Here is a 60,948-nt window from a genome sequence, read left to right as displayed (position 1 = left end):
TACACAAATAGAAAAATTGAGTTTGATGAATCATAATATTCTTATGGTCTAAGATTCATCATATAAATGGTAGTGACTTATACGCTTTGATTTTAATTATTGTTGATGTCTGAGATTTTTAAATACTGGTGAAATACTATTTGCATAAAGGGAAAACTATGAAGAATGTGTTTTAAGTCAATAGATAAGGAGATGATTGACTCATCTCTTTTATATGTTAATGCAAACACCAGTTTAAGTGTGAGGTTCCTAGCAAATCATATTACAGATGAAATTCAAAGAAGAAGAAGAGATAAAATTAAACAAAATTATGTTCTAATAAACTAGTAACCTTACCGCAATTAGATTAACAATATAAAAATGAATATTGATACCAACCAAAACTAATATGAGGAGTTGAGTTTTGGTTATAACTCCTCAGCTACTAAGAAACAATGGCATGATGACATGGTGGAGGAAAACGAAAAAAAAGGATAAGAGGTCCATTGATAATATGCCTCCCTATCTAGTATCTACTCCTAATCCATACATAACTGCCTTCAACAAAACTACCAAAATAAGATCCATGTTTTCATCTCAACGAAATTGGTCGACGTTAAAAACTAAGTGGTTGATTACATTTTATCTTATAAACTAATCTTATAGGTAAAAAAGCTGAGCTACCACTTTGAAAATCATCTCATCCTACTGGACCCACAATCAACCATTTTAGTCCCCATTTGCACCTAACGACGCCAAATTAAAAACACAAAAAGTCCACAATTCCTAAAGAAAAAAGAAGAAAGAAAATAAAAACTCAAAGCGCTTCTTTCTATATAAGCACACTAGCTCTCAATAAATCCACACTATCACAGTCTCTTCTCTTCTCCCTATCACACTACACTACACATCATGGCTTTCTCCACTGGAAGCTCTCTCTTCGTCTGCTTCACAACACTTGTTCTTCTCTCCACTCAAATCAATGCAAGAGAGAGCTACTTCTTTGGCAAATTCCACCGAGAATCCCCCAAAGACCAAAACCCTAACAATGTTCTCCCTCTCGAGACCAGCGAGAAAACCACAGTAGAAGAATCTTTCCCCAACAAGAAAGAACAAGAACAAGATCCCACGTTTGTCCCCGAGTCCGAAAACGGCTATGGCTTGTATGGTCACGAGAACACCTACAACAACAACAAAGAAGAGTTCAACAACAACAACAACAAGTACGATGAAAAATTCAACGGTGAGACTTTCTCAACTCCAAGCCTGAGCGAGACCGAAGAGTCTTACAACAACTACGAGGAGAACTACCCGAAGAAGACGGAGAGCTACGACAACAACCGTTACAACAACGAAGAGTTCAACAACAAGTACGATGAAAACTTCAAGGAAGAGTTCAACAACAACAAGTACGATGAAAACGTCAAGGAAGAGTTCAACAACAACAAGTACGATGAAAACGTTAAGGAAGAGTCATTCTCTGAGAACAATGAAGACAAGAGAGGTATCTACAACTCCAACGCTTACGGAACGGAGCTAGAACGTGAAACGCCGTACAAAGGTTACAGCCATAACTTGGAGAGACAAGGCATGAGTGACACAAGGTTCATGGAGAAAGGTAACTACTACTATGACCTTTACAACGACAGAAACCACGGCCATTTCTACCGGAAGCCTCATCAGAAAAGCCCTGCCGGTTACTATTCTTCTCAGGAGACTGGGAATAACTACGACCAGTCGTACAACAACTACAACAACGAGGAGGAGAAGAGCTTCAAGGATCAGTACAATTCCAAGTGGGAGAAGAACATGATGAACAAACAGCCTGAAGAGTTTGTTGAGGAGCAAGGAGACCAGTTCAAGCCTTGATGAAGATTTGATGTTTGATTTCCTCTCAAGATCATTACACTCTTAAAAAGTATTTTCTTTTTATTTCAACCAAGTTATTTTACTTCTGGTTGATTAGTCAAACTAAGTCGTTGTTATCATTGCAAGTGAAAAAGGGAAAGGGGGGTTTTGTGTTTTTTTTCTTTTAGTTGAAATTGGTTTGCTTTTTATGGGATTTTGAAATTTGATGTTTGCGTTTGCATATAATATTCGAAGAAAAGATAGTAAAATATATGGTGCTACTTTATGTTATTTTCTTATGTTAATCACTTTTGGTTATTTTGTTTAAAAAAAAGTTGATTAAAGGACAATGGATTCATAATTTTAAAGGGACAAAACGTGACTGCTTTTCATGATTTATAATGGGGGACATGGTGATGCCCATTCCCTCTTGCAGAAGTGCAAAAGAAACATTAATAATTACTTGCACACCCCATCCAATATTTTGTTTTATGAATACATTTATATAGGATTAAAATCTACATATTATAGATACCAAAAAAACCCGGTTTGTTCTGAATGTTAGATGGGATGGGTACATCAACAGTTATCAAACGGTATTAATTACTGGTCCTAAGGGTGTAAATGTGTAAATCCCAGATCATAGCCATATATATACAATTGCATTCGGCCTTGTACTTACATAACTTAGCTTTAACTGGATACTGTCTTTTCTTTTTTGAACGAGACATTGAATACTTCGTTAGAAATTAAATAGGTAGTCCTTAAATATAGGATGCGTTTTGGATTAATGGTGTTATATGCGTGGAAAAGACAACAGAAACGCCGTGACGAGTAAAAGACAAAGACACTTCAAAGGCACTTAGCAATGAGAATCCACCCACCTCTTGACTAGGAAAAGAAGACTCCCAATACCGTTAATCACGGCTACCATAAAGGAAAAACTTAGTTCCCCTTTTTTTTTTTTTTTCAGGATCTATATATTTTACTCTATTCTTTCTGAATATATTAGTTGATTTTTAACCATATCAATATGTATGTTAGTTTATAAATCCAATCCAAGAATATTGTATACCATATAATAAACTGTCTTACTATAGTTGTTTTGCTACTATAACTAAATTTTATTTACGTATTTATTCAAATATTTTTAATTAATCATGATATTAATTTGTACTAAGAAAATTGCATTAGCTTCTATTTATTCCTTTTTAAAAAGAGCTTACTTCTACTTTCTTTATTAATGACTAGAGATTTTTACCGCGCTACGCGCGGTTTATTTGTCTATAAAAATTATATAATTTATTATGAAATGTAACTTAAACCTTATAGTTTTTTTAAAAAGTTAAGCTTTTTTGTTTATATTGGTTTGAAATATTATATATTTTTTGTTTGACATATCATTGATATTTATATTTTTTTTTTAAAAAATATATATATATATATATATATTATATGTAAACATATTAAATGTTTTTATTAATCTTATAGTAATCATGTTTAAATCTTTCTTAAAATTTAAAAGAATCTACTTTTTAAAAACATATTTTTTTTCTATTATCTTATGTATATTATATATTTTCTTATAGATCATCGGATTGATTTTTTAAATTATTATTTAAATTATAGGTAAATCACCCTTATTTCATATAAAATTAATTTTATAAATGTGTACTAATTTCGAATATTTAAATCTGTAAATTTTGATGACCAATAAAAATGATTCAGTAATTCTTTAGTTTTGAAGCCATACTTTACATCCAATATTAAAATTTGTTTGGTATTTAATATTTCGAAAATAATTATTTATTATAAAAATGTGGAATATGTCGTACATTTCAGTATGAATAATTTCATGCTAAGTTACTACATAAAAGTACTTTGGATATATTGTACTATACATATGCAGATATATTAGTCATTGTTAATATTTTTAAAAATTATAACCTTGGAATAATATTTGTATGTTGCAACATACAGTAAAACCTCTATAAATTAATACTCGATAAATTAATAATTTCTATAAATTAATAAATTTTGCCGGTCCCAACTTGGGCCGGTATAAAATATGACATAAATCGATAAAATAATAAGATAATAATACTTTTATTACTCCTATGTAAATATATGGTCCCATTAAATTCATAAATTAACAATCTATCTATATACATATTTTTATATAAGTACAAACTAAACATTACATTTTTGGTTTTATATTCACAATAAAAATGACTCTATTTTTCTCAACATTTCAATATATTTTGATAATATTTAGTAAAATTACATCGAAAAACACATAAAAAATTCTATGAACATAAAAATATACACCAAATAAGATAATAAAACAATATAAAAGTCATATTGCTAAGATTTAAATAATGTATATACGGTAAAATCAAATATTATTTTATAAATAAAAATATTCGAAAATAGAAAAACATTCTTAAAAAGGAAACTTTTATAAATTAATATCTCTATAAATTAATAAAATTGTAAAGTCTCAACATTATTAATTTATAGAGGTTTTACCGTATTTCCATTATTCTTAAGCTTAAGAGTTAAGACGGTGTTGGAATACCGAGAAGTAAATTAAAACTTTTATTTTTTTTGTAAAAATTTCTCAATGCATTGATTGGTGATGCTATAGTCTAAATTGAACTTTACACAAATTTCTGTCATATATCATTATAAATAATAGACAAAGCTAACGGTATTTTAATAGAATGGAGATAACAATTAAAATAATCTTGTAATGTGATTTACTGAGCGTAATCAAAATCTCTAAACAACTTATTAAATTCATAATTTTCATCTTATAATTTTGTAATTAAAATATATTTAAGCTTGTTTCTATTTTATATTGACAGATATGATTTTTTTAAGAATTTTAACATTTTAAGATTTAATTTGTTTCTTCATGTTAGTTAAGTTGTAGTATATTTTAATATTTAAATAAAAGATTATCTGTTAATTTTCAAATAATTAACCTAGATATTCAGTTAAATTCTTCTAGGTATTTTTTGTTAGTCATTTTATACTGATTTTAACCCTTTTTGGTTTTGAGAATTTGATTTTAACTTTATTTTGACATAATCATTTTTAATAATTTTTACATTTAAGACATTTTTATGTTAATGAAACTTTGATGTTTAATTTCCAGAAAAAATAGTCTAAATATCAAAATTTGAATGTTTTTTAACTTTAGTTTTATGTTGATTTTCATTTTGTTTTAAAAGATATGGAGGCTCAAATGTTTTTAAAATGCAATTACAATGCTGACTATACATAACCAATTGTTATTAAAAAAAAGATGTGGTTAACTTTGAATACATATATGCTTCTAATTTCTATTAGTATATACCAAATACGTAAACAGTCCCAGTGTTTTCTTGGTCAAACATGTCATAATAAGTGACCATGCGAACGATATATCTGTATCAGCTATGCATGAACATTTCCTTTAAGACAATCAGATATTGTATTAGTCGTCCTAATGAGGGGAAGGGTGTCAAATCATGTGGACTTTTCTGGATTATCATGAAAATATCGAGAACTAACATGGATTTAAACATCATAGACCAAACTGATGTACTAAAACAAAAAGAAAAGATAACATCATAATTTACAATTTGGCGCCTCTGCACACCCTTGTTTTGAGCTCTAACGATCTCTCTAGTTCTTGGCCTAGTTCTCCTGAATAGAAAGCACAAAAAAAAATACGATTCAAAACACAGTCCCTGTCACAGTTTCTAGACTCTAAGCACATGCCGATTATCTACATTCCAGTATACAGGAAACAATGCCTCCTCACCAAGTACACCAACAGTATTTTGGTTCCTTGGTCAGAAACATAAGCTAGATATAAGGACTTTAAAGGTTCAACATATTATCATTTTAAATGCAAATTCTAAAACACCAAAGAACGATGCTACCTCATTTAGCCCACCCTTAACCGGCACACCTTAATTCTCTCCTTTTCAACATTATATAGAGTAGAAGACACATATGTTTCTAAATGAGCTTCGATTAACTGCTTATTCGATTTATTTTTAGGAACAACTTCTGGTGGAGAGCCTTCGCTACAATCTACATATTCTTTCCACCGGAGTGACGAAAACTCATCTTCTCTCTACTGCACAAACCTCCCAGGTAACATTAGCTCACAGTTTATATAAACCTGCACACACTTGTATAAAAATGTTAGTTACTGAAACCGTCTCTTGTAAACAAACTAAATGAATCATATAGATCCGAAGTTTAAGGACATACATTAACTCGCGTTTGATGCAGTGGATCTATGCAATGAGTTTAGGTTTTGTGGACTCGTGTACGTTGCAGTGTTAGAGAAACTGTAAGAGACAAAAGTATATAATAAGAGAGCTAAAAGCTATAAGTAGATAATTGTCCAAGTTAATATAGGAGGAATCCTAAGAGATGACCAAGTAAAGCTATTATCTTTCTACCAACATCGCTTATGTGTACCTGGTTAGGACCGTTATCTTCAGGGGGTTGGTGGCCTTGGCTTGCGTAAGCAATACACATCATCTGAGTTTTCATAACTTGCAACGAATCCATGGCCTTACATGAACAGGTTCACAAAGTTATAAGTTAGTTTTGCAAGTAAATGTTTAAACTAAACTCTGAGATTGCTTGGGTTTTGAGCTGCCTCAACAGCGGCAGTTGCTGCTCTATCTTTGATCTCCACGTTAGACAATACTTCTCGAACTTCATAGTTTGACGATGTAAGTGATCGGTGGTCTTCTCCATACCGCTTTCATGGTCGCTCAAGAGAAGCCCTTTTTCAAAATTGTCACTGTTCGTCCAAAATTGTCAACTCCAGAACAAAGGTATATTCAGTTTTCACCTTCCTTTGCTAACTTCTTCTCGAAGAGTCCGCCTTACTCTCCATGGCTGATGTTAGGAGTTTTTAAGGCTCCTAAGACAAATGTTGTAGTATAGTGATTGTCGAACCAGTTCTGAAGGATATCAAAGCACTGAGAATGCAAGTACTCACTTAATCTAAGTGCAACCAATGATTTAGATGGGTTTTAAACTACTACTAATACTAGAAAGCAATAACAAAATGATACTTTCTTGACTAAGGAAAAAGAGAACTCATGGGCATAGGGATTAGACCTTGGGTGATCAAGTATCGAACTAAGGATGACAAATGATCAATCAAACTATCAACCTTAACCCTAGACACAATTCTAAGCAAGCTCTATGTCTAGATAAATGCTCATTTGCTAACATATCTCAAACATCAAATGTCTTTGGTTGAATAATATGAAAGCAATCATTACTAACAAGTCTATTAGCTATCTTAGCACCTTTAACAACAAATGTCTTTGGCAAAGTATACTAAAAGCCTAGGAGAGTTGTCTCAGGCATTTCATCAAACACCTTTCGGGTGGGAAATGCCTATTGATCAACTTTTGAGTGACCAACTCAGAAGATGCATTAGGAATACTCTACTAGCAAGGAACAAGAATGATCTACACTAAAACATCCTAGAACTAACCTAATCACCCTTAATCTCTCTAACCCATGAATTCAAAAGGTGATTACTCACTAATCTCCATGATTCCTCTTAAACCCATATTGGATTTCAGATTAATCATGTAGAGAAACACAGGAAATAGATAAGAACACAGAATTCTCAATAATAAACTGATCAATTGATTCAAAGAGATGACTTTCCAAAGGTTTTTGGTGGTTTTTTCTAAGAACAAAGATGATCCCCCTCTTGGTGGCTCCTAGAGTATTAAAACATAGGTTTAGAAAATAAAAACGTGCATAATGAAATGACCAAAAGCCCCTTGAGAAATCACAAGTTCGAGTAGAAATAAAACGCGCAGCGACCTCAGCCCGTCGCTCCGACAAGTCGCTCTAGGCTTCGGGAGCGACCTCGCTGTGTCGCTGCGAGAGGTCGCTCCGGGTTCGTTCTCGCGTCTCCGGGTGATGAAACCGCGAGCGACTTCTCCCTGTCGCTCCCATAACGTCGCTCCCAGCTGGAGCGACCTCGCTGTGTCGCTCCGAGAGGTCGCTCCGGGCTCGTTCTCGCGTCTCCGAGTGATGAAACCGCGAGCGACTTCTCCCTGTCGCTCTGGTTAGGTCGCTCCAGTAGGGTGATCAGAGCGACTTGGTGGTGTCGCTCCAGACTGGTCGCTCCCATGCCTTGCTCGCCCAATGACCACTCTAAACACTCATTTTTGAGCTCCAAATGCCTCCAAGTGTCTCCAAGAACTCCATGTGGTACTCCAATACCTGATAAGGACTCATGTATGCAAAATGCAACCTAAACATGGCTAAATCCTAATCTATATGATCAAAATGCACATGGATGAATGGATAAAACAATAGAAATATGCAAGATATCAACTCCCCCAAACTTGTTCTTTACTTGTCCACAAGTGAACTTTCTAGAACTCATAGGGAGAGAGGTTGAAGGTGGGAGCTCATAGCCAAAAGAAACACCACTAGCAAACACAATTAGCCCAGTCTCTTATTACACTCTAGCTTCTCTAGGCCTATCTCAACTCCTTTTGTCCCTACACTCATTATCAAGCATCCACACATTCAAATCTGCCAACTCTCACATTCATTAAGCATAAGATATCAAGTGAATTCTTGCAAATGGTCAGTTGGTCCAAGTCATTTGGTTGGGTAAGGGAATGCTTTTATTTAAGTGATTCAAGAGGTTCAAAACATATGATCTTTAAGGTGGTTTACTCTCAAAACAAGTAGCCTTGACATTGCACATAATATATCTAAGAAAGGGACCAACTCATGCATACAATGCTCAATCTCCATTGTTCTACCCTTTTCCCAAACATATAAGTTACACATTCACTCTCAAATGTCAAACCCAACTCACACCTCTCACCAAAAGATTCTAAAAACATCAGCTCTTTTTCCTTGAAATCTATAAGGGATTTTTCACAACCTCAAAATGTCTCTCAGCTCCTAACAACTTTGCTAGCCCCTTTTTTTTTTTTTTTTTTTTTTATTATTCCCTTTTTTTTTTTGTAGGTTGGGGGCCAAGACTTTTCAAAACTAGAGCTGGAGGTTCTCTACTTATCCCAATAAATCAATTCACTTGAGCACAAGAATCTATCCTTTTTATTTCTCCCAAATCATGATTACAACGCTCACCCTCCCACCTATAGCTAGACAATAGAATGTCCAATCCAGCAAAAATGAAGATCAAGCATTGTCGTTCCCGATACTCTCAACATTATGCACATGTAAAACTTTCTGAAGAAGGCCTCACTCATCAAACAATGAAAGCTTAAAAGGAAGGAAAGGTTTTGGGAGTGGTCTACCACTAGAGTTTGTAAAAAAGAATGGCATAAAAGATGTGACAACTCAAGTGTGTATAGCCATGACTCAGTACACAAGAGACCCTAAGCAAGAAGCATTAAGTTCATTCAGTTCAAATAAGGTTGTAGTGGCTTCAAAGACTGAGTTTCTACAATCAACAAGTTTCAAGAAGAGTTTTCAAGGCTCGAAACATACAAGTCTTTTCGAGAGGTGCATGGCTACTCAGGTGCAACGTAGTGTTCTTTACAAGGCATTTAAAATCATTGCTCCCAATGCAAGTGAATGCAACCTATATGCTCTAGACTCTCCTAATGGTGCAAATGATGCAAACTAAATGAAAAATCTTTTTTTTTTATGCAAATAGGTGTGCAATGCATGACTCAAATGAAACACAATCAAAGCAAACATGATCAAATGCTTGGTACCTCCCCCAAACTTGAGATACACAGTCTCTGTGTTGTCAAGGAGAGAGAGATACCCAAAAAGAGAAAACTAATATGCAAAAACGAAATGGTATATACAAGGGAAAGTAGTGGGTTACCTTCTATGGAGAATGAGTAGAGGGAGATGCTCCCTCCTCATCGTTGTCAGGTGGTAACTCTTCAAGGTGCTCATCAGTAAGAGTGCCCATTTCTTAAATGTAGAAGACTTGCCCGAACACAGTTGGTTTCTTCATTTTCTCCTTGATGTCAAAGTGGAGAACATGCCCTTTACCCAAATGGAGATCAATCGTGCCCTCTTTCACCTTAACAATTGCTCCTGCTGTAGCTAAGAATGGCCTTCCAAGAATCAATGGGTCCTGAGCCTCCTCACCCATCTCAAGCACCACAAAATCTATAGGTATCTCATACCTTCCAATCTTCACAGGTAGGTCCTCTAAGATGCCCACATGGTACTTCACTGAACGATCAGCTAACACCAGAGAGAGTTTACACTTCTTGTACTGAGTGAATCCAAGCTTCTTTGCAACAGACAAAGGCATCACACTGACACTAGCTCCCAAATCGCAGAGACATTTCTCAAATACCATAGGTCCAAGAGCACAAGGTAGTGTAAAGCATCCTGGATCCTCTAACTTCTCTGGAACATCAAGCCTTTGGATGATGGCACTGCACTCATGGGTAAGAATCATCATGCTTTCCATTTCCTTCTTCTTTTCAGCTACAACATCTTTCAGGAACTTGTTGTATTGAGGAATCAACATGAAAGCATCGATGATAGGCATTGCAACCTGAGCTTCAGTCATTTGCTTGTCAAACAAAGCCTTGTACTTCTCTAGCAGCTGCCTCTTGAATCTACCAGGGAATGGTAGTTTGGGTTCATAGGGAGGAGGAACAAAAGAATTCTCACTTGCTGGAGCAAGAACTTCACCATCTTTCACTGTTTTCTTCGCTTCCCCAACCTTTCCTTTACCCTTGGCTTCCACAATCTTCTCCAAGATTTCATCATTGATTTTCTCATCAACAATCACCACTTCATCATCTAAGTTGATGGCCACCTCCTCACCTAGTTTCTCAGCATCCCTGGTGAGGGTTGTAGGAGGTAACTGCTTACCACTCCTAAGGGTGATAGCTTTGGCCTCCTTGGGGTTTTGGTCAGATTTTCCAGGTAGAGATCCTTGCTGGCGAGTCTGGTGAGTATTCATGGAAGCAAACTGATTCTCTAAATTCTTGACTGTAGAAGCAAGATGTGAGAACTTGTTGTTGAGCTCATTGTAGCTCCCATCAATCTTGGAATGAAGGTTCTTCAACTCATAACCAACATGCTTCTCACTTCTAGTCTGAGACTCCAAGATTTGTTTCAGCAGGGTGTCAGTGCTGCTCTTTTAAGGAGCAGAGGAACCAGATGAGGGGTTTTGCTGAGGTTGATAGCTGCCTTGCTGGTTGTTTCGAGGCGGATAACCACTCTGTTGGTTGTTGGGATAGGATTTCTGTTGGTAGTTGTTGTACTGAAAGTTGGGCTCTTTTTTGTACCAGCTACCATTGTTGTTGATGAAACACAGCTCTTCCTGACCTTCCAAACCCTCAACCTCATGGACAACAGGTGGTGTATCTTGGCTTGGGTTACCAACAAAGTGCAGCTGCTCTTGTGTGGCTTTATCAGCAAGGAGGATGTCTATCTTATCCTGTAGAGCTTTCAACTCCTTCCTCGTCTGCTTATCATCTGTTCGACTGCTTCTGTCGTGGTCTCCACTGTAGACTGCATCACTTTTTACCATGTTGTCAACCAGCTCCTCTGCATCTTCCTCAGTTCTCCCCAAGAAGAACCCATTGCTAGCTGTATCCAGTCTGGCCCTGTACTTAGGAAGAGCACCACGGTAGAATGTGCTCAGCAAGCTCTCCTTAGAGAAACCATGGTGTGGGCATTGAGCTTGGTAGCCCTTGAATCTCTCCCAGGCTTCACTGAATCCTTCCAAGTTCTTCTGTTGGAAACTGGAGATCTCATTTCTCAGCTTAGCAGTTCTTGAGGATGAGAAGAATTTCTCCAAGAATGCTCTCTTGCACTCATCCCAAGTGGTGATAGAGTCGCTGGGTAGAGACTTCTCCCACTGACGTGCCTTATCCCCCAAAGAGAAAGGGAATAGCTTGAGCTTTAAGGCATCTTCGGACACACCATTGGTTTTTGACAACCCACAGTAGCTGTCGAACCTATCCAAGTGATCAAATGGGTCCTCCAGAGCCAAGCCATGATACTTGTTGTTCTCGATCACGTTGAGGAGTCCTGACTTGACCTCAAAGTTGTTGGCTGCCACAGCTGGTGCTCGGATTCCGAATCTGTGACCATGTATGTTGGGGCGGTCGTAAGTGCCAATGGGTCGAGCTGCCCGCGGTTGGTGTTCTGCCCCTTGCGGTGGATCTGCCATATCAATATCCAAGTGGGCCTGGTGTTCTTCTTCTCTTCTAGCTCTAGCACACTCCCTCTCAAAAGCTCTGATGTCTGCTACTATTGGAACTAGGTTTGATGGACCCCTGCTCCTCAAGTTCATACACCTGAAAGTGAAAGGTAGGTGAAGAAGAAGAATCAGTAACAAAACAAAATTAAAATGACTTAGTCTCGAGCAAGTGACTAAATCTCAATGTTTAAATCTACTCAGAATTTGGCAACGGCGCCAATTTGATGTTAGGAGTTTTCAAGGCTCCTAAGACAAATGTTGTAGTATAGTGATTGTCGAACCAGTTCTGAGGGATATCAAAGCACTGAGAATGCAAGTACTCACTTAATCTAAGTGCAACCAATGATTTAAATGGGTTTTAAACTACTACTAATACTAGAAAGCAATAACAAAATGATACTTTCTTGACTAAGGGAAAAGAGAACTCATGGGCATAGGGATTAGACCTTGGGTGATCAAGTATCAAACTAAGGATGGCAAATGATCAATCAAACTATCAACCTTAAGCCTAGACACAATTCTAAGCAAGCTCTATGTCTAGATAAATGCTCATTTGCTAACATATCTCAAACATCAAATGTCTTTGGTTGAATAATATGAAAGCAATCATTACTAACAAGTCTATTAGCTATCTTAGCACCTTTAACAACAAATGTCTTTGGCAAAGTATACTAAAAGCCTAGGAGAGTTGTCTCAGGCATTTCATCAAACACCTTTCGGGTGGGAAATGCCTATTGATCAACTTTTGAGTGGCCAACTCAGAAGATGCATTAGGAATACTCTACTAGCAAGGAACAAGAATGATCTACACTAAAACATCCTAGAACTAACCTAATCACCCTTAATCTCCCTAACCCATGAATTCAAAAGGTGATTACTCACTAATCTCCATGATTCCTCTTAAACCCATATTGGATTTCAGATTAATCATGTAGAGAAACACATGAAATAGATAAGAACACATAATTCTCAATAATAAACTGATCAATTGATTCAAAGAGATGACTTTCCAAAGGTTTTTGGTGGTTTTTTCTAAGAACAAAGATGATCTCCCTCTTGGTGGCTCCTAGAGTATTAAAACATAGGTTTAGAAAATAAAAACGTGCATAATGAAATGACCAAAAGGCCCTTGAGAAATCACAATTTCGAGTAGAAATAAAACGCGCAGCGACCTCAGCCCGTCGCTCCGACAAGTCGCTCTAGGCTTCGGGAGCGACCTCGCTGTGTCGCTGCGAGAGGTCGCTCCGGGTTCGTTCTCGCGTATTCGGGTGATGAAACCGCGAGCGACTTCTCCCTGTCGCTCCCATAACGTCGCTCCCAGCTGGAGCGACCTCGCTGTGTCGCTCCGAGAGGTCGCTCCGGGCTCGTTCTCGCGTCTCCGAGTGATGAAACCGCGAGCGACTTCTCCCTGTCGCTCTGGTTAGGTCGCTCCAGTAGGGTGATCAGAGCGACTTGGTGGTGTCGCTCCAGACTGGTCGCTCCCATGCCTTGCTCGCCCAATGACCACTCTAAACACTCATTTTTGAGCTCCAAATGCCTCCAAGTGTCTCCAAGAACTCCATGTGGTACTCCAATACCTGATAAGGACTCATGTATGCAAAATGCAACCTAAACATGGCTAAATCCTAATCTATATGATCAAAATGCACATGGATGAATGGATAAAACAATAAAAATATGCAAGATATCAATGGCTCAGTCCGATCTAGCTTTGACCTTGGCTATCTCGCCGTTAAGCACAGTTGTTACAGCCGATGGCTTTTATCTATCTTCAGCTAGCCTCTAGACATTCGACCTTACCTGATCAAGCTCGTATCCGGTTCCATTGACCACACTGGCTTTTGCCTCTGTCCTTAGCGAATTCTGGTAAACCTCTTGTGCATTAGCTTCTCGGTGGGGGTGGTTTCTCCAGAAGTAGACGACGACTGGAGATTTGTATGTGGAAAGTTGAAAATTTTCGGTGGTATTTTATGGCCATGATGTAGCTTCTGCAGAGTAGTTTTTTTTTTAATTAAGATAGATGTAGGTATAGAGATAGAGCTTTATATAGGGGAACTATAGAGGGGAGGTGAAACAAAACATTCAAGAATGGCTTTAAGATTATCATTGATTGGGAAGGAAACTGAGAAAAAAATACAGACATTGGAGAAGATAAAGTGAAAGAGTCGGGAGAAAGAAACCCTCGACGCTTGAAGTTGATACATGTTTATTGGCATGAGCTAAGATTGGGCTGGATGGAAAATTTAAGAAAACTCACAGGGAAGCCCAGTCTAACTCAATAGCAGTGACATTGCGATTTCGAACTTTCTGATTGGTTGATTTTTAAAAGGACGTGGACACTTTCTCCATTAATCTTATTCCCTTTTTATTACTTGTTTGATAATCAATAACTAACTAAAAGAATGATATGACATTTTTCTGCTAATGGGTTTTATAATCGTATGAGAAAAAGGGAATATATAACCCATTTTTTTACCTAAATGTGTTACAAAAAAAAAAAAAAATTGCTGACATAAGGTTCTTTCTGGGATGTAAGAGAAACCTTAGATGAATCATGGGTTTGGAGAGAACTTCTTAAACTAATGCCATTTGCAACACAATTTATTCGTATATAGAATTACATAATGGTCAATCCGTGATGTTTTGGTCTAACTATTGGCACCCTCAAAAAAGGCTTATAGATGTAACATAGGCTTTGAACATATAAAAAATTGGTATACAAAGAAATTAAGATTATTTGAAGTATTTGTGGACTTGGAATATCATAACCTCCATTATAGAATTATGTAACTAAATTGGAGAAGGTATGAGTTGTTGGGGAAAGTCACACGGCGCAGCGGAAATACTAATGGCCGTGTTCCCCTGACCTTGTGCGAACCTGTGAGGAAAATACTTCGACGATGGCAAGATATCAAAGTTGCGAACTAAATGAGACACACAATTTTTACGTGGAAAACCTCCTCGATGTGAGAAGGAAAAACCACGGGACCGTAGTCCACTCAACAATCCACTATATAAATGTTTGTGAGTACAACCACGTCCTCCCTGTTCAACAGCCTGAACAGAACAGAGAGTCTAGCTACAAATAGCTATCTCCAACACAAACAACAACAACAAGAGAGCAACACAAAGCTTCAAAACCGACAGCAACCAAACGACCTCAGCTCACAAAGATTCCGGCTTCCAGAAACTAATCCAACCGTACAAATCCAAGATAAACAAGTCGACAATACCTCTGCCAAATTTCAGCTCAATAAGAGAAGATCTCACCGTTGGATTTACCAAACACCCAAGACTGCTCTGCTGAAGAACTATGGCGACCAGCTTCAAGAAAACCCAGACAACAGAAGATCCAACCGTTGAAATCCAAATCCCTTCGGTGAACCTCTAACCCACTGACTGAAGAAGCTTCCCACAAAATATCAGCCCGATCAGGATCCGTTTGACCCTCCAAATCCAGTCTTGAAAACACCTTACGAGTTTTCTCCTTCTCTCTCTTTTTCTCTTTCTCTCTCTCTTCTTTTTGTCAAAACTCTATTATTATGTGTCTAGTGACAAAGGGGGAACATTATTATTTCTTAAGTTCACCCCAATTGGTCCTCTCCATCTAGGAGGGACCCAACAAACTCCCCCTCCGACTAGATGGAAGAGACAACCATTCCGGCTATCTCTCGGCATACCTCAAGCTTCCCCCTCGGTAATGACTTCGTCATCATATCAGCTCCATTATCATCCGTATGAACTTTCTCAAGTTCCACTTCCTTGGAAGCAACCACATCACGTATCCAATGATACCTCCTCTGAATGTGTTTTGACTTCGAATGAAATGTAGAATTCTTCCCGAGACAAATAGCGCTTTGACTATCACAAAGCAACACATACTTTTCTTGCTTGAAACCGATCTCTTCACAGAAGTTCTTCATCCACAACAACTCTTTACAAGCTTCAGTTGCGGCAATGAACTCTGCCTCAGTGGTAGATAGTGCAACACACTTTTGCAGCCTTGACTGCCATGCCACAGCTCCACCCGCAAATGTTACCAAGTAACCCGAAGTAGACTTGCTAGAATCAGCATCTCCCGACATGTCAGAATCAGTGTAACTGACAAGCAATAGCTTCTTACCTCCAAATGTAATCTTCAAATCAGAAGTCCCTCTGAGATATCTCAAAATCCACTTCACAGCATTCCAATGTTCTCTTCCCGGATTGGAGAGAAACCTGCTGACAACTCCAACGGCGTAGGCTAAATCCGGTCTTGTACAGACCATGGCATACATCAAACTACCCACTGCAGAAGCATATGGAACCTTCGCCATATCTTCCTTCTCCGCATATGTCTTCGGACTTTGTTGACTGCTCAGTCTTAAGTGTGGAGCAAGAGGAGTACTCAACACTTTAGACTTGTCCATGTGAAACCGCTTAAGTACTTTTTCAATGTACTTCTCCTGAGATAAGTGAATCAGCTTCTCACCTCTATCCCGAATAATTCTCATACCAAGAATCTGTTTCGCTGGACCCATATCTTTCATGGCAAAGGACTCACTGAGCTGCTCTTTCAACTCCTTAATTCTGTCCATGTTCCTGCCCACAATCAACATATCATCGACATACAGCAACAAGATGATAAAATCATCCTCACCGAACACCTTCACAAATACACAATGGTCTGAATCAGTCTCTGCATAACCATGCTCCCCCATAACAGACTTGAACTTCATGTACCACTGCCTTGGTGCTTGCTTCAATCCATAAAGGCTTTTCTTCAAGCGGCAAACCAAATTTTCTTTGCCCTTTTGCACATAGCCTTCCGGTTGTTCCATGTAGATCTCTTCCTCCAAATCACCATGAAGGAAAGCAGTCTTCACGTCCATTTGCTCAACCTCTAGATCAAGGCTCGCTGCCAATCCAAGTACAACCCGAATGGATGACATCTTCACAACAGGAGAAAAGATTTCATCATAATCAATTCCCTTCTTTTGGCTGTAGCCTTTCACAACCAATCTAGCCTTGTGTCGAGGTGGCAAATTATCATCCTCATGCTTAATTCTGTACACCCACTTATTAAGCAGAGCCTTCTTGCCCTTAGGCAATTCCACCAACTCAAAAGTATGGTTCTCCTCAAAAGAATCCATCTCCTCATCCATGGCTCCAAACCACTTATCCTTGTGTTCATCCTCCAAAGCTTCATCATAGCTTTCAGGCTCTCCCCCATCAGTAAGTAATACATACTCACTAGGATCATACCTTGTCGACGGTTTAAGACCTCTCTCGGATCTTCTAACAATAGTGGGTTGGTTCTCAGCAGCTGGTGTCTCACCATGATCGTCACCATGATCACCACTACCATCTTCATGTGCGGGAGCATCTGCACTGGGTGTATTATCCTGAACCTCAACCTCAACCTCACCGTGAACCGATGTAGAAGGAGTAGCCTCTGTATCGATCAAACCCTCAAAAATCTGAGTTGGCTTTTTGGACTTGTCAATGTCCTTAATCGTTTGATCTTCCATAAACACAACATCTCTGCTCCTTACGAGCTTCCTCTCAACGGGATCATAAAATCTGTACCCGAACTCATCATGACCATAACCGATGAACACACACTGCCGCGACTTCATCTCAAGCTTCGATCTATCAACCTTGGGAATATGAACAAATGCCTTACACCCAAAGACCCTCAAGTGACTGTAAGAAACATCCTTACCAGTCCAAACCCTCTCTGGAACATCACCATCCAATGGAGCACTTGGTGACAAATTCAGCACATGAACCACCGTGTTCAAAGCTTCTGCCCAGAAAGTCATCGATAAGCCTGACTGTGAGATCAAACATCTCATCCTCTCGACAATCGTTCGATTCATCCTTTCAGCCAACCCATTTAACTGTGGAGTATGAGGTGGCGTGAATTGATGCCTTATTCCATGCTCTTTGCAATAAGCATCAAATGGTCCAAGATACTCTCCACCATTATCACTGCGGATACACTTCAGCTTCTTCCCCGTTTGTCTCTCAACCAATGCCACAAAGTGCTTGAAATATCCCAGCACCTGATCCTTCGTCCTCATAGGAAATACCCACGACTTCCTTGAATGATCATCAATAAAAGTCACATAATATGATGCGCCACCAAGAGATCTTGTCTTCATTGGACCACACACATCTGAGTGTACCAAATCCAGTACCTCGGGTTTCCTAGAAGGTGCGGAAGACTTGAAAGATACCCTGTGTTGTTTTCCCGCAAAGCAATGCGAACACTTCTGTAGGTGCAAACCAGAGATTCCTGGAATCACCTCATTCTTAGACAACACAACCATTCCTTTCTCACTCATGTGACCGAGTCTCTTATGCCATAGCTCCATGGCATTATCATTCTCCACCGCATTAACAACATCTTTGGAGACCTTAGCCTGCATCCAATAGAAAGATGAAGACTTCTCACCTCGAGCCACAATCAAAGAACCGCGAGAGAGCTTCCATTTACCACCACCGTGCAAACTGAAATAGCCCTCATCATCAAGTCTTCCCGTCGATATCAGATTCATCCTAATATCAGGAACATGCTTAACATCCTTAAGCACCAGCCTAGTACCAAGACTAGTCTCCAAGCAAACATCACCAATGCCAGCAACCTGAGCCATCGCATCATTCCCCATCTTCACAGAACCATAATTACCCGTAGTATAGGTAGAAAACAAATCCCGCTGTGATGTAGCATGAGTAGTAGCTCCACTGTCAATCACCCAACTGGTGTCCTGGCATGCGACATTAATGGCATCACCCTCAAGAAGAATGAGAAACTGATCTTCGGTGAGAGTCACCCGATCCACCTTTTCTTCTTGATTTCCTTGCTGCTTGTTTTTCAACTTCCAGCAATCCTTCTTCATGTGCCCTTTCTTATGACAGAAATAGCACTCCATATTTGCAAATCTATTAGACTTGCTCCTGCTCCTGTTCTTGTCTCTCTTGGGATCTCTACTTGTACTTCTCCCCCTTGACTCAGTAACAAAGACATCTGAACGCGAACTGCTAGCATTCGACTGCCTTCTTGCTTCCTCATTAAGAACACTGTTCTTCACTGAATCCATCGAAATAACACCTTCCGACGCGGAGTTACAAAGAGACATCCTGAAAACCTCCCAAGAGTCCGGTAAAGTACCGAGAAGCCACAGACCGTGAATCTCATCATCAAACTTGATGCCCATATCAGACAACTTGTTGAGCAATCCCTGAAACGCATTCAAGTGATCTGTCATCGGAGTCCCCTCCTGATACCTCAGCTCAATCAACTTCTTGATCATGTACATCTTGTTGTTTCCGGTCTTCCTAGCATATAACTGCTCCAGCTTCTTCCACAAAGAACGAGCATCCGTCTCAGTCTCAATATGATGCAACACATTATCATCTACCCACTGCCTTATCAACCCACACACTTGGCGATGCTGCAGCTTCCACTCTTCATCCGTCTTCTTCTCAGGTTTCTGCTCCTCGAAGACTGGAACATGGAATTCTTTAACAAAGAGCAAATCCTCCATCTTGCCCTTCCATAGATGATAGTTAGCACCATTCAAGCTTATCATCCTGCTCATATTTTCCATCTTTCACACAAGCAAATAACAACCCAAAGTTATCAAAACCAAAGCTCTAAAACCAGAAGCTCTGATACCACTCTGTTGGGGAAAGTCACACGGCGCAGCGGAAATACTAATGGTCGTGTTCCCCTGACCTTGTGCGAACCTGTGAGGAAAATACTTCGACGATGGCAAGATATCAAAGTTGCGAACTAAATGAGACACACAATTTTTACGTGGAAAACCTCCTCGATGTGAGAAGGAAAAACCACGGGACCGTAGTCCACTCAAAAATCCACTATATAAATGGTGTGAGTACAACCACGTCCTCCCTGTTCAACAGCCTGAACAGAACAGAGAGTCTAGCTACAAAGAGCTATCTCCAACACAAACAACAACAACAAGAGAGCAACACAAAGCTTCAAAACCGGCAGCAACCAAACGACCTCAGCTCACAAAGATTCCGGCTTCCAGAAACTAATCCAACCGTACAAATCCAAGATAAACAAGTCGACAATACCTCTGCCAAATTTCAGCTCAATAAGAGAAGATCTCACCGTTGGATTTACCAAACACCCAAGACTGCTCTGCTGAAGAACTATGGCGACCAGCTTCAAGAAAACCCAGACAACAGAAGATCCAACCGTTGAAATCCAAATCCCTTCGGTGAACCTCTAACCCACTGACTGAAGAAGCTTCCCACAAAATATCAGCCCGATCAGGATCCGTTTGACCCTCCAAATCCAGTCTTGAAAACACCTTACGAGTTTTCTCCTTCTCTCTCTTTTTCTCCTTTCTCTCTCTCTTCTTTTTGTCAAAACTCTATTATTGTGTGTCTAGTGACAAAGGGGGAACATTATTATTTCTTAAGTTCACCCCAATTGGTCCTCTCCATCTAGGAGGGACCCAACAAACTCCCCCTCCGACTAGATGGAAGAGACAACCATTCCGGCTATCTCTCGGCATACCTCAAGCTTCCCCCTCGGTAATGACTTCGTCATCATATCAGCTCCATTATCATCCGTATGAACTTTCTCAAGTTCCACTTCCTTGGAAGCAACCACATCACGTATCCAATGATACCTCCTCTGAATGTGTTTTGACTTCGAATGAAATGTAGAATTCTTCCCGAGACAAATAGCGCTTTGACTATCACAAAGCAACACATACTTTTCTTGCTTGAAACCGATCTCTTCACAGAAGTTCTTCATCCACAACAACTCTTTACAAGCTTCAGTTGCGGCAATGAACTCTGCCTCAGTGGTAGATAGTGCAACACACTTTTGCAGCCTTGACTGCCATGCCACAGCTCCACCCGCAAATGTTACCAAGTATCCCGAAGTAGACTTGCTAGAATCAGCATCTCCCGACATGTCAGAATCAGTGTAACTGACAAGCAATAGCTTCTTACCTCCAAATGTAATCTTCAAATCAGAAGTCCCTCGGAGATATCTCAAAATCCACTTCACAGCATTCCAATGTTCTCTTCCCGGATTGGAGAGAAACCTGCTGACAACTCCAACGGCGTAGGCTAAATCCGGTCTTGTACAGACCATGGCATACATCAAACTACCCACTGCAGAAGCATATGGAACCTTCGCCATATCTTCCTTCTCCGCATATGTCTTCGGACTTTGTTGACTGCTCAGTCTTAAGTGTGGAGCAAGAGGAGTACTCAACACTTTAGACTTGTCCATGTGAAACCGCTTAAGTACTTTTTCAATGTACTTCTCCTGAGATAAGTGAATCAGCTTCTCACCTCTATCCCGAATAATTCTCATACCAAGAATCTGTTTCGCTGGACCCATATCTTTCATGGCAAAGGACTCACTGAGCTGCTCTTTCAACTCCTTAATTCTGTCCATGTTCCTGCCCACAATCAACATATCATCGACATACAGCAACAAGATGATAAAATCATCCTCACCGAACACCTTCACAAATACACAATGGTCTGAATCAGTCTCTGCATAACCATGCTCCCCCATAACAGACTTGAACTTCATGTACCACTGCCTTGGTGCTTGCTTCAATCCATAAAGGCTTTTCTTCAAGCGGCAAACCAAATTTTCTTTGCCCTTTTGCACATAGCCTTCCGGTTGTTCCATGTAGATCTCTTCCTCCAAATCACCATGAAGGAAAGCAGTCTTCACGTCCATTTGCTCAACCTCTAGATCAAGGCTCGCTGCCAATCCAAGTACAACCCGAATGGATGACATCTTCACAACAGGAGAAAAGATTTCATCATAATCAATTCCCTTCTTTTGGCTGTAGCCTTTCACAACCAATCTAGCCTTGTGTCGAGGTGGCAAATTATCATCCTCATGCTTAATTCTGTACACCCACTTATTAAGCAGAGCCTTCTTGCCCTTAGGCAATTCCACCAACTCAAAAGTATGGTTCTCCTCAAAAGAATCCATCTCCTCATCCATGGCTCCAAACCACTTATCCTTGTGTTCATCCTCCAAAGCTTCATCATAGCTTTCAGGCTCTCCCCCATCAGTAAGTAATACATACTCACTAGGATCATACCTTGTCGACGGTTTAAGACCTCTCTCGGATCTTCTAACAATAGTGGGTTGGTTCTCAGCAGCTGGTGTCTCACCATGATCGTCACCATGATCACCACTACCATCTTCATGTGCGGGAGCATCTGCACTGGGTGTATTATCCTGAACCTCAACCTCAACCTCACCGTGAACCGATGTAGAAGGAGTAGCCTCTGTATCGATCAAACCCTCAAAAATCTGAGTTGGCTTTTTGGACTTGTCAATGTCCTTAATCGTTTGATCTTCCATAAACACAACATCTCTGCTCCTTACGAGCTTCCTCTCAACGGGATCATAAAATCTGTACCCGAACTCATCATGACCATAACCGATGAACACACACTGCCGCGACTTCATCTCAAGCTTCGATCTATCAACCTTGGGAATATGAACAAATGCCTTACACCCAAAGACCCTCAAGTGACTGTAAGAAACATCCTTACCAGTCCAAACCCTCTCTGGAACATCACCATCCAATGGAGCACTTGGTGACAAATTCAGCACATGAACCACCGTGTTCAAAGCTTCTGCCCAGAAAGTCATCGATAAGCCTGACTGTGAGATCAAACATCTCATCCTCTCGACAATCGTTCGATTCATCCTTTCAGCCAACCCATTTAACTGTGGAGTATGAGGTGGCGTGAATTGATGCCTTATTCCATGCTCTTTGCAATAAGCATCAAATGGTCCAAGATACTCTCCACCATTATCACTGCGGATACACTTCAGCTTCTTCCCCGTTTGTCTCTCAACCAATGCCACAAAGTGCTTGAAATATCCCAGCACCTGATCCTTCGTCCTCATAGGAAATACCCACGACTTCCTTGAATGATCATCAATAAAAGTCACATAATATGATGCGCCACCAAGAGATCTTGTCTTCATTGGACCACACACATCTGAGTGTACCAAATCCAGTACCTCGGGTTTCCTAGAAGGTGCGGAAGACTTGAAAGATACCCTGTGTTGTTTTCCCGCAAAGCAATGCGAACACTTCTGTAGGTGCAAACCAGAGATTCCTGGAATCACCTCATTCTTAGACAACACAACCATTCCTTTCTCACTCATGTGACCGAGTCTCTTATGCCATAGCTCCATGGCATTATCATTCTCCACCGCATTAACAACATCTTTGGAGACCTTAGCCTGCATCCAATAGAAAGATGAAGACTTCTCACCTCGAGCCACAATCAAAGAACCGCGAGAGAGCTTCCATTTACCACCACCGTGCAAACTGAAATAGCCCTCATCATCAAGTCTTCCCGTCGATATCAGATTCATCCTAATATCAGGAACATGCTTAACATCCTTAAGCACCAGCCTAGTACCAAGACTAGTCTCCAAGCAAACATCACCAATGCCAGCAACCTGAGCCATCGCATCATTCCCCATCTTCACAGAACCATAATTACCCGTAGTATAGGTAGAAAACAAATCCCGCTGTGATGTAGCATGAGTAGTAGCTCCACTGTCAATCACCCAACTGGTGTCCTGGCATGCGACATTAATGGCATCACCCTCAAGAAGAATGAGAAACTGATCTTCGGTGAGAGTCACCCGATCCACCTTTTCTTCTTGATTTCCTTGCTGCTTGTTTTTCAACTTCCAGCAATCCTTCTTCATGTGCCCTTTCTTATGACAGAAATAGCACTCCATATTTGCAAATCTATTAGACTTGCTCCTGCTCCTGTTCTTGTCTCTCTTGGGATCTCTACTTGTACTTCTCCCCCTTGACTCAGTAACAAAGACATCTGAACGCGAACTGCTAGCATTCGACTGCCTTCTTGCTTCCTCATTAAGAACACTGTTCTTCACTGAATCCATCGAAATAACACCTTCCGACGCGGAGTTACAAAGAGACATCCTGAAAACCTCCCAAGAGTCCGGTAAAGTACCGAGAAGCCACAGACCGTGAATCTCATCATCAAACTTGATGCCCATATCAGACAACTTGTTGAGCAATCCCTGAAACGCATTCAAGTGATCTGTCATCGGAGTCCCCTCCTGATACCTCAGCTCAATCAACTTCTTGATCATGTACATCTTGTTGTTTCCGGTCTTCCTAGCATATAACTGCTCCAGCTTCTTCCACAAAGAACGAGCATCCGTCTCAGTCTCAATATGATGCAACACATTATCATCTACCCACTGCCTTATCAACCCACACACTTGGCGATGCTGCAGCTTCCACTCTTCATCCGTCTTCTTCTCAGGTTTCTGCTCCTCGAAGACTGGAACATGGAATTCTTTAACAAAGAGCAAATCCTCCATCTTGCCCTTCCATAGATGATAGTTAGCACCATTCAAGCTTATCATCCTGCTCATATTTTCCATCTTTCACACAAGCAAATAACAACCCAAAGTTATCAAAACCAAAGCTCTAAAACCAGAAGCTCTGATACCACTCTGTTGGGGAAAGTCACACGGCGCAGCGGAAATACTAATGGTCGTGTTCCCCTGACCTTGTGCGAACCTGTGAGGAAAATACTTCGACGATGGCAAGATATCAAAGTTGCGAAACTAAATGAGACACACAATTTTTACGTGGAAAACCTCCTCGATGTGAGAAGGAAAAACCACGGGACCGTAGTCCACTCAAAAATCCACTATATAAATGTTTGTGAGTACAACCACGTCCTCCCTGTTCAACAGCCTGAACAGAACAGAGAGTCTAGCTACAAAGAGCTATCTCCAACACAAACAACAACAACAAGAGAGCAACACAAAGCTTCAAAACCGGCAGCAACCAAACGACCTCAGCTCACAAAGATTCCGGCTTCCAGAAACTAATCCAACCGTACAAATCCAAGATAAATAAGTCGACAATACCTCTGCCAAATTTCAGCTCAATAAGAGAAGATCTCACCGTTGGATTTACCAAACACCCAAGACTGCTCTGCTGAAGAACTATGGCGACCAGCTTCAAGAAAACCCAGACAACAGAAGATCCAACCGTTGAAATCCAAATCCCTTCGGTGAACCTCTAACCCACTGACTGAAGAAGCTTCCCACAAAATATCAGCCCGATCAGGATCCGTTTGACCCTCCAAATCCAGTCTTGAAAACACCTTACGAGTTTTCTCCTTCTCTCTTTTTCTCCTTTCTCTCTCTCTTCTTTTTGTCAACACTCTATTATTATGTGTCTAGTGACAAAGGGGGAACATTCTTATTTCTTAAGTTCACCCCAATTGGTCCTCTCCATCTAGAAGGGACCCAACATGAGTAACAGGAAGAATTAGAAATCTAAATAAAATGTTTGTAATGAGATTCGACAAAGATCATGTTCCAGAGTCAACATGCATTTATTTGGAGTGAAAGGGCGTATGATTTCTCTTTGTGGACGAGAAAATGACTCATTAAAAAGCTTGAGAGGCAGAAGTTAGAAAATTAATCTGAAAAAATTGAATATGGATCTAGAGAAGTTTCTATGGCATGTTAATCTGGTTATAAGAAAAGGAAATTTTGCTTTCCTAATTGTTGGATCATTTGGAATTCAAGCTAGATATTCGTTAGATCAAGAAATTGAAAAAATGTTTTTTTATAGGACATATACCATTTAATCTTATAAGAAATCCAAGTTATCATTGGTTGGGAAAACATCATATTTGGACCTGCACTTTTATCCAATGCGACGATTCATACCCGCACATTTGCACTTTTTTTTTTTTTTGCTCATCAAATACTTTCATTTACCAACTATTGTTCTGGTACACTGATTTATCAGACCTAACTTGATACTTCAGCCACATTGGCACAACAGAATACAACATAGGAATACTAGACACAAAAGTGATTGACTCCTTTGCTATTCTGTCTGTTGCCTTATTACCCCCTCTTGGATAAAACCTCACTTCAAAGCTTCCAATCTGTAACAAATGATGTCGGATCAGCTCAATTGTGGGATGCAAAATTGGCCACACCTCCTCTGTTCCATTGATCATCTTGGCCAACTGTAACGAGTCAGTTTCAAAGATGATATTCTTGTATCCAAAATTTGCCAAAGTTTCAGCACCCCATTTTAAAGCCTCTGCTTCTGCTAGTATCGTTGATCCCGTCTTTGTTACAGCTCGAGCTCCTGCCCACAATACCTCACATGTCTCATTCCTGCAGATCCAACCCAAGCCACTGGTGTCTCTTTCATTGTGCCATGCACCATCGCTATTACACTTCACCCAGTTCGAGGGGGGGGGTGGGTCTCCATGGAGTCGCTTGGTTAGTAATTGTGAGTTGTTGTACCTCAAGTCTCTTCACCGCAGTTTCTTCAGCCACTTTCCTCCCCTTCCATTCCTCAGCATCCTCTCTTGCTTTCCTTATAATGCACTCCGCCTCATACTCCTTTCCATTGAACACAAGTTCATTTCAATTTTTCCATAATCTCCACATCAACCAAGGAGCAATCTCGGCTTGTATATCTTCTATAGGATACTCTTTATGAACATTCAACACATGATATATATTGGAGTATAAGGATTGTACCATTACATCATCAGGAGGACTTGGAATGGGAGAGAGAGCCCACACCAGACGGGCCAGAAGGCACTGGAACAACACGTGATTGATCGTTTCAGTGTCATACCCGCATCTATAGCAGCCAGCTTCTTTGGAGATGTGTTTCTGAGCCATAGTCCCTGCCACCGGTAATACGTTGCTGATGCATCTCCATAGGAAGTGATGTATTTTAGGACTTGCTTCAGTGTTCCACGCTAGCTGATATAGGGCGTCCATGCTCGGTTGATCCTCCTCTGTCTCCCTTTCCTTGTTCAGGATGTTAGTAAGAACCCAATAACCCGACTTCACAGTATAGTGACCTGTCTTGGTATAGTCCCATATGTAAGCATCCTTACTGCTTCTCCCACAGGTTCTTATCTTCATGATACTGTTACCTTCCTCTACCGGGAAGAGCCTTGCAAGAAGCTCTATGTTCCAATCTCTTCCATCATTACACAGGAGATCACTTACTCTCAAGTTTGGGGGCGGGCATAGGTTCGAACCTTCACTGTTCCATCTTAAAACATTCGCTCTTCTTGCAGGTTTCTGTGCAATCCACTGGTCTTGGAAGACTTTAGTGAGCTTTCCATTACCTATCAGCACCCTTGCCCCCTGTTTTATCAGTTGTTGCGCCGCGTGAATGCTCCTCCATGCATAGGAGGGACGTGATCCAAGTCCTGCACTCAGAGGCTCTGTCTTTGCAAAATATCGACTCTTGAACACTTTGGCAAGAAGAGAGTCTCTGTTCTGCAACATTCTCCAAAGTTGCTTCCCGAGTAGTGCCAGGTTGAAAGATTCTAAGTCCCTGAATCCCAAACCACCCTTAGCTTTCGGTTTACTCAATTGGTCCCAGCTCCTCCAATGAATACCTTTAGCCTCTTTCTTATTCCTCCACCAAAACTCAGACATGATCGAGACTATCCTCTTGCATATAGTCTTGGGAAGGAGGAAACACGACATTGTATAGGTGGGAAGGGCCATCGCTACTGCCTTCAGCATTACCTCTTTTCTAGCTGGAGATAAAAATCTCGTTTGCCACCCCTGAACTCGTTCACTCATGCGCTCTTTCAGATAACTGAGAATGGAGACTTTAGAGCCCCCAAAAGACTCTAGTAAACCCAAGTAGATACCTTCTCCTCCTTCCTGCTCAATACCCAGCACCGCTTTAATCTGATCTCTTCTATCCTGAGGAATGTTCTTGCCAAAGTATATGCTTGATTTCTGGTAATTTATCCTCTGCCCCGAGGCCATGCTATAATTACTCAGAATCTGGGTCAGGTTGTTCAACTCCTCTGGAGTTCCTTTGCAGTAAAAGAGACTATCATCAGCGTATAGTAGGTGAGATATCTGCGGAGCTCCTCTCGCTACCTTCAACCCCGTTAGCTTGCCCTTTTCCTCTGCCTTTGCCATCATTTGTACCAGCATCTCCGTGCAAATAACAAAAAGATACGGCGAGATTGGATCTCCCTGACGCAGCCCTCTAGTTGGTGTAATGTCTCAATATGGTTTCCCGTTGATCAGGACCTGATATCTCACAGATGTTACACATGCCATGATCAGCTTACTCCAGTGCTCAGAGAAACCTAACGTCCTCATTGCCTGCTTTAGGAAGGGCCACTCCACACGATCATACGCCTTGGAGATATCAGTCTTCACTGTTGTTTGAGTTAAGCGCATGTAACAGCTCATGTGCGATCATTATATTGTCCGGAATGATCCTGCCCACAATGAAGGCTGCCTGAGTTTCTGAAATGATCGAAGGAAGTATTCTTTTGAGCCTTTTCGCAAGAATTTTCGTTATAATCTTGAAAGCTACATTGCAGAGGCTAATAGGCCTGAAGTTCACTAGTTTATTTGCATTCAACTTCTTTGGAATCAAACAGATATTGGTGTTGTTGATTCCATCTTCTAGAACTCCGTCTCGAAAAAACCTTCGTACCATCTCAGTAATGTCACATCCCACCGATTCCCAAAAGTGTTGGTAAAAGAAAGCACTCATCCCGTCAGGCCCTGGGCATTTCTGAGGGTTCGTTTCAAACACGGCCCGCTTTACTTCCTCCATTGTAACTTCTTCCAACAGTTTCTCATTCTGATCCTGAGATATCGATGGGGGTATTTCTTCCCAGACTTGTAGCTTAATCCCACATATTCTGATGCAAATAACGACCTGAAATAAACCTCAGCTACCCTCCCAAGATCGTTTTCTTCAAACCACTCCTTTCCTTCCTCGTCAATAAGGCTGTGAATATGATTCTGAGCCCTTCGGTTCTTCGTGGTGGCATGAAAGAATCTTGTGTTCCTATCTCCAGCCTTTAACCAATCCAATCTGCTCTTCTGCTTCCAGAAAATCTCTTCGTTATAGTATTCTTCATTGAGCTCCATTCTGAGTTGAGTCAGTTCCCCTGGGATATATAAGGTCCTGTGGGACGCTTCTTCCAACCTGTGATGTAGCTCTTGGATTCTGATTGCAGAGTTTGGTTTGGCTAACTTCTTCCAGTGCGAGATGGCTGTTCTACATTGTGAAACCTTCTGCATCAGCTCCAGCTGCCCGGTAGCTCCACTGGTCCAGCTTCTTCTAACTGTGTCTACAAAACCCTCCCTTGTGATCCACCGCTGATCGTATTTGAACATAGCTTTCTTCCTCCACTCAACCCCATCGAGAAAGTTCATGACTGAACTATGATCTGAGCAACCTTTCAGGAGATATCTTGCTGACTCAGAGGGAAATAGGCTCAACCAGGCCTGGTTTGCTACCGATCTATCCAATCTGCACTGAACCAAGTCGTTGTTCCTTATACCATGCCAGGAGAGTTTGTATCCTCTATGCTGGATTTCCCAAAGGCCACAGTCAGTAAGCATCTGTCTAAAACCAGCTCCATCCTCCTCACTTCGTAAAGCACCTCCAGATTTTTCCGACTGATCCACGATCTCGTTGAAGTCACCAGTCAAAAACCAAGGCTCTTTCCTGACCACTCCAATCCTTGTAAGTCTCTCCCAGACCTCCTGTCTGTACCCTTTAACTGGCTCACCATACACTCCAGTCAGATAGAAAGCTTTGTCTTTCCACTGCACCTTTAGATCCATAAGCCGTCTGTTTGCCTGACACACCTCCACACGGCATGTCTCCTTCCATAACACTGCCAGACCTCCACTTTTACCAACCCGCACATTTGCACTTACATACTTTCACTATTGTTTCATCAAATATGCATACCTGAAATATAAAAAAGGTTGTTAATTCATACATTGGAGCAAACAGTGTTGTTTAATCAGCAACGAGGATAAAAACGACGTTGTTTAAGAATGAGTTTGTGGGCAAATTTTTTTTAACCCAAAACGACTTTGTTTTAGATTAGAGCTTAAGATATCTGTTTCTTCTTCCTTTCTCTTCCCTGGCAGACTCAAGGTTCAAAGTAAAAACTTCAGTTTTTTAAAACACGAAGCTTTTTGATACCACTCAAATTACCCTAAGGAGTGATTTATACTCTCTCAAATAAGATGTCGAGTTGTAGTACTTAAGGATCGAATTCACAGGGAGCTAGGAAACCTAAGAAATCTAATATGATTTGTTAAGCTAGATGGTTTTAGAGATTTAAATGTAAATTGCAGTTTTTATATTGAACAAGTGTTTGTTCAATAGATTGATTGAGGTTTTGGTGCTTAAAAAGGAAATAGTTAGACTTAGGATTTTTATTCAGGAAACTTGAGATTATAATCCTACAGATGCCTAATGAGTTGCATGCATGATAATGTAAAACTCAACTACTTAGTCAACAAGTCTATCAGCTTTTGCATGTTTAGACTTGTCTACTAACTAGATCTAATGATCTCAACTATCGTATGTCGACCAATAAAAAGTATCGATCGATGATCCTATAGGGATATCGATCGATACACCTTTCTCTCCGTCGATCGATTATTCAATAATGTTATCGGTCGACGCGCTTCTAGTTAAGCTTTATGCGCGAGTTGAATGATAGCTTACTAAGCTCACTAGATCAGCTCTCGCCTTACTCATAGCAAGAAACTTAGCTCAGTTAGAATGTTTTCAGGATGAGAATGAAGCTCTCGCTTTTATCTATCAATCCTAGGGCAAGTTCTAGGTAGCTAATCTAGAGACAAGCATTAATGAACAATCCTAATAACAATTACCACAACTCAGCAATCTATAATTGGGGGCTAATCCTTCCTAACCTATTTAAACCCTAAAATCTAACAATGGAACTACTCAGACATGGCTAAGCAATTCATAACATCAGTTAGGTAAGAAAACTTCATTAGAATAGTAAATAGATATTAATGGAGTTTCAATCACAAATTATGACTTTGGATCTTCTCTCCAATCTATCAAAATCCTTGAAAACCTTGCTGTGAAAATAATAAAACAAGAAAAGCACACTCTGCCTCTAACATGGTGGCAAAGCTTATATAATTAGGTTAAAACTCGTCAGGGGCAATCTTGTAAATTGGTGAAGACTTGGGCTTCAAATCGGCTGTGACCAAACAGGCTTTCTGCGCGCTTCGCTGTCGATCGATGTCAAGATATGAACATCGATCGATTATTCCTCTCCAATATCGACCGATGGTCGAGCTCGATGGTCATCTCGGGTGCTTGCTCCAAATATCTCCAAAATGCTCCAAAATCATCACTTATCTCCAAATCACTCCTGATCTTATAAATATAATAAATAGACTCTATAATATTATAATTATTAGTAAAAATACCTATAAACAATGGATAAAAATGGGTCAAATCCATGGTCTATCAACTACTCGATTGGCAGTTGGGCAGATGATCACCATCACGAAAGTTATGCAGTAGAAACATCAATATATGAGCCAGGAGCAGATGAACTACATGAATGTTTCACATATGAGGAACTTCTCGACATGCAAAGACGCGATGAAATAGATCAACATCGATCAAATACTGCTTGGGGAAGAACACGATACACGCATCCGATCGATATAGCACACCGTCCATCGATCGACATAATTTCTTCAACATCAATCGACATAAATCCTTCAACATCGATCGACAACCGCTCTAAACGAATAACCACTGTAAGCGAAAGAGATAAATTTAATAACGAGTATCTAACTCCAAACGAATTTGGTATTTTCAGGGGCCCAGATGGCCACGCAAGAGAAATAGACGGATGGCCACGAATTTGGTATTCGCATCCTGAAAACATTCTAATAGATCTATGTTTCTTGCTATGAGCAAGGCGAGAGCTGATCTAGTGAGCTTAGTAAGCATTGATTCAACATGCGCATAAAGCTTGACTAGAGCGCGTCGATCGATATCACACTTGAATAATCGATCGACGGTGTAAAAGGTGTATCGATCGATATCCCTATAGGATTATCGATCGACACTTTCTATTGATCAAAATAACGAAAATTGAGATCATTAGATCTAGTTAATAGACAAGTCAATACATGCGAGAGCTGATCGACTTGTTGATCAAGTAGTTGAGCTTTACATCATCATGCATGCAACTCATTAGGCATCTGTAGGATTATAATCCCAAGTTTCCTGAATAAAAACCCTAAGTCTAGCTATTTCCTTTTTAAGCACCAAAACCTCAAATCTGCTATTGAACAAATACTTGTTCAATATAAAAACTACAATTTACATTTAAAAACTCTAAAAACATTCTTGCTTAACAAATCATATTAGATTTCTTAGGTTCCCTAGCTCCTTGTGAATTTGATCCCTAAGTACTACAACTCGACCTCTTATTTGAGAGAGTATAAATCACTCCTTAGGGTAATTTGAGTGGTATCAGTAGTCTCCCTCTCTCACTCGATTCACTTCCGCGTCGATCGATGAGTAGTTGGCGATGTCGGTCGATGCTCGTTTATGGTTTCTCTAAGGAGGTTGAGTATCGATCGATGGTGAGCCAGGTATGTCGATCGATGGTGCATTCCTTTTCCAAGAGGAATGATGTAGAGGTGTATCCTCCTAATCAAGGATGGCTTTGTACTCAGTAGCTCGTTCATCCTCATAGTCTTCATCATACTCTTCTGTATGCATGTGTTGTTTGGTGTATGCGGCAATTGTGGGGTTGTAGTAGTCGTTCTCCCAATCTTCTGGACTATTGTCGACTGATTCTTCATGTGGTGTGTTGGTCGATTTCTGATGGCCACTATCGATCGATGTTGCTGTGTGAGTCTCGATCGATGTTGAGTAGTCTGTCTCGTACTCGGCTCCAGAGTGGCAAGCTGCAATGATTCATGGATCATTGATTCTTCTGGAGCACATTTTTGGCTTCTTGACTAGAATGGGGTCACAGTGGGCATTAGGATTTATGAGTGTTTGACACAACTGGTTGGTTTGCAAGTTGAACACTGCTCCCACTGTTGACAAGAAGGCTCTCCCAAGTAGAAGAGAAGAGTTCCAGTTTGGATTGATGTCCAGGACATGAAAATCAACTGGAACTAGGGCATTACCAATCTGCACCTCTAGGTCTCTCACAATTCCTCCTGAGTTCCTCTGGGAACAATCCATAAAAGTGAACAATTCATGTGAAGGCTCCACCTGCAGACCCAGAAGGTCTGCCATAACCCTACGTAGGATGTTGACTGATGCTCCTGTGTCGCACAAGCCATGTGGAAATTCAATACCCTTCACCGTGCATGGTCAAATTTCCCAGGATCACTCTTCTTCTTCTTCTTCAATGTAATCCTCATCCTCATCTTTTCTCTAGCTTCATAGAAAATTCTCTTGATGTCTTCTTCTTTCCCCCTTGTCTCTCTGAAGAACATCCACAATCTGTGAGTATAATAAGCCTCTTCGAATGGCTTATCTAGAGGAATCCTGAAAACTCTCTTTCAGAAATTTTCCTTTTCTTTTTCATTAGCCCCCCTCTTCAGATGTTTCGCCACTTTTTCCTTTCTTCTCCTTAGGGTTCTTCCAGTAGGAACCCTATCCTCTTCCATAGGATCTTCTCCATCATCTGAAGGGTCCTGATGGTCTCTGGTGGGTTTTCTGAAGGTTTGGGTTTGGGCCAGAGCGCATTAAGACGTGCAACATCTATCTTTGGCATATGCACTCGGTAGGTAATAAGTGCTCGTAGATCGATGGGCGCTGGAGGTTGTCCATCGATATTCACATCTCTTTGTCGAGCGATAGTAGATTCTCCATGTTGATCGATGGAGGTATCAGCTCGTCGAGCAATTCTTACTTTATCAGGGCTGGGCGGATGTGGGTGTTTCCCTGCGAACTCCTCGTGAGTCAGAATCCTCACGGCATTGCAAGATGCGGCTGACTCTGTTGGTGTCATCGGTCGATGCTCTAGCGATCCTGTCGATCGATTTAGACTGGCCGACGTCGATCGATGTTCGAAGTCTGGCGTCGATCGACACCAATGCGATCTGCCGAAACTCATCAAACTTTCTACTTCGAAATCTCTTTCTTGCAGCTTCTCTTCCTTCACCACTTGCCAAAAATCATCCTCAATGATGGCATTCACGTGGTGTTTCATCACATCATCCCCTACCCCTTATGTCGAGGCTTCCTGCCTCTTGACAGCATCTCCTGTCTGCACAACCTACATCTCAAGTTTCTTCACATGAGTGCTCAAAGTCTCAAACTTCGTGTTCGGGTTGGTGTAGACAGAATCAATCTTCCCATTGAAGTCCACTGTCATTCGCTGATGTGTCTCAAGAACCCTAGTTAGTAGACAAGTCTAAGCATCTCTTCAATCTTGCTCTCTTGAGTAGGCGGCGGTGGCTTCTGGTAGTAGAAACTTCCATAATTCCTGTTGTTGTTGTAGTTGCTGTAGCGTTTCTGGTACTGCGAACTCTGGTTGAAATTACCCTTATTTGCATAAGAATTTCTGTTTCTACCCTGGTTTCCAGAACCTTGGAATCCAGTTCCACCAATGTAGTTCACCTCTTCTTCTTCCTCTGCTCTACCCTCTGTGTCTACAGCTTCTGCATCTTCAACCAAGCAGACCTGCTTCCTGAGAAGCTTGTGAACACTGTCCAGCTTTGCCTTCACCTCATCCATCTGATCATTCGCAAGGATGGTGGCAGACTTTTTCTCAAAATCAGTGTTCTTGGTGCTGTTGCTAGATGCTAGGTTTTCAATTACCTTCACTCCCTCTTCTGGATTACTGGTGTTGAAGTTCCCATTGCTGGAAGCATCAAGAGCCATCTGGTACTGCACCGCGATGCCTCTGTAAAAAGTACTGAGCAGTTGTACTTCATTGAATCCATGGTGTGGACAGTCTCTCTGATAAGACTTGAATCTGATCCAAGAGCCTCTGAATGATTCTGCAGGCCCCTGAGAGAAGGTAGCGATCTTGCTCCTCAAGTATTCAACACGTGCTTTATCAAAGAAATTGCATAAGAATGCATTCTTGATGTCGCTCCAGGATGTTAAAGATCCTGGTGGTAGCTGCTTAAGCCAATGCGAAGCTTCTCCAGCAAGAGAGAACTTGAAGATCTTGCATAGGAGATAGTCCTCATGGACTCCCTTGACTTTAATAGAAGATATCAGATCCTCGAACCTCTCCAGATGGTCCATAGGATGCTCGTGAGACAATCCATGGTAGGGTATCTGTCCCACGAGTGTGTAGTATTGCGCCTTCAACTCAAAATCCCTCTGAATGGTGGGAGGACGAATGGCTGATCTGTTGGTGTAGAACTGATCTGGACGGTTGTAGTCAGCCAACGTCTTGGGTCGCGCAGCCTCATCTACAAGTAAAGTAGTACATGTAGCATTAGCATCAGACTCAGGGATTGCAGCCCCGTGAGCATCTATCCTCCGACCTGCTGCATTACGCAGATGACCCTCCAGGTCATGCAGGTCACCATTATTATCTCGTACAAGTATCAAAGTCGCAACCATATCTCGCGGCTCTGTATCGATCGATTTCTGGGATGGAGTATCGATCGATGTCGGATTGACGATGTCGGTCGATGGAAGATGAGTGTCTTCGGTCGACGGTGGTGAGCGAGTATCGGTCGACGGGACTAGTATCTGGGTCGACGGTGGTTGAACGAAATCGAGCGACGAACAGGTGTTGTTGTCAATCGATGAGGAGCGCGCTTCTTTGCGGATTGAACGATCCAAACTTGCAGGATCTGGTGAGAATAGTAGTTGGGTTTCCTTGTTGCTTCTAGTACTGCTGGGCATGTACCTGAAAATCCAAGAAAAAATTTTGTGTTAGAAACTTAACAAAAATTAGATCGAATATGCGATCAAAGTTCCCCGGCAACGGCGCCAAATTGATACCACTCAAATTACCCTAATGAGTGATTTATACTCTCTCAAATAAGAGGTCGAGTTCACAGGGAGCTAGGGAACCTAAGAAATCTAATATGATTTGTTAAGTTAGATGGTTTTAGAGATTTAAATGTAAATTGCAGTTTTTATATTGAACAAATGTTTGTTCAATAGATTGATTGAGGTTTTGGTACTTAAAAATAAATAGTTAGACTTAGGGTTTTTATTCATGAAACTTGGGATTATAATCCTACAGATGCCTAATGAGTTGCATGCATGATAATGTAAAGCTCAACTACTTAGTCAATAAGTCTATCAGCTTTCACATGTTTAGACTTGTCTACTAACTAGATCTAATGATCTCAACTATCGTATGTCGACCAATAGAAAGTGTCGATCGATGATCCTATAGGGATATCGATCGATACACCTTTCGCTCTGTCGATCGATTATTCAATAATGATATCGATCAACGCGCTTCTAGTTAATCTAGAGACAAAAATTAATGAGCAATCCTAATGACAATTACCACAACTAGCAATCTATAGTTGGGGGCTAATCCCTCCTAACCTATTTAAACCCTAAAATCTAACAATGGAACTACTCAGACATGGCTAAGCAATAAATAACAGCAGTTAGGTAAGAAAACTTCATTAGAATAGTAAATAGATATTAATGGAGTTCCAATCAAAAATTATAACTTTGGATCTTCTCTCCAATCTATCAAAATCCTAGAAAACCGTGCTGTGAAAATAATAAAACAAGAAAAGCACACTCTGCTTCTAACATGGTGACAAAGCTTATATAATTAGGTTAAAACTCGTTAGGGGCAATCTTGTAAATTGGTGAAGACTTGGGCTTCAAATTGGCTGTGACCAAACGAGTTTTCTGCGCGCTTCGCTGTCGATCGATGTCAAGATATGAACATCGATCGATTATTCCTCTCTAATATCGACCGATGGTCGAGCTCAATGGTCATCTCGGGTGCTTGCTCCAAATATCTCCAAAATGCTCCAAAATCATCACTTATCTCCAAATCACTCTTGATCTTATAAATATAATAAATGGACTCTATGATATAATAATTATTAGTAAAAACACCTATAAACCATGGATGAAAATGTGTCAAATTCATGGTCAATCAATTTTGCACACAATTATGAAGGAAGCTTATAGGAATCACAATTTGAAAGAAAAATATTAGTTATTGCATCTGGGCTCTCTTATTTCCCTTAAAAGGAAGTAAAATTTAGAATTAGAGTTTTCAAAATTCAGAGGTTTTTCAGACAGAATTTTTCATTAGTTCCATAAATCCTAATCAATGACCCTTCTCCACACCTACATGTATTTGGCATCCCTCTGTTCTTTTCACATTTGTGTCTCCAATTTCCTGAAACATTCAAAGAATCAAAGGCACAGCGGAAGAAAATAAGAAAAGAAACTAACGAGAATTTCGGCACTTAAAGCTATGAATTAATTTTTCAATCGATACAGAGGAGGAGTTTGGGTTTGATGAAGAAGCCATTGATTTGCAGTCGAAAACCTGAAACCTTTGAGTCTGTCGTCGGAGAAGAGAAAGGAAGAAGAAACAAAAAAATTTAAACTTAACTTTTTACCAAAAAAAAAAATTTAAACTTCACTCTAAAACGAAGTCGTCTTGAGTTATTTTTTTTCCCACAAACCCATTTTTAAACGACGTCGTTCTCTATCCTCTTTGCTGGCACAACAGTTCAGTCATCATTCATAACAAAGAAAGATAACACTATTTGCATCAATGTATGAATTAACAACATTTTTATACTTCAGGTATGCATATTTCATGAAACAGTACTGCATGTATGTAAACGTACGGTTCTTATATGCAGGTACGAATTGTCGCATTTGGTAAAAGTGCAGGTCCAAATATGCTGTTTTCCCATCATTGGTCCTATCAATTTGTTGCCGCCAACAAAATTGATGGCTATGTACCTCTTGGTTATAATAAGCTTTAGACGACTTTATCACAACAAGAAAAGGAAAAAAATGTCGAACTGAAATCAGCATGAGAAGAAAAAGGGTTGATGATTGTGAGTGATAGTTGAAGCGATCCTTTAAGAAACCCTTGGATTAATTTCATAGATACTTTTGGATGTGGTCATGTGTTTCTTAAGGCTGAGAATTGTTCCAGTGAAATAAAAGATAAATTCTTCATTGGTAAATTTTTGAAAAAAGTTATTCATCAAATGGATGATCAAAATATTGTATAAGTAATAATGCACAAAATTGTATGGTAGCTTGAGACCTTATCAAGGGTAGGTTTCTTCATATCAGTTGGACATCATGTGTTGTTCATACTCTCAATCTAGCTTTGAGGAATATTTGTGCTATAAAGAATGTGGAAACAAATCAAGAAACATATGAGTGTAACAGAATTACTGAAATTCATGGGGAGGCCCTTGCAATGAATTAAAACATTTTATCATGATCCATAACATAAGTCTAGCAATTTTTAGTATTAGATTACTTTCGGTTGATGATAAATAATTTTGCCTCAATCGTTATGATGCTTAAGAGATTAATCTTATATATTAAAACAGAAGTCACAATCTTGATTTATGTGTGATTTTTTTAAAAATGGACATAATGGACTTATTCCTAGAAAGTCATGTTACATTTAATCTTTAATCTTATTATTTAAATTTTGGGTCTACCAGAAATTTTTATTGGGCTATCAATAATTGGATTTAAACAATAGATGATTCATTGGATTTATAGATATTATAAATTAAATAGATATAATTTAATATTGTAATACTATACCTCCATATGCTAAATATTTAAATATTTGTCGATGTTAACTTTTTAAATTATAAAGATTTTTTTTTTAAATAACAAAAATCATATTATCTAACAATGATTAATCTTTACTACCTTAAACCAATGAAAACAAATTTTAAACTATATAGTTTATTTTAAAAATTAGACAAAAACTAAATGTTTAATTATTTACTCGATAATATAAATCTATGAAGCGAAAAGTTTAATTTTTAAAAAACTTTCTAAATTTTTGAAATGTTACAATATCTTTGAATATGACAATAAAAAAATATTTTACTAATCTTTATATATATAGTTACGATTTTAATAATGAAATAATAATCCGAAAATATATATATAGAAGAAGATACAAATACATTTGAAAGTTTGAAATAATCTATTCAATGAAAAAAATATACAGTAAATTTATTATGTTTTAAAAATTGATAGACATATATATATATATTATAACATATACCAATTTAGAATTGAAAACAAAATATTTATATAAAAATAAATGAAAACAAAAACCCGCGCGGTTACGCGGGTAGAGATCTAGTTTTTATTAAGAGGAGTCTTCAAGCCATAGTTATAAGTGAAGAGTTGACTACTTACACAAATGATGACATTGTGAAAGAAAACTTTGTTAAGAAAATTTTGAATGATCATTGGTGGGGAAATATGCCTTATATTATTGATTTCACAAGACCTATTTATGAGATGATATATGGGATGTGGGATTAAATTATCGAGAAGGTGGAGATTGAGATTTACAAGAGAGAAAATCGCCCTTGTCTAAATTCAATCTATTTATGGTGTTTATTTATGAAAATTTGGTGGTTCGCTGAACGAAACATAACATTCTTTTACATTGTCGAGCTCATTCTTTAAATTAAATGTATGATTTTAAGATATGTGATTTTTCTTTTGTTGTATATATACATATTTTTTATTTTGTATAATTTTAGTGATGAATGGCGAAATGAAGATTTTTCAAGATGTGGTCTACATAAAAATGCAAAAATTTCACGTGAAAGGATGAAGTGTTTTTAAAAATTATTTATAATTAATCGATGATGATCATATAAAAGTTAAGAGGAATATTCATTAATCACTCTCTATGAACAGTGGTTTTTTGAAGTTTAACACATTCATTTCAATGATGTCTACTATATAACCCAGTAATTGGTGAACTAATTTTTGTGCTTAAACTCTTTAACTTCAAATTTCAGCTTTTAAATTACTAAGGCAACCTAATTATTTTTCATGAAATCATAGGCTGAGCTAGTTGGAATACGTATTCACCCATTCATTCATTCATCCACTAATGAAAGAAAATTAAATGTAAGGCATGTCCAAAACTTGATTTTCTTCCACAACAACCTCCAACTTTGATTAACAAATTCTGACCAATATGAAACTAAAAAGACTAATATGTGGGATACTAGCAGAGGCGAAGGCACATTGTCAACAAGGGTGCACTTGCACCCACAAAAATAATAAATTTTACAATTTTAAGCTTAAAACCAATAGAACTTGTTAGTTAAATTGGTAAAAATCATATTATGCATCTATAGTTTTCAAGTTCGATTCCCTTTACTAATTTTTGTATTAAATGATGCACCTATAGAATAAATCTTTTGGCTTCGCCTCTGGATATTAGTGGAGATGGATTTGATTCTATGGAAAATGTAGGATTCTTGGAGTTTGCCAACATCTCACTAAATGATCTAGAGTTAAAAATGAGCTACTTGATGATTGACTTATTTCTTATTTCTAATATATTGAACAAATGTGTTTTTAATGTTGAAACTTATGTTTGATATTTGATATTTTGACTTATGAATATTTTATGTTTTCTTATAATTTTGTTATGATTTTGAATCTAATTTTTTTAAGTTTGCTGTATTTTGTCCCTAGTTAATGTGTCAGTAGTGCAACATAGGTAATGAAAGAAAGCACAAGAAGCAAGTATATGGTTTTGTCAACCAATTTTCCAATGATTAACAAAACGGTCTGAGCAGAATTATTAGGTCGACAATAAAAAACCGAAGCTGTAGTGCTTATTCTAATGCTCGTCCATAACTCATGGAGGAGCCCATTAGCATTTGATTTATGTTCGTTAAACATTTATTTTTGACTATCTTGTAAATAAATATTTTTTATTATTTAATCCATTAACATTTCATAAAAAAAATCTAAATCTAAGTTGAACCGTCTCAGTGATTATGAATAAGTTGGTTTAACATTGAAGGCAACCAACCAAATAAAACCCTCTTTAAAAGTAGAGTATGAGAGGATCAAGACGAGAAGCAACCACTGGATGAATGCGGTTAAGGTGTCATAGTAAGGGAAGAACCTGAAACCAGAGTTGGAGACGAGCCGAGGAAAGGTGTTGGATTGGCTTAGCAAGCCATCAGGCTTAATGCTTTAAGGCTCTCATTTTTTGTTCCCGATAATGTGTACTCATGTAAAGTATCTAAAACTATGATGAAGCCAACTTAGAAACATGTATTTTGTATGAATCTCTCGACTCAAATGAGTGGGTTATCGGTAACTCCTACAAGTCCAGGTATATTCCCAGTGGCGAGCGTCTACACAAACATGGACTATCTTTTCTGGAGGAAAAATAATATCATTGTACCAGACCAAGACAGAGATCCTTATCCCTGGATAATATGGTATATTTGGGAGGCTCGCAATGATAAGCTTTTCAGGGGTATAGATAGAGACCCTTTGGAACTCGTTCGATACGCAGAGAGTGAATGCCAAGCCTGGTTTAACGCAAATGAGATGATACCGCCACAAGTCCGGGACGGCAATAATGATGTAAGCCAAGTCTTAAGCTTGGGTAATATCTGCTTGCTAGATGGATCTTGGACAGCTTCTGATCGCTTTAGTGGATGTGGATGGGTCTGGATGGATAGTAGGGAGGACATACAACTTATGGGAACACGAAACTTTACTCGATCTGAATCAGCGTTGCATTCGGAGGTAGAAGCGCTGCGATGGGCGATGGAGAACATGCTTCAACACTTGCCGTGCTAGAGCTTTGGAACGGACTGCAAAGAGCTGATCGCAATGATAAATGAACCCCAGAAGTGGCCAAGATTTGCGACAGAGCTGGAGAAGATAGAGACGCTGCAGATTTGTTTTCCGGATTTCAAAATCACCCATGTACCACGTCTGTGCAATCAGTTTCCTGATTTTTTAGCTAAGACTGCTAGGAGCTTTCATAGGGAGCTACTTTTCATTGGTTGTTCTATTCCGGTCTAGGTAAGGTCTGGTTACCCAGACCATCTCAAGCTTGAGTAATAGAATGGCCGTTTGACGTCAAAAAAAAAAAAAAAAGAGTGGGTTAACAAACAAACAGCTTGAGATGTATCTTAATGAATGGGTTAACGCCATAGATGAAAGAAATGGTGAATAATTACACTTTTACCGTAAATGATTTCCATAGCATACCAAATGGAATCTAACTCTTTCGTATAAATATGGTGCAGAGGAGAATGCACAAACTCAACAAGCTACTATAAAGCCATATCCACAGCAAGAGCAAGTCTTCTCTAGCCACAACAATTCTCACAAGCCACAGTGGTTGTAAGCATGAACAATAGTGAATGTTCAAAAAAACACTAGACAGTACTAATTATGCATTTTGATTAATGTTTAAACGGGCTATTTTTAAGAATTAGTGTAGGTGCAGCTGCACTGGACCAGTCGATCCCTAAACTCTCTCACAAAAGAGAAGAAAAAAAAGGCCTAATCGAAAATCCTAATAATTCAATGTCCGCCGCAAGCCGAGCATCCGCCGCCGCGTCAAAGCTCTCCACCGGTCCCAAACCTATGCCGGCGGCATCATCTCGGTCTGCGTTTTGGATGCCTAAACAGAGCCCTCTTTCAAACCGCATTTTCAGGCAAGCCAGTGAGAACCATCCCGAAACACTGATGATTAGCTCCAATCTGAATGAATTCTTTTGTGTTGGGACTGAAAGATCTCCTGTAGTACTGAGCTGCTGCGTGGAGACGATGCTCCCTTACCACACGGCCACTGCTTCCGCCTTGCTCAACTCGATGCTCTCCGCTTCGCGCCGTGGTTGGATCGTTGAAGGTACCCCCACACGCCGTGGTTACATGTTTTGTTGACTAATGCACGAACTAACCTTCGAAGGGACGACCTAGTTTGATTTGATTTGAAGCTTGAATGTTTTAGTGGAGAGATTTGTAGTAATCTTCCAGTGTTATATGTTGCTTTGTATCTTACCATGTTACTCTCTCTAGTCCCGTGGATTGATGAAACAAGGTTCTTAATGCTTCTTTCTTGTGAGCTAAAGTTTAGACTTGTTATGTGTGTGCGTTTTCGTTTGCTAGCTTTATAAGCCTTTTCTGTCTTCGATACCATTTTTTTTTTTTTGTGGATCTTTATTTTCTCGTATGATGATTATCTGTGATTTTCTTTCCTCATGTCCTATATTAAAAAGCTCTTATATATAGGTCTATTCCCCTTAAGGTCACTAGTGTTTCTTATCTTCACAAAATTGTTTTACAAATCATTTGTTTTTGCTTTGTAGGTCTACACGAGACTAGATGAAGATGAATCAACAAAACTTGTGTGAGTCAATTTTATCCTCTAGTCTTTGGAAGTTTGGTGTTTTACTTGTTTCCTAGATAACATGAGTCACTTGTGGTTAATTCTGCGTGATTGTCTTAGTTGTTACTGCTGTTTGATATATTATTTATAATTTCTCTGAACCTTTCAGATTAGAACACTTGTCATTAGCATAAGCATTAGCACTGATACATTGTATTCACTCAGATTGCAATGATGATGTTGTATGATCGATGATTACTGGGGAGAGGTCCGCGATGCATTCAGTCTAAAAGACAAGCTTCTTGGTTTCTTGAACATGAACGTAGGGCAGTGGCAGTTTATAAAAGAAACAATTTGCGTCTCTTTGGTCACAAATAAAAGTTTGTAGGTCTCTTTTGTTTTTCCTGTGGTGAAAGTTTCTAATGGAGTGCATGCATCGTTTGTTTATGGTGTGTTGTAGATGGATGACTCACCTTCTCGCCATTGCAGTAAAAAGAGGAAGTGTGTTTAAGACCACATTGTTTTGATTCTTGAACCATAAGAATTAAGAGGTGTTTTTGCTTATAAACATTTTACTAGATATTGATAAATAAAACATGGAAGTATCATTGCTCTCTGAAAGCTCTTTCCGTTGTATAAATCAAATACTATAAGATACAGATTGGGTCAATTTGCTGTTTAGACGGAAACTTGTGATACTTTAAAATTGGAGGGAGGGAGGGAGGGAGGGAGGGAGGGAGGGAGGGAGGGGTTTATGGATTTTCATACAACTATTTCTCTTAACTTTGCCGACCATATAAGTTTATGGATTTTAACCAAAAGTAAAACCACAAATGAGCCAGAGACGTCGTAAAGCCCTAAAATGACACGTGATGAGCGTAGAGTCGACAAGGCCAATGCGATTGGTGAATAATAGAGAGACTAGAGAGTAACCAATCTATATTTTGATTGACTTGGGAACGAACGAGACGTAAATTGGGGGATCATTATCTACGTACGTTACATGAGAGTTACCACAATCACCTTCTTGTTTTGTTGCCAATCTATGAACTCCCACCATCATAAGTCCCATTTAGTCCCATTCCCAAAAAGGTTATTAGATTATAATCTCTCCATTTTATAAAGATCCACGTTCTAGAAAAAAAATTGTTTCAAAAAAATACATGTTTTACCTTTTCAATGTATTATTTAATAAAAAATTGTAAATTTCAAAAAAGTTAATGGTGTTTATTAGATTTCTATTGGCTAAAAGTTATGGAAAATTTTTATTCACAAAAAATGCATTTACAGTCAAATTTTAATGTGTTTTCTTAATATGTGTGAAAAATTTAAAATATATATATTTTTGAAATGGAGGGAGTACGGTACTACTGTCGGCCAAATATATTTTCGTACGCGACCAAAATTGTACCATCTCAAAGAAACCAGCTCGAGTGTTTCGCAAAGCTGTATTCTTCGTTCCTAACGTTCATTTTGCAGAGAAAATATCTTATATCGAGTTTATTACGTAACTAGGGTCGGTCCGTCCTACGGGCGGGATACTATTTACTTTTGATATATGTTATTATTTTTTGTATGATTTTGAGTTTGTGTTTTAGGTTTGTATTTGCAGAGAAGTGTATGATAATGATTTTTGTATTCCAAAAAAATTTAAGTATGAAGAGATAATATGTGATAAGATATATTTAAAACTAAATAGTTGTTTCTATATTAAAGAATTGTGGCGTTAGTATGCTGCGAAGGCTTGAAATGGTTTTCATGTTGTTTTCTTTGACAAAACCCAGATCCCATATTCAGGTGGTTTGTAATATTTTGGTTTTGGAAGGATTGGGTTATGAGTAATTTTTATGTTGATATCGTAGTCTTTCGACATGTTATTGGAGTGGAAGGAGTGATTATTTGAAGCTGCATTTCTTATTAAAAATAGAATGTTATATTGAACACGACTTTGTTCTTTGAGATAGTCATATGATTATTCATGTCGAGCAGTTAATATTTGAAGCACTTGGAGGAAGTTTTAAAAAGAAAGAAACTCTCTATCCATATTAAAGCAATGAGCATGAACACAAACTATAGAATTTTTTTGATGAAATATTTTGTCATATATAAATATTTTAATTAAATTTAAATTAGCATGAACCCTAAATACATCTATGAGTAATACTTATAAAAAATGATAACTAAATGATTAAAAGTTTATTTAAATTTATTTGCTCATTGGGTTAATTAACAAATTGATTTCCGAGTTTAGCATATTTTGACTACAAAAATTTCAAATTTATTAAATATATATATATATATATATATATATATATATTTATATATGTATATTTAAAATTATATGATAATATATATATAAATAAATAATCATTAAATATAATATAATCTAATAACAAATATTTTTATAATAATGTAATATTAACTTTATTGAATTTTAAACAAAATCTAACTAAAATAGTTAAATCAAATCAAAAGAAATGACTACAAAAAATACGTCTATGATTTTTTAAACCATTAAAATTTAAATATTAAACTCATAGTGTTCAAATAAAAATATCTTTTGAAATTAAAAAAATATATTATATTTTAAATTATTATATATGATTTGACAGTTCAATAACAAACGCATAAACTGGTGTAAACCGTCGTGGGAAAACCTCAGAAGAGTATAGTTGGACTAAATTCAATTACTAAAAGAACCATCTGAATACATTGACTTAACATTATTCAGCTAAGTGATTGATTTATAATTAATTTGGATTCTTTAATCTAAAAGTTTCTTCATGGCAGATTTTCGAGATAGCCAAACTAAACATTCATCTTAGCCCATAAGTTTTATGTGTTATATATGGATATATAGATAATCCGACCTTCAAACTATCCAAAATATATATGTGGATCATCAGGTTCTTAGTTGTACTTGTTTTAAACCGACAAATCTCAAGCTAGTCTTACTTATATCTAACTATATATCAATCTGACTACTTTAAGCTTTTGTTTGGCAACTTATATATTAGTTAAAAAAAATAGTGATGTTTGGAAACATGAATATCACTAAGTTAGGAAAAAAAAGTAATGGACTTATGATATTAAACAAAATTAGAAGTCCATTACATTATATTAAAAAGTAATGAGTTTATGTTACTTGATATACATATTCAAATCAAAATAATAATTTAAAATTGATTTATATCATATTCAAATCAAAATAATAATTTAAAATTGATTTTTATCAAAACTTCATTCAAAAATATACATATATTCAAAATTTGATTTTTACTAACATATTTTCCAATAACCATTATAAAAATCTTTTCCATATATTTAAGAAAAATACAATACAAAGCCCAATTTTAAACACTAACTTAAATTATGGTTTTTATATTTCACATTGAAATTTTAAATATAATATATGTGATTATTTATATGATTGTACGTATAAAATATTATTAATTATAAGATTACTTATTTGATGGTACATATATAATATGATTAATTATATGATAACACATATTTTTGTAACCTATGATGACACATACATGATATATAATAGGGGTTAAGGGTGGGCGTTCGAGTTCGTTTTTGGGTCTATTTGGAATTTCGTGTTCGGTTCAGATCTTTGAGGATTCGGTTCAGATTTAGATAACCAATTTAAATTATTTTAAAAGAATTTAACTTTATTATATGCTTTAGTTTTTAAAAAAATCTATAAACAATAGAATATATTACATATAAATTTGAATAACATATGTTAGAGTACTTAACTTAACATATAAATTGGTTTGGTTTAGATATTTTGATACAAAATTAATAATTATTTAAGTATTTTGTAGTTTTGAGTATATTTTAACTATTTTACATATTTACGTTTGATTATTTGTATATATTTTCAAGTATTTAAACGAATTTAAAAGTATCATATATATTCTAGATGTTTTTATATATATTAAATCTAAAAATAATTAATATATAAGTATATAAATATATTTTGGATACCCAAAATACTTCGATTCGGATCGGATTAGGTTTCAGTTCTTCAAATACCAAAATTTTGAATAATTCGGATATTTAATCAATTCCGGTTCGGATTTGGTACTACTTATTCGGATTGGGATCAGTTCGGTTCTTCGAATTCTAGTTTTGTATCTAACCTTAAATAGTGACATAAAAACAAATAGCATCATACTTTTTTCAAAAAATACATCCGCACGGACGCGCGGGTTAATATCTAGTTTTATTTAAAATACCATCCTATTCATATTTATATGTAAACACATATTGCAGACACAAGTTTCTTCTCTACAAACTAAAGAATTCCGATCAATTTCATCCCCTGAGAGGTAAAACGGAAAACAAAATCTCATTTCAAGGAGAAGATTACCCGTTTCCATAGCCCAATGGCCTCTTTCTTTATCTCCTTGTGTTTTGTTATAAAAATTAGTAACGAACGTGCCGAACTGTGCTTCATACATCAAGAGGACAAAAGGTGGCAAATACATTGTTAAAGGGCATGTGATGTCACTTAAGGGGTTTCAAGCTTCTTGCGCTAAGAGATTACAAAGATGAAGCAGCTGGTAACACCATGATCCACCTCAGACCTCTTGCTTGGATAGGAAGAAAATGCAGTGTTCGTACGACCAAACACATTTCGTTTTCTCTTTAAATATTCCTTTGATGTATATTTGTTTGGCTGTGATAGGGACTAATATAGAGACAACTGAAACTCCAGACCATAAGAGATTTCAAGAAACAAAACACATTAAAAATAAAAATTATCCAGACATCATCAAATCTTTCTCTTTACCAAAAGGGTTGAGAGAGTGTAAAAGCTGTAGAGAGAAGTTTCCTAAAACAAACGAAACATAAAGCCGACCATATCTATTGACATTCATGATAACCCTGACAATGCTCCTTCCGAGCAAACAAAACAGTGGGGGACAGTCTCACGCAGATGGTCTGGTTAAGAGCGACATGGCCTTCCTTAAACCCAGAGACAGGAGTTCTAATCACGGGACATGCTTCCCTTCTGGTCCCATCCTGAGACCTCCATTATGAGGAGGCATCAGCAACGGCGACTGCTCTTGCGACGTTTCTTGCTTCTTCTAAACAAACTCAAAGAACTCAGCAACTTGCCGTGCGTACCTTCAACAATACCAATCAAGAACATATCAGTAACTCAAGTTATGATGACATTAACATTAGTAAGAACTTACTGTCTCTTTGCTTCAATATCTCTGCTGAAATCAATATTTGGTTCACAGTCCAAAAATAAAGCAGGGACCTGTTACAAAACCAATTAACCGGTCTATAAGCAAACTCTTATCTTCACAATTTAGCACACAAACAAAATGAGATAACTTTTACCTTCTGGATGCTAGAATGCATATGATTCCCTTCCAAGTAAAAGACACGGTCCTTGATATCAGGATGGAGAGAGTTATCCATCTGCAAAGATGGTTTACTAACAGAGAGCACCCCGTGGCTTCCACTCTCAAACGGTAGGAGCAAGCTCTCATGCTTCTCCTGCAGATCCTGCAGATACTTCAGCGACACTCCACCTTGTACCGCTCGTTTCCTAAGCATCATCCGCTTGTGGCAAGTGTCAGGACTCGCCCTCAAGTATATAAACCCATCAAGACAAGTCCAGGTAAAGCGGAGACTACAGGATCAAACCAACAGTCGTATATGCTTATCTCCATCTCGTTCATCCACTTCGCTTCATGAACCGCTCTCACAAACACCTAAACACACAACACATTAACTTCACAACATAATCTAAAAAAAAAGAAATGCATTTTGTCTAATTATTACCATTCTGTCACTGAAGACACTCCTTTCCATCAACCTTAGAGGCTTAACCCCAAAAGCAGACTCTTTCTCCTGTATCAGCCTCGTGACGAACACATAGTTCTGGAAAGTGTAAGCATACCTCTGAGGGTCAGAGTAGAACGCATCCTAATTAAGATATGGTGATCTTAAAAATCTCAAAACTTAAGTCAATGGATTACCCAACGACGCCTAAATACCTAACATTTAAAAACACACAAATCCAGAATTCCAGTTTCTCTCAGGAGAAGCCATTAGTTAGCACAGGAAACCAAAGATACAACGGACCAGATCTAATCCAAAAGTAACTTGGAGGAAGTTATAAAAAGAAAAAAACTCACTATCCATATGAAAGCAATGAGCATGAACCCAAACTATAGAAGATGTACAAACAGATAGTAAACAGGAAGATTTGATGTTCATGCAATGTTGATCATTTTCCACTATACGAATGGTGATTGAGACTGCATAAATCTGTTAGAAAACAACATGGGAAACAAAGTGGAATTGGAGAGGAGAGAAGATACAGTGAAAAACTATAGCTTTAAAGAGAGATCTGACTGTATAGATCATCATTCTTTGGGAAAAGATACAATCAAGGCTTAGTGAGAACAATATCAGAAGCGCCTAATGCAGCATCTGTAGCAGCAGCAACAGCGATACCAATATTGGCCCTCTTCAAAGCAGAAGCATCCATCACCAGTCATCCTACACATATGATTCAGTTCTTGCAACTTCTTCACAATCTCGTACTTCTGCTCTGGCCGAAACATAAACCAAAACATTGATGTCGAGAGAGAGTATCTTTCTTAACCAACATGGGAAGACAGTAGCAGCATCATCTTTCTCAATCAGCTGTTCAACGGGAATATTAGCTAGGCTTTCGTCTTAGTGATTACCAAGAAGAGAATCTGATGCATGCTGATGGATACATGTTTTACCCCAAAGCGAGCCTATGTGTAGTCTATTTGGCAATAACAAGTTGATCCTCTATAAGAAAACCAATACTACATAAGATTAAAGCCAAAGATAGAAGTCAATAGACAGTACTAAAACTTTAAGTGCAGTAAAACAAAATCAGTTGGTAGGTACCTGTTCCATAGCAGGGAAGAAGTGGATCTCTCTGATACCAACTCTTACTTCTTTGTCAGCAAGTATTCCAACCATAACATCATCGATAGCATCTTCTTTTCTCAATGCTTTTGCCATAACACCCTAAACTAATATTCTGTAAGAGATATGAAGAGAGGATGAGTTCGGAATGAGAAGTACTCATCGCCTCGGAGATAGGAACGACGCATTGAAGACATCGTAGTGGGTGATGAACTTAATAGAATTAAACACGAAATTACAACTCCGGCCGTTTCAGTCAGGGAAAGGAAGCTCAGACGTCAAACGTTGCCGTCTCAGGAAGCAAGAGACATCTGCAAATCTTCGATCGAGCAATCATGGTTAGAGGGCCATCACAGGAACCAAAATCCAGAGTCCATCACACAATAAACAAAGAGAGCCCATCACGATATGCGTTTTAATGAAACGCTGAGTTTCGTCCGTACGGGACACGTGTCAACGCGAGATCGATCGACTTATCTAGCTGTCTGCCTACATGTCCTCGTGAGAAAGGAATAAACCGTCTTTTATATATATATATATACATAGATAGATAGATTTTCTTTCAGTTACCCACCAATATATCCAGCATAATGAGTAATTAACAATGGTTAATTGAGGCGGAATTTATTTTGGTAATCATAAACTTTAGGAAATATTTAGGGTATGAATGGTGACCAGAGAACGACGAGGAATAATGCATTCCCTAACGTTACTAAAAAAATTTACCATTCACAAAGAATAATAATTCTCTCTCATTCTCTTTCATTCTTTTTTTTGCTTTTTTTTTCTAGAGAATTAAATAACAAAATTATTTCTTTTTAAATTTGATAAGAAACAACCATTCCTTTTTATTCCTGCTATTTTATTCCTGTACATTTCTTTTTTATTTGTTCCTCTTGTTTCCCGGATGGTCACCAGTCGGACCTTCAGATGAATACACACACTCAGCCATAAGTTTAGATTCAAATACTAATAATATTGCAACTTTAAGAATAAAAGAGTCGATTTAACATTTTTATTGTTTCCTGCTGCATCAAAGCAGTTATACAACAACAATAATATCTTCTTCTTCTTCTTCTTCTTCTTCAAAATTTCAGTTATGCTTCTTTCTCACCCTTCTCGTTCTCTCGTGCAATGGCGAATCCACCGTTTCCATCTGCGATCCTTACAACCGCCGATCAAAATCCGCTCACCACGAAAAGATACTTCCTCATCCTAAAGCTCCGGATTTTCACCTACCACGAACTCTCCGCCGCTACAAACGGCGGTAATTTCCTCGGGAAAGGCAGCCAAGGAAGAGTTTACAAGGCGTTTCTAGACGGCGGTAAGCTTCTCAAAGAACACTGATCGCCCCATCATGGGATGATAATCACAAATGCAGCAGCGTGAATCAGGTGGACAACTAGATCGATATCCTCTGGCGAGGTCGTCACCGTGGGATGGTCAACTTAATATCTGTTACTGCGTTGACGAAGCTGCTGGTCGTCGAGTACATGCCTAACGGTACACTTCACGGCCACTTACATTCTCGTAGCTCGTTAGACCCGCACAGCTGGAACCGGAGAATCAAACAATTGTTATTAAAAGTCAGCAATTGGTTTGCCTCTTGTCAGATTGTTTTATTTTTCTGAACACAAAGTCATAAAGGGTAATGGAATAGACTTGGAACATTACAAAGTTGAATGCTTAATATTCACACTGGATGTAATTTTTCCTTTCAAACTTGGTTTTGTAAAAAAATGCTTACTGTAATTTATAAGAGTCAGTTAAATAATTGTAATCTAGCCATTGATAAATAGTATAAATCAAAGAACAAGGACACCTAACTAGAAGAGTTAGAGCTATTCAGGACATGCCTTGTTTTAAGGATTTTCAGTCTTCTCCTTCAAATTCAAATTGTGTAACAAAGAGTTATTATTAACAATGATACATTTTCATGTACATATAAATTAATAAATCTTTTCACAACACCTGATGAGATCAACCTCAAAGCTAATCACAAACTGAAACCTGCAAAATTTCAACAAGACACAGTAACTTGTGTTCCCCATAGACGACACCCCTCCATGTCCTTGTAACTTAATGAATCTCTCAGACCAGCGAATCTTCCGAGACAACAGTGAGCAGAGAATATTTAGCTTTGATTGATATCTTCCCTGCCTCTACACAAAGCTTAGCACCAGTCACAACCCAATATCCAGGTGGTACTTCCGGACCTCTCACCATCTCTTTAGTGTCAACAAGACTCAGCAGCTTCGGTTTCACAAGCGGTGGTGGCCCTTTAGGATAAACAGCCGAGTTTATATAAACCTTAGACACTGGCTTCGCTGTTGTCGGGGTGGTTGAACTTAATCCCCCGCTTAGTCTTGTACTAATCATCGAGAAAATACCAGATTTGCGTGAATCAGATGAGAGATTATCCCAGCAAGATCTACGTGTACTAGCTGTAGCAACTTGTGAGAAACCGAGCCTTAAAAACAGAACTTTCCTCATACCAATACCTTTGACTTCTAACCAGGCTTTGGTCACAATAGAGGCTGCGTCATCAGAACGTGCTCCGTGGTACTGAACCGGGAAGGTGCATACATGTGAGAATATTCCCCATTTCACAGCCTCATAATATCCTTTTTCTGATGGTTCATCGATGGGTTCATAGGTGTCGTCCTGTGAGAGTTGGAGACTTGGAGGAGACGAGGAGAGGTGCTGCAAATGAATAGCTAGATGATCTCCATTCTTCCCCTCCATGAATAAACGTACTCCCGTTACTGGTCGCTCACCAGAATCAACCTTTAAAACAGTATTTTATATTTTTTAAAATTAAGTTAAAAGTTTTTTTTTTTAAGTTAAAAGTTTTATTTTAGATACAACAATGTGAAGAAAAAAAATGTTAAAAGTTATTTTTAAAAAGTTAAATTTTTATTTTATATACAAAAATGTGAAGAGAAAAAAACAATGTCAAGAACACATATACGTACCTTTGATGTGCTGACATATAGTTTGGGACCCAACAAAGAGAACTGAAGTGAAGGGGAACTTTGTTTTCTGCAGCGTAGTCCAAGAGGGAGATCTCCATACACTGGAGCCCATTGGCGTGGAAGTTGAAACTCAAGAAACTGATGCAACTCTTCCATCGGTGGCTTATCTAAAACATTTTTATACAAACTTGTTACACGAATAAGCCATTGAGTAACTAAACTACAAAAACCAAAATGCTCACATCTAAGGTATAAGTTCATTGCATGACTAAGAAATCCAGTTCCTGGGAGACCACTCAAGAGTGAAGTTATGGGAACAAAGCACATAGATATGGCGCTGGGCGATTGTGATATCGTTGATAGCCAACGATCATGACTTTGTCCCATTTCGATACCTCCTCTTCTTACACAAATGCTCACCAAATCCTGGAGATGCAAAGGTATACGTCTGTTCAGGTTTAAACTATAAAACAAACCCAAGTGAAATCACTGGTGAAAAGAATCCGACCTCGTTCTTGGAGTGCATGATAACAGGACGACTAAGAGAGGAACCAAACTGTGAATGCAACCCGAACTGGATAGGACTCTCCTCCTATATACCCATCAAAACATTTCAGGTTTTGCACTGAGAGAACGCATATGGAGATTGACAACTTCTTAAGACTGTTTACCTTTGGGTTATTTCCAGCAGCAGGAGAGATACTTTCAGCTGAAAACCTTTTGTTACACAATTGCTTCAACTGTTGCTGGACTTGGTCAGGATCATGAGTCGAGTTACGCAGCTGTTTCATGTAAATAACATCTTTGCCTCCCATAGTAACTCCAGCCACTATATGAGTTCCATACTTTTCAATGAACCTGAAACAAAGAAGCACCAAATATCTCAATCTTTACCCAATTGCTACAATTATCTATGTGTTAATGATGGAGCGGAAGGTTTAGAGTTTGAGAATACCTCCTCCATTCTCGGTGCTTTATGAAAAGTTCTTAGGTTTGGAAATACTTTTTTCATAATATAAAACTCGTTAAGAGATCACTTTCATTTTTTTTTTTTTTTTTTTTTTCATTTTGAGATCACTTTCATTAATAGATCAAAAACTGACTAATAATGAAGAATACAAAAATGTTATTACAAATTCGTAAAACTAAATAAACACCAAATCGTAGATAAAATTTTGAAAACCAATTAAAATGGGCAAATCTCCAAAATAGCACATTTCTAAGTTTATGTCACAAAAATAACCCTCAAAAACTAAAATGACCAAAATAACATTTTATCTTTTGAAAAATTAATTTTTTTTTTATTTTTCAAAATTTAAAATCTTATCCCAAAACCCCACTCCCCAACTCTAAACCCTAAACCCTAAATCCTAAACCCTAAACCCTAAACCCTAAACCCTAAACCCCACCTCTAAACTCTAGACCCTAAACTCTAAACTCTAAACTCTAAACCCTAAACCCTAAACCCTAAACCCTAAATCTTAAACCCCAAATCTTAAACCCCACCCCTTAACTCTAAACTCTAATGTCTAAATTAATTTACCATTGGGGTATAAGTGTATATTTATCTCTTTTGATAAAACATTAAGTGCTATTTTGGTCATTTTTATTTTTAGAGGCTGTATTTACGACAAAAACTTTTTTTAGTGCTATCCTAGTCATTTTCTCGATTAAAATCTATATAAATAAATTGGGTTAATTACACAAATAATTTAATAATCAAAATATTCATGTTTATTTTAATTATACTCTGTATCAGTTAAGGTGATTCATCCATCATCATACTGTACATACCCAGCAAGTGCAGCAGAGTCCCAAGAAGAAGGAACCTCACGCTTCACATCATCACGCAGTGTCAACTGCGACTCCCTAACGAGCGCTACACGGAACAAGCTAATAAACCATCCATCATAAGCAAGCGTCTTCACAGAGCTCGCATCTTTTTGCCATCCTTGTCTTAAATCGAACATAGCATTAAACACCCCCGATGGAATCTTTCCCAACAGAGACATATCTTGATTGAATTTCTCCGACATCTACACATCCGACAAAAAAATAATAACACTCAATATTTAAATGTATCGTAGCAGCTAAAACTCTAAAACATACATCAGGGAGTACTTTGATAACTTGTGGAAGAAGTTAACGAAGGAAACCTGGTTAAAAGAGAGTAAATCGGAGCGGAGACGAGTGCGTTCGCCTTTATCGCACTTAATCGAGCTCGAGACGTTGTTGACGACGATCCCTCCGGGGAAAACCAGGTCTCTGTTCCGGGTCGGGTCAATTTTGAGAAGGCTGGATCCGTCGGGTGTAGATTTGCAAGCGGAGAGACGGATATCGGAGGTGAGATCGTAGCCTAATCCGATCACCGATACCGCTTTCTCGGCGGCGGATTGAGCGTCGAGGCGGGAGTTACTGGAAGCCATCGATTGACGAACCAAGAAGGGAAGAGGAGGAAGAAATTTCAAAAAGATTGTTGGGAGTGTTGGAGAAGAAGAAGAAGAGACATACAGAGGGGTCAACGCTTTGCGAAAGAAGATATAGTCAACACGCCATTACTTTGACTTATGGTTTTTAAGCGTGAAATTGGAATCTTTTTTAGAGAATGTTTTTTTTTTTTTTTAATTTCCTTTGGGTTTTTTCCAGTATTATTATCTTTTAAGGTTTGATGATACTCTCCCTCCATTTAAAGTTACATATTTGTTTATTAACTAATTATAAATTTCAAAAAACTTAATTGCACTTATAAAATTTTTATTGGCTTAAAATTCTAGAAAAAAAGATAATCACAAAAAATTATGCAAATTTAATATGTTTTATTAAAACGTGTGAAAAATCCAAATATGTAACATTTTGAAACAGATAGAATATTTAACTAGCTCAATGCACATCATTGATGGGCCGTAGAAATTTCACCTTAGAAATTGGTCCGTAGATTTTTTGGTTTATCTATATGTAATGGTAGTTTTACAGAAAATGATATTTGAACATTAATATTCTTCTTCTATAAAAAACTACTATAATTCTTAAAAAAATAAGATTTTTAATATTAAAATAATACTTTTACAGTTATTTTTTATTTTTTGATATAACTTTAAAAGCTAATCAAACATAATTGGTTTGTTTATATTTGTAGGAAAGAAATTATAGCTAGAGATACTAGTTACATTTCAATCAAATAAATCAGCAGATCTGTACACATATGTATATATTTTTGGAACATATATCTGTGTACATATCTGTTTTAAAAACATATTTTTAGATTTCTTTGTATTATTTAACTTTATTTAATAAATAGAGAGCTAAAATCTCTATAATATTATTTGAGAAGTGAGTTTCTTATGTGTCATTTTCAGGTTAACTCTCACGATGGTTGATTACACTGATAGCCTTAATGAATTAAAAATATTTCATTTAAAATACTATTATTTATTTTTTTATTTAGTTTCCTTTTTAAAATTTTCCAAAAACATATACATATAATAAAAAGAGATTTTTTTTATAAATTAAAAAAAAAACGAATTGAAAAACAAAAATATATGTATATATAATATCATTCATAAAAAATGGATAGTTCACAAGATACTAATATTACGTTTAAAAAATATTTTTAAATAACATAAAATATACTTTTGAAGTAATAAAATACTTTCTTTATATCTATTTTCTTAGATGAAAAATATAAATTTGTATATAATGTGATTTCATTAAAACAAAATTACACATATAATCTTCATATTAGAAAAAGAAATATTATTTCTTTTAAAACATAATTTTAAACAATACAAAAAAATCAAAGTATTAGAAATATTTTATATATCTATCTATTTTTAGATGATTACGTAAAATAATTAAGTAAAATAAACTGATATATGTTTAATTGACTAAAAGTAGTTTATAATTAGTATTATTGAAATGTTTTATTTATTTTCATATATTTAGTTGACTATAATATATTTCAATTAGAGGAAAAAACTATCGATAAATTATATTTTACTTATATAATATTATTGTCAAATACAATCACAATTTGTTTACTGTTTATTTTTAAGAGATATTAAAAAACTAAAAATAAATTTTAAAATAAACGTTGTTTGATCAAATAGTTACAAAATAATTTAATGAAGTAGATATATTGTATTTTATCATTATTAAAGTTATTTGTTTTCTTAATTTTAAATTTTCTTTTAAACTTTAAGTTTTTATGTTTGTGTAACTTAATAGAACCATAATGAAAATATTAAAACAAATCTGAATACTCATTTTAAAGATTATTTAGAATAAATTTCAGTTTCCATTCAATAAATCAAAGGCATAAAGTTATTTAGAACTTATAAAATATTTTAATTATTCTAAATATTGATATGTGTTCCTGAGCTTTCAAAAACGTATTAGCTACTTATGCATGTAACTTTCTATTGATCATCGCTTTAATTTCTAATATTTTTCTTAAAAAACATAAACATATAATTTGATAAATATTATGAAATGCATGAACATTTAAAAAATAAATAAAATTGATTTGATTTGACTTAATTATAATAAAAATAATTATACTTTATTTTGAATTTGAAAAAATATATTTAACTCAATATACTCACAACATGAGTGATTCGACTAATACAACTTATATCTAAAATCATATATTTAACTACGATAAGAATAAATAATTTTATAATAATAGCAATCATAGGACAACTCAAAACATATTAAAAATGAAAATAAAGTATTAACCAACTGTTACAATTTAGTTCTTTTGTAAAATTTATATATATGCATGAGACTTCAGAATATTATCGTTATATCAATTTACGTAATTTGGAATCAGACACTTTAGTTTATTTTTTTATTTCATTCAAAGCACAATATATCTTAAGTTACACATAATCTTCATAAAATATATTTACATATCTAAGACAACAACCACCTAAATGCAAATAAGAAATTAATCAAAATTTTAATATATTTAGAATAAAAAATATTATAGTTGATGAGTTGAATTCAGAGATGCAATCCAATTTACTCAAATGATAACTAAATCGACTATAAAAACAACAAAACCGATTATATATAACAAATATAAAATCATATGTATAATTAAAGTAATTTAATATTATTAATATAAATGATGCATACAAATTATAAATTAATTTAAAATTAAAAGTAAATAGCAATCAATTATTATAGTATTTATATTATAAAATATTTATATATGTGCATGAACACGGGAAAGTCAGCTAGTATAGAGTATTAACAAAGAACATTATAGATTTGTTATTCATATTACTATGCATAAAATGGTATTTATAATGTGTTGTAAAAAAGATATTTATAACGGAATGAAAAAGATTGTAAATTAATATAGAACATTCTTGGGGTTTTTGCAAAATTGACTCAAAACATGAAATCAACCACAAAACTAACCTATATTGTTTTTGGATTTTTTTTTTGTCATATTCACCCCACAAGTTCACATTATTTACGAAAATGCCTTTAGCTTTCTTTTTTTTTCTTTTTTCGAAATGACATTTTTACTCTCTCAACCTCATCATCTTCGTGTATTTACAAGATTGTCATTGCCATCAATACAACAACCACTATGAACAACCAATTTGAAGCTCTTAATGCACCTCAAATCGATTTACACTTCTTCTTTCTCAATTCTTATCAACTGAAAACAGGCCCGACCCAGTACTTTGTTCTGCCTAAAGCAAAATAAATATTTGGCGCCCCCTTGCATTTGAACCATGCACCTGTTACCAATTATTGCACAGCATAACCACTAGGTTATATACAACTTTTGGCAATTGTGATGCCCTTAAATTGTTAACCTAATTTGGCGCCTAAAGCACCTGCTTCCCCAGCTTTAGGCCAGGGCCGGTCCTGACTGAAAACAACATTTCTTTCACTTTCTCTTCATATTCATCCAAAAAAATCTCAAGATTTTGATTCTAAATTTTTTTATGGTTCATAGAGCCATTGAGGCTTGTGATTCTTGGGGGGTCACTTTTGTTTGAGATTCTGGGTGCTTGGAGAAGACTTATGTGTGCTAAACAAGTTATTTCACTTGTTGAAAGTTGAAACTATGAAATTGAGATTTTTTCCAGATCTGGTCGTCCAGACGACTTACAGGTAAATCTTCTGGCTGTAGACGACTTACCTGAAAGTCGTCTGGTCAATGCAGAGGTTAGTTTTGCAATTGACTTTTAATTTTTTTTTCTACACGACTTACATGTTAGTCGTCAACCTGAGACAACTGGTTAGTTTTGCATTTGACCGGAATGTGTCAGAAATTTGACTTTTCCTGGACGACTTACAAGTTAGTCGTCCAGTAGAAAATTAAAAAAATAATTTTTTTTTCTAGACGACTTACACGGAAGTCGTCCGTCCGACGACTTACATGTAAGTCGTCCAGGATTTTATTCGAGATTCTGGTCAAACCTTGCTTATCTTGGACGACTTACGGGTTAGTCGTCCATGAAAAAAACTCGAGGCGACTAACATGTAAGTCGTCTAGAAAAAAAAATTCTTTAATATTTCAATTGCAAAACTAATCTGAGACGACTTACAAGTCAATCGTTTAGAAAAACCAAAATATTAATTTTTTTAATTTTCTACTGGACGAGTCGTCCAGGAAAAGTTAAATTTCTGACATATTCCAGTCAAATGCAAAACTAACCCGTTTTCCCGAAACGACTTACATGTAAGTCGTCTCGATTTTTTTTTATCAAACAAAGGTGGACGACTAACCTGTAAGTCGTCTAGGTTTAAAATAAATTGCAAAAGTAACCTAGGAAGTCGTCCAGACGACCTCCGTGGAAGTCGTATGCGTCAATGTTTAATAAACTTTCATTTTCTCTAAACCTATAAAGACTTTTTAATATTTTTTTGTTAATTCATTTATATTAGTCAATATTAGGGGCTACTGAATGAAATTTTATATCTTAATTGGTGATATTTATGAGGTTACCAACATTCACGTTAATTAAAGTTTCTAGCTGATCCAAAAAGACTTCCGTGGAAGTCTTCTACGCTAGTTTTTAAGTCTTCTATGCTAGTTTTTGAATAACTTGTATTTTTAAAAGTGATAAGTAACTTCAAGATATCTAAAACTCATATTTTCAAAATATGTTTTCTCCATTAGTTTTACTAAATTTGATTAAGTTTTTCAACACAAACTTGTAAAAAATGTGATATGCTTTGACTAGTTACTATTGTTTGTTTCTATCTCTTAAGTATTATTGTTATAAACACCAATGATGATTATTGTTATGAGTTGGAAGAATGGTTAAAATGCTTCTTAAAATGTTGTATCAATATGAGGCTACCAACATTTTTGTTTATTAAGATGAGAAGAAGATCATTGGAGTTTATTATTGCATATGGGAGATCCAAAAATAAGAAAAAGGCTATTGAGGTCTATATTATTTTATTGATTTGTAAATGTGTAAACACATTGTTAGCACATATATTACATCTTGGGAAACATTATTACAATTAAAAGAGTAGACATGCAAATCACAAAACAGACCATAAACAAAACTATTATAGATCATTCCTCTACAAAGACAAGCTTGGATTCTACTTAATATGGAAAAAGACTTCGTCAGAAGACTTCCAGGAATCCAGACGACTTCTAGGAAGTCTGGACGACTTCCAGGAAGTTGTCTAGAAGACTTCCTGGAAGTCCTCTGGAAGACTTCCTGAAAGTCGTCTAGCGCATTATATTTTAGACGACTAACAGGTAAGTCGTCCCAGAAG

The 60,948-nt window shown here is 37.4% G+C and overlaps 2 protein-coding genes, 2 long non-coding RNA genes, 1 other non-coding gene and 1 pseudogene across 5 annotated transcripts; 3 read left to right on the top strand and 3 right to left on the bottom strand.

Annotated features, from left to right (window-relative positions):
• Window positions 1-829: 829 nt before the first annotated feature.
• Window positions 830-2,118, top strand: LOC106435107 (protein E6). The gene has a single exon (XM_013875960.3). It carries the CDS (start codon window positions 892-894, stop codon window positions 1,846-1,848), a length of 957 nt encoding a protein of 318 aa, XP_013731414.3. The 5' UTR covers window positions 830-891; the 3' UTR covers window positions 1,849-2,118.
• Window positions 2,119-5,108: 2,990 nt separating this feature from the next.
• Window positions 5,109-6,826, bottom strand: LOC125587706. The gene is made up of 3 exons (XR_007324003.1): window positions 6,310-6,826; window positions 6,097-6,176; window positions 5,109-6,004 (listed from the first exon to the last, which is right to left on the bottom strand). It is a non-coding gene; the product is annotated as an uncharacterized LOC125587706 (long non-coding RNA).
• A 4,672-nt stretch (window positions 6,827-11,498) lies between these two features.
• LOC125588023 lies at window positions 11,499-11,605 on the top strand. Its single transcript, XR_007324419.1, has one exon. It is a non-coding gene; the product is annotated as a small nucleolar RNA R71 (small nucleolar RNA).
• Window positions 11,606-40,927: 29,322 nt separating this feature from the next.
• LOC111208889 lies at window positions 40,928-43,954 on the top strand. Its single transcript, XR_002660810.2, has 3 exons — window positions 40,928-42,793; window positions 43,254-43,294; window positions 43,499-43,954. It is a non-coding gene; the product is annotated as an uncharacterized LOC111208889 (long non-coding RNA).
• Window positions 43,955-48,018: 4,064 nt separating this feature from the next.
• LOC111208991 lies at window positions 48,019-49,796 on the bottom strand (annotated as a pseudogene).
• Window positions 49,797-52,069: 2,273 nt separating this feature from the next.
• On the bottom strand, window positions 52,070-55,743 carry LOC106422074 (MACPF domain-containing protein NSL1-like). Its single transcript, XM_022708415.2, has 7 exons — window positions 55,344-55,743; window positions 54,982-55,223; window positions 53,859-54,045; window positions 53,696-53,779; window positions 53,430-53,613; window positions 53,188-53,354; window positions 52,070-52,999 (listed from the first exon to the last, which is right to left on the bottom strand). The coding sequence occupies exons 1-7, from the start codon at window positions 55,611-55,613 to the stop codon at window positions 52,304-52,306; spliced, it is 1,830 nt and encodes a 609-aa protein (XP_022564136.1). The 5' UTR covers window positions 55,614-55,743; the 3' UTR covers window positions 52,070-52,303.
• Window positions 55,744-60,948: the final 5,205 nt, after the last annotated feature.

This window comes from Brassica napus, chromosome C5 (assembly GCF_020379485.1).
Source record: "Brassica napus cultivar Da-Ae chromosome C5, Da-Ae, whole genome shotgun sequence".
Taxonomy (NCBI): domain Eukaryota; kingdom Viridiplantae; phylum Streptophyta; class Magnoliopsida; order Brassicales; family Brassicaceae; genus Brassica; species Brassica napus.
The sequence above is the reverse complement of the archived record's forward strand: the minus strand, read 5'-3'. Positions and strand labels throughout refer to the sequence as shown.

Excerpts from the sequence above, each read along its gene's own strand:
- LOC106422074 (XM_022708415.2), bottom strand. The coding sequence starts at position 55,613 with ATGGCTTCCAGTAACTCCCGCCTCGACGCTCAATCCGCCGCCGAGAAA. Across the intron at positions 55,224-55,343 it reads ATTTACTCTCTTTTAACCAG|ATGTCGGAGAAATTCAATCA; the intron begins GTTTCCTTCGTT and ends TCGGATGTGTAG. Across the intron at positions 53,000-53,187 it reads TATATGTCAGCACATCAAAG|GTTGATTCTGGTGAGCGACC; the intron begins GTACGTATATGT and ends ACTGTTTTAAAG.
- LOC106435107 (XM_013875960.3), top strand. The coding sequence starts at position 892 with ATGGCTTTCTCCACTGGAAGCTCTCTCTTCGTCTGCTTCACAACACTT.